Source organism: Cornus florida, unplaced genomic scaffold (assembly GCF_030987335.1).
Source record: "Cornus florida cultivar Cherokee Brave unplaced genomic scaffold, ASM3098733v1 CherokeeBrave_3.0.0_Hap2_Chr10, whole genome shotgun sequence".
In the NCBI taxonomy this organism is placed as follows: Eukaryota; Viridiplantae; Streptophyta; class Magnoliopsida; order Cornales; family Cornaceae; genus Cornus; species Cornus florida.
The window spans coordinates 47,512,388-47,584,476 of NW_026775580.1; the positions used below are offsets into that span (position 1 = coordinate 47,512,388).

The following is a 72,089-nucleotide window of genomic DNA, read 5'->3' on the forward strand; positions in this document are numbered from 1 at the left end:
TTCTATTGTATATTCTTTTCTTACTCTAGATATTATTTGTCAATTAGGTACTTGACTACAAGAAAGGTAAACTTTGGAACTTGAAGCAATCATTAGAGCTTAAAGCTAACATTAAAATTTGAGGTTGCTTGAGGACCATTGTGAGCAATTCTTGGTACTCTTGTATTTTAATTGTGCACTTCTTTGTATGCTTGTGATAGCTGTTGCTGAGGCTAATTTCATTGCTTTATTTTAAGTCCAAGCATCGGCCCGTGTGAAGGCCAATATTTTCTTGCATTTGGATTTTAATTGTGAATAGGGGAATTGTTTGATCCAGGTTTAGGGGGGAATTTCTTCCCTTCACCTTATGCTCCTCCATCATATTTTAATCCTTATGAGATTGAGTCTAATTCATTTCATGCATCATCTTATTATGGACTTAATCACTCTTTTAAACCTCCTTGTGACTATTACCCTACCCCAACATTTTATGAAGAACCACCTCCATCACCTTATTCACCCAAGTTTCAAGAAAAAGTGTTAGCTCTACTTGGTGGGCTTAATTCACAAATTCAAGATATTAATTCTCATTCTCAAATCTTAGCTAAGCTCGAAGCTCAAGTTGAGCAAATTGTAAATACTCTTTCTCATCAAAAGGAGGAGGAAGATGGAAATGAAAAAATGGCAAAAACTTCAATTTATATAGATGAGGATGATGAGAATGAAGAGGAAGAAGTGGCAAGTGAGTTAGTGGCTAATCCAATAGAGCACAACATGATTAATGAGGACTTTCCTTATTTTGATCATGATTTAATTCTGGCCATTGCTACTTTAGAAAGTGAGGAGATGTTGACCACTATAGATGTAGGAGAGGAGGAGGAGGAACTTGTTGAAGAGAACCTTCCTTCTATTATTTCCAAAGACCCTCTTGAGACATGCCTTTTTGAAATGTATAAAGATTGTGGTTTTGACCTTGAAAGCTCCAAAAATGAAGTGAACTCTCTAATGGACTCCTTAGCTAACTTGGAAGGTGAGGAGATAGTGATTATTGAGGAAGGAAAAAGGGATGAAGAGAGCGCATTTCTTATTAATCCAATTGAGTCTTTGAAAGACTTTGCCTTGCCAAGTGCAAGACCGCTCATCATTGATTTTATTTTTAAGACCGTGGATGAAAGGAACAAAATCCTCTCCTTCATTTCTTTTCAAGTCATTAGTTTGGAGGATGATTTCCTTGTTGTAAGTGAGGCATTAAATGAGAAAATGGAAAAGATGGTCAACAAAGATGTTTCATATCCAGTTTTTGATTCGTTCGACTAGTAAGTTAACCCAACATCTTGCTAGAGACGTTAAACACTAGCATTCGTAGAGTTTTCAACTTTATTCTTCTCCCATTTCTTTCTATTTTTTACTTCTTGCAGCATCTAGATATGTTCCATTGCACTTCATTGTCAAAAATCACGTTTTTAGACCATATTCAAGCATTTTGGGGCCTTAGAAAATTTCTACCTTTGAAAATTTTTTGAAATTCAACATTTTGTGCCTAGGAAGTTTGATCAATTGAAGACTTTCTCGATCGATCAACGCTTATTCCGATCAATTGAAAATAGTCTCAATCAATTGAAAATAATTTTGATCGATCGGAATTGCGTCGGAAATTTTTTGATCCCAGAGCAATAATGTTCATGTTTTCGATCGATCATGGCCCATCTAGATCAATTGAAGTAAATTTTGATCAATCGAGCACTATTTCAAAAAAATAATAATAATAAAGAAAAAAATAAATAGATATTCTTTGCATTCCTTATTTCCTTGCATTTTCATTCCTTGCATGTTTATTTTTTTTATTTTTGTGTGTGTGTATATACTTGTTATGTCTAAAAAAAATAAATAAATAAAATAAAAGAATTTTGTATTCTTTATTTCCTTGCATCTTCATTCCTTGTATGCTTATTTGTTTTATTTTTTTGTGTGTGTACATACTTGTTATGTCTAAAAGAATTGAAAAAAAAAAAAAAAAAAAGGGAGTTTTTATTTTTCATTATTTTATTCTTGTATCCTTTTTTTTTTTCTTTTTGTTTTTCATTTCTTGCATTGTACATATTCTTTCATTATATTTTACCTTCTTTATTTTTCTTTTTCATTTTTTTTTATACATCTTTGCATTTTATTTCTTGCATTTTGTCTATACTTGCTTTCATAAAATGAAAAATACAAAAATTGTTTCACCATTGTGCCATTATGTGTAGTCATGCTACTTTTATATTTTTGGGCTTGATCTCATATCTCTCTTTCATCTTGTGCTATATTGCCTTAGAATGCTTGAGTTACTTATCTTATCCCATTTGATATTTGATGTGAGTTTGCTTATGTGGTTATTCAAGTAGGTTGTCAATTCCAAGTTTGGGGGTGCACTTTTCCCCAATAGATCACTACCGGGCTTCATGTCTTTTCCACCATGGTATATTCTTTCTATGTTTTTCATTATTTTTATTGCACATTGAGGACAATGTGTAGTCTAAGTTTGGGGGTTAGGTGACTTTGTTGCATTTTACTTAAGTTTGAGACTTAATTGTATGATTAAGATTTGGGATCCATTTGAGCTATGATTTTGATCTTTTGAGGACCATGATACTTAGAATTTAAAAATTGCTTGACTTAAGAGTCCAATACTCCTTGTATGCCTTGTGGATGCCATTTAGGAGTACATTTTTCAAAAAATTGATATCTTGCTTGCATTTCTGGTCCACATCATCTTGATTTTATGATTGTTTTGAGATTCACTCTAGGATTCTACACTAGCACAGGCACACACTAGCATTCATTTGTGGAGTACATGCTTTGTTGACTATAGATTTGATTATATCCCCCACGACCTACATATAGTAGTTTCTTCAAAAATTCTTCATCATCGCCTTTTGAAAATTTGACATATCACAAAGAATGCCGAGGAGTGAAGGTTACCATTACTGATACAAATATTGCTGAAGAAGTTAAGTTTTGGAAAACATCGGTGGTAGGTTATGTTATGGGAAAAAAAAACCTTATTATCCATCTTTCAAAGCATTTGTGGCGAAATACTGGTCTAAGGATTTTACTCTGGTTTATCTGTAGGAGGGTTTCTTTATAGTGAGATTTAAGAATGTGTGTGATATACAGACTCTGTTATCTCGAGTTCATACGTTTGAGGGTCGTCAAATCATACTGAAAAAGTGGGACAAAAAATGTGAATTTGGTGAAATAAATGCTAGAGACAGTACCAGTGTGGCTACGGATTTATGATCTCTCGGTGCATTGTGGTAATGAAATTCTAAAATTTGTTCTTCTTTTGCTACTCCAATTTACATGGATGACCCGGAGAATCATCGTGATAAAGGACAATTTGTACGGGTTATGGTGGAAGTGGATGTTAAGGAAGACTTGCTTGATACTACGGTTGTTGATATTCATGGATGTGATTGTACAATTAGTTTGGAATATGAGTGGAAACCCATATTGCGTAGTTTACGCAAGAGAGTGGATCACATGGAAGCGCAGTGTCCTCAAAAGGTAATACAGGCTAAGCCACAAAAGAAGATGGAAAGGTGGGTAGTCAACCAAAAGGGAAAAATGATTGACTTGGATAGTGCCAACCAAGTGGTTGAAAAAATTTCTGAGAGAGTCGTACAGGACAAACCAATGAAGGACATGATTGTTTCAAGTTGTGGTTACTAAAGAGAATATGCACGATACAGCGTTGATAGCAAAAACTCTTGTGGAATTAGATGTGGAAGACCAAAAACAGAAGGGTGTTTTACAAATGGCTGCAATAAATGATACAAGTGCAGCTGAAGCAAAAGGTGAAAATGTTCAAGAGGCTAATTTTATAGTGGTTGAAATGAATGATCCAGCCACGGTTATACAATACAGTGTAGATATAGAAGCAGAAGGTGAAAATGTTCAAGAGGCTAATGTTATAGTGGTTGAAACTCAAGAGAATGATATAGCCAAGGTTATAAAATATAGTGCAGATGTAGAAGAGGGTCTTCAAGGTGCTTCAGTGGGGCTACAAGATGTGGATGGTTTAGAGAGGACCAAGGGGGATAGCGGTATAAAAATTTTGGATAGTAATGGAAAGTTATCTTGACAAAGGAAAAAGTTACAGGTCCCTCTTTCTGACAGAGTGACTAGGGGTATGCAAAATACCAGTGGATCACTGCATTTTTCCTCTCAATGTTAGGTACTTGGAATGTTAGAGGTCTAAATAGACCTCCAATGTGAAAGGAAGTTAAGCAATGGATCTTTGATAATAAATTTGCTTTAACTATCTTGGTAGAAACTAGAGTGAATAAGGGTAAGGCTAAGAAAATTTAGAAAAAGTTTGTGCTTCTTGGTCTTGGGTGGCTAATTACAGATCACATTACTTAGGAAAAATCTGGTTTGGATGGAATCCTGTCATGTTTGATGTGGTTTTACTTCAGGAGGATTCTCAAACAATGTTGTTGCAAGTTAAACATATAATTTCTAGTAATTGTGTGTTTATTTCTACAGTTTATGCTGCTAATAGGGTGGTACAAAGAAGAGAATTGTGGAATTCTCTCAAGTGTCATGAAACTAAAGTTGCTGGGCCTTGGATTGCTTTGGGTGACTGGAATATGGTTAGGGCTAACCATGAGAAGAAGGGTGGTTTGAGGGTTTCTCAAAAGTTGATTGATGAGTTTAATGGGGTTATCTTTGATATTAGAATGGAGGAATTGCCTATTAAAAATGGAAAGTGGTCATGGTGCAACAAACAGAAGACCCATGCTAGAATTAATGCTAAACTCGATAGAGTTTTAATTAATTCTGATTGGTTACATAGATTTACTGATGCTAAAGTGTCCCTTACTCCAGCCTCTCTTTCTAACCATTATGGAATGGCAGTTCATTTAAATTTTGGTTGTTCAGCAGGCCCTAAACCTTTTAAATTTTTCAAAATTTGGTGTTTACAAGAAGAAGTGGAGGGGGTGGTGTCTACAGCTTGGAAATCAGTGGTTACAGGGAATCCTTTACATGTCTTGCAGAAAAAGCTGAGAGTAATGAAAGATGCTGTCAAGGAATGGAATAACAAGAAGAGGGTTTTAACATAATAGGTTTCTGCAGCTAGAGATGATTTATTCAAAGTTTAAATGGAGATTCTACAGGATCCTATAAATACTGACTTGATTGAATAAGAGAAGGCTGCTAGTGTTAGGCTTCAGAATTCTTTAGATCTTGAAGAAATTTCATGGGCTCAAAAGTCTAGAATCAAGTGGCTTAAAGAGGGAGACAAATGTACTGCTTTCTTTCATAATGTGGTGAAACAAAGGAGAAGCTGTAATGCTATTACTATTTTGGAGAATACCTCGGGTGAAATTTCTTCTAATCCTAAGGTAATTAAAAGTTGGTTAGAGCAATATTACAATGAGTTATATAATGCTACTGGAATAGGTAACAGAGAGATTGTTAATCCCAGACAGAGATTATCTCAGGATGATTGCAGCATTCTGGACCATAATTTTTCTACAGATGAAATTAAGAATGTGGTAATGCAATTTAATCCAGATAAGGCACTGGGACCTGATGGATTCCCTGCTAGATTTTTCCAGAAATTTTAGGGAATTGTTGGACAACAAGTTGTGGATGGTGTGCAGTATTTCTTCAACAATGGTAATCTACCTAAGGGAGTAAATGCCACTTTTCTTACTCTTATTACAAAGAGTAATCATGGAGATAAAATAAGTAATTACAGACCTATTGCTCTATGTAATAGCATATATAAGATCATCTCTAAGTTGCTTGCTAATAGATTGAGTAGTGTGCTTCCAACTTTGATAGGGCCCGAACAATCAGCATTCATCAAAAATAGGAGATTGCATGACAATTTCTTGTTAGTTTCTGATTTTGTTAAAGAGTTTGGCAGAAAAAATGGAAATTCTTCCATGGCTCTCAAAATTGATCTCAAGAAAGCTTATGATTCTGTGGAGTGGGAGTTCATTCAAAAAATATTACATAGTCATGCGTTCAGCGAGAAATGGATTAGCTGGGTTATGAGATGTGTGACTACAATAAATTTCTCGGTCTTATGTAATGGTGTCCCAGCAGGTTTTTTCTCAGCTTTTAAAGGTCTTAGACAATGCTGTCCATTGTCTCCTCTCTTGTTCTCTTTTGTTACAGAATATTTCTCAAATCTTATTGATAAAGCTATTGAAGATGGAAGAATCAAGAAATCTAAAAGGGTGATTAAATAAGGTCTGAATATTTCACATTCATTTTATACTGATGATCTAGTTATGGTTGTTAAAGCTGATATGTCTTCTATTCAAGCTATAGAAAATATTATGGGATTATTTAAGGCGACTTTTGGGTTACAGGTTAATAAGGAGAAAAGTTCCATTTTTTTTTCTAAGGCTGTGAGAGGTAGAAGAAGACTTTCTAGAATTCTACATTTTCCTATTGAGAATTTTCCTTTCATATATTTGGGCTTACCTTTATCAAATAATGTTATAAGAACTGGAGCCTATAAGCCTTTAATTGATAAAGTGGATGAAAGACTTGGTCACTGGAACACAATTAATTTATCTTTAGCTGGAAGGCTGGAGTTGATTAAATCTGTGTTGTTCTCTTAGTTGTATCACTAGATTTTTGGGTTTAAGGTTCTTGGGAAGTTAAAAATGCATTAGAAAGAAGGTGTAAACACTTTCTATGGAGTGGCAAGCAAAATCTTAAGAAAATGGCTCAAATAAAGTGGAGTCAAGTAACTTTACCTACAATAGAAGGTGGTTTTAACATGAGAAAGATAAGGGATATTGATATTGCAGCAAAGATTACTATGTGTTGGGATTTTATTCAGCAGAAGAATAAGTTGTGGATAAAATGGTTGACAGCTGTGTACTTACACAAGATAAATTTTTGGATGGTGGTTCCAAAGATGAAAGATTCTTTTGTTCGGAAGCATGTTTTGGGGGATGGAGAACTGATTCTTAAGAATGTGAATTTTCAGGTTGGGGATGGTAGACAGTTTAAATTTTCGACAGAGCCTTGGTGCCAAACAAAGTCTTTAATTCAAATGTTTGGAGCTTCTAGATTCTGAGACATTGATAGGCAAACAAATTTAGTTGCTATTTTACATAATGGGGATTGGAATATACCTGCTGTATTTTCTGATAACATGAAGATTATCATTCAGCAAGTGACTATACATGCTGGATAGGATCAGATTAAATGGAAGCACGGGAATTTTTCTTTAAAAGCAGCATGGAATAGTTATAAAGTTACTGGACACAAGATGAAATGACCTAGACTATGTTGGAAAAATTGCAGGCCTCTGGTCAGTATTTGTGTAGTTATCATACTTCATAATAAAATTTGAGCTTTGTGAATTTACAGAAAAGAGGAATGCCTCTTACATCAATTTTTCATAATTGTTTTGAGGGAGACGACTCCAATGATCATTTATTTTGTAACTTTTGATTTGTTGAAGCGGTCTAGGGAGGGATTTTTAAGATTTTGTAGATACAGGTTCCAAGGTTTAATGGAGTTAATCACATTGTGGATTGGTTTTGTCAATCAGAAACACTAATTTACATTATGGAATTCAAGAACAAAGCTCACATGCATTAGCAAGTCTTTTGATTGTTTTTGATCTTTATTGTTTTATGTTTTGAATTAGATGCCCTTTGGAAGTGAAGATGTCCATTCCTTGATATGTAATGGAGATTTACCTCCATTTGTAATTGTACTATTTTGATTTTATCTTAAAAAATAAATAAATAAAAAAAAAAGAATCCCCCATTCAAGAAAAAAAAAAGATTATATCCCAGTTGAGCTAGTAGTGCATTGAAAGCTTTCATTCTTGATAAAGGTGGATAACAAACCCTTTTCACTAAGTAGCCGGGATTCTAGCCTCATCAAGCATTGAATTTCTCATGCCGAAAGGTGGAGGGCCCAAACATTAGGTTAATAACTTGAAAAAAAAAAAAAAAAAAAAAAAAAAAAAAAAAAAAAAAAAAAAAAAAAGAAAGAAGTTGCAAAAGCAAATAAAAAAGTGAGGACTTCTCCCAAAAGGTGAAAAGTGGAAAATGATTAGATGGAGGTTATTTTGATTTGTAACCTAGTTGATTTGAGCTTGTAAGTCCTTAGGGGTGTTTAAACACCTAATGCCCTAAAGCCGTCTGGTTTGGGAGTCATTGACCTAATACTCAACCTCATGAATCGCTAGAAAGCTTAATAGATCACTGCATTGCATCATGCTTCCATCTTTGATCCTCTAGGTTAGTCAAAAAAAAAAAAAAAATATTTGAGTGAAAAGAATAAGCGCACCTAGATGAATAAAGCTTTAATAAAAGGTCCACTCTTTGTTTTAATGATGGGTACTAGATTTGTGTGCTAGTTTGAGGGTAAGGATGCGATTATTTCTTTAGTTGGCTTAGATAGCAACATTTTTTATGCCGGTTCACTTAAAAAGAATTCTAGAGTTGTTTTAATTTGTATGATCTTTTTCTTGATGTGTGGAGGACCATACTTGTTTGCTTGATGTTGAGATTTTGGGAGATTGCTTGGGAAGGGTTGAAAAATTACATACTTGAGGTAGTTTTCTCCCAATACTTGTTTTGTATATTGGTTCCTCTCTTGTGAGAAAGAGCTCAATGTTTGTGGATATCATTTCTAGAAACCCTCACAAGACTTCACTCATCCATTAGGGGTAACCTAAGGGTTTAAAAGGCTTGTTGCATACGCTAAATGCAATCGTGTTCCCTACGAAAGTGGCGCTATCCTTTTATTGCTTTCTAGCTCATAGTTACTTAGTTGTTTATTTCTTTTTTTCCTTATAGTTCATTGCTAGGGACTAGTAATATCTAAGTTTGTGTAATGACCCGGATTTTTCGGATAAATTTTTTTCCGTTGTCTTTTCCCTTCTGAGTTTGGTTTCTTGTTGATTAGTGTCGTCACGAGTGCTCTGGAATGATTTCCAGGACTCTTTTCTGTGGATTGATAACTTCCTTTGAGGACCGAGTCAGTTCCGCACTTTTCGTTTTTCGATACTATTCACTTTTTGTCTTTTTCCCTATTTCGTCTTTTCCTCGTTTGTCACTCTGTTTGCGTAACCACACTTCTTGTGTTCGGAGTTGGTTTCTGACTTCGCGTATCTTCATTCTCAATGATTTCTATGAGATACGTATCTTTACTTTCGTGAGAAAGTACTCTGGTTGCTCCCGATGTCCATAGGGGCATAAATGCAAAGTTCTTTGGAAACTTTTTCTTTTCTTCGTGTGTTTTTCATAAATATCTTTTGAAGATATTTTATTTTAGGGGTATCTAAGAAAATATCTTTTGGAAGATATTTTCATTCTGAGGCAGTTTCGCAGTTTTCACTTTTTGGAGGGGTCATTGTGCAATTAATGAAAGTTATTACTCAATGCCTTGTTTTGAGCCTGGATCCTCATACGAGACTCATTTTCACATTTCGTCGAGTCATGGACTCTTAGAATTTCCTCCTGGATGATGTTTTCCAGTTTCAGGGTTTCTGACCTAGTTTGTGCCAAACTTGTTTTGGACATAACTCTCTGCTCGGGACTCAGTTTTTGATGTTGTTTCTTCCATTGTTCATATTATCTCATTTTGAATCTTTTTCGTTCGTAGAGTTTTGCCATTTGAGCGCATCTGCATGATTTCCACTTTTCCGGACCTGGCGGGGCCCGTTCAGGGCACTTTTTGAGTTTTTCTATAAATAGGAGGTCTTAGAAAGAAAAATCACATTTTTCTCTCTCTCTCCTCTCTCATGGCTGGTCCAAGCTCCATCCATGGCTGCCATCTTCTCTCTCCTCTTTTGGACTTCTTCCCTTCATTAAAAAGTGGTGATGCACTTGTGTTTATTGTTCCCCTCGGCGAGGCCTTTGATTCCAACCGATTGGAATCTCGTTTTAGCCATTTCTTGAGTTTGGGTTTGAAGTCAAGTTGTGTTTTTGATGGGGCTTCCTTGAGCTTCATGTTCGTGGTATTGTCCCCGACAAAACCTAGGAGTTTCGTCGGATTTGGAGCTGATTTATTTTGGTGGGGATTTGAGATTTCATCTCAAATGGAGGTAGGGAATGTTTTAGGCTTTTGTGTGTGTCGTATTAAGTGTTTAGTATGATTATACAACTTATATATGTGCCTTAAATCAAATCTAGAAAGTTGGTAATTTTTAATTCTTTGTATAAGATTTAAAATTCATGATGATATATGACTTTGATTTGAATTGTGGCATGGTAGAAAATCTTGTTATAACATGTTGGTTAACATATATTAAATTTGGATTAATTAAATAAGAATTGCTCTTTTAATTAATATTTATCTTTTGTGAAATATTTAAGTTCATGGCCATACCTTGCATGGAATTGAGTTGTATTATGCTTCTAAATTAAGTTTTGGCATGTTTGTTAACATACTTTAATTTGAGAGCATTTAGTTGAGTTTGGAAATCTAGAGACTTTAATTAAGGGAATTAATTCAAATCTATTTTGGTGGTTTCATAGGCCTAATTAAGCTTGTGTGTGAATATATGTAATGACCATGATATGTCTATTAACATATATTAAATTGGGACCAATTGGAAATGATTTGAAATCTAGAGAGTTTAATTATTTTGATGTAATTAAATTCTATCTTGTGTATCCATGGATCTAATCATGTTTTAGAAGTTGTTTCTATTTTAAGAGCATGGATTTAGACTTGTGATTTATTCACTAGATTGTGTTATATGCATTGAAGAGCATTGTTGTTAAGTTTATATTCATGAGAGTATGTTTCTAATATGAATATATTATTGGCTTGTGATTTCATAGCATTATGGATATGAAATGCTTATTATGCAATTAAGAGTTATATTGCTAACTTGTTACTATGTAATAGTAATATGTATAAGTTATGAACTTATTTGGCTTATTTTGGAATCTTGGAATATTGTTGAGTTAAGATGGCTAGGGTTTGGCTCTAGTACGGGGACGTGAGTCCTTTAAGTCATTGAGATAGTGCGCACTTAGGGTGGTCTTCCCTGCTGGTTAGTGCCCGGAATAACCATTGAGGTCTCGGCAGAATTCCGAGCGTGATGTCCAAGTATTCCACTGTTTGTTTTTGCATTCAATTCCAAGTTGACAGTCATGTTTACCTTGTTAACTTGTGATTTTGGCTATTGGCGATTTTGATGTTGTTAAATACATCCATACTAAATTGATATATTTAGTTGATTTCACACTTTTAGATTTCTAGTTGATAACCTAGAGAATCTATGTCTTAATGTGTGGTATTAGATATTCTAATTATGCTAAATTGTTATATTTAGTTGATGTTGCATTTTAGACTTCAAGTTGATAACCTTGAGAATCTATATGTTGTTGCTTTGTGTAAGCATGCTCCTATGTTGTTACTTTGTGTAAGCATGCTCCTATATTGTTGCTTTGTGTAAGTATGAACCTATGTTGCTAAAATTGCATGAATGAGGTGATTGATGCTAGAAATGATCTTAGGTAGCTAGGATGCTCCTTGAGTCTCACTTTTGACATAGACGTTAGGTGGAATGAACCACAATGATTAAATCATGCAACTTGTAAAACGTAGGTCGATGCATGCTCATTTCCTACGAGTAGCTTTATGTTACTCACCCCTATGATATGGGGCATATTTCAGGTGCAAGAATCAAAGTTGAGGTCTTCATTATGCTTAGATGGTTTGTGGACTTGGAGACTTCCACTTTTGTGAAGGTTGGCTTGGAATGCCAATTGTAGTCTTATATGTCAACATGTGTACATTTGATTCCTTATATGTAATGTGTACATGAGTACACTCTTTATGATGTATTTGACATGTATAAGATGAGGCCGGAGGCCAATGACATGTAAATTGTATCCTATGTAAATTTTGACTTCATGGAATATTATGAAAGTATCGTAAAATATTGAGTTTTTAATTCACCATGTTTGCATTGGGTGTGGGAATTCCATTTTGATTCTTCCATTAGCATTCATTCACCATGTATGAAGTGTGGCCAAAGGCCAAGCGGCATTTTGAAACCATTTCATAGTTTTGAATTTCAAGTTTTTGTTCCAAACTTCATTTTTGGCATTTTGGCCGTTGGGGGGTCATATTTTGCATCGGCCATATTTTTGGGCCATGGACCATTGTAGCACATCTTCCTAGGTAAGTTACGTTTGTGTGCATAGTCGTTTCTGGGCAAAGCTTCTTCTTTGGTGAAATGAGCCTCCTACGGACTCATTTTACACTTTTGTTGCATTTTCTGACCTAAGGGTATTTTGGGAATTTTCTTTGGGAAATAAATTCCGTTCTTCACATGGTTGAATACAAAATATTATTTTAGGGGGGCTTTCTTTTTCATATTTTTCCAGAAAATGCCATCTTGGCATCGGAAATCGCATCCAAGTTCAGCTCTCAGTTTTTAAATTTAGCAGCTTTTTGGACCCTCTGGACCAGTTTCCTTGGGAGGGCATTCTGGGCATTTCACATTGTGTATTTTTTTATTTTTCTCAAGAGTCACATAGAAAACTCGATTTTGAGGGGGGTTTCTTCTTTGAGTTTTTCCAGAAAATGTCATCTTGGCCCTCAAATTTTCATTTTTCCCGGAAAAACCCCTACTGCTAGGTTTTTTGGGCTGCCCATTCTGCCTCCTTCACATGTAAACGGTTACGAGGGGTTTCGTAACTGGTTATATGTGCATGGGCAGTGTGTTTCTCGTGATTTTTGGCTTCCTAGCCGGTTAGGAAGGTCTCCTAACCGGTTAGATGTTCTTGGTTGCCATCTTTTTGACCGTTTTGCCCCTTCTTCTTCCGTTAGCCATATCTTCTTCATCTGAACTCCGAATCAAGCGATTTTTGAGTCTAAGTTCATTAATTTTTTATTGTCTTTCCAATGATGTGCTCGGTGGCACCTACTTTTAGGCTAAAAATGATGATTTTGCCCCTAGGTGCATTCTTGTCCGTTTTTGAAATGTTGTTTCCGCATTTGATTCCTTTAGGTCCCGTGACCTCGTTGAGGGTCACAATGGTGTCTTAGAGTCATGTTGTATCTCTAGAGACCATTGTTTGTCTTTTGCTTCCGCATTTCGGATTCGTTATCGGATCATCTTTCAGTTCATCACTGACGCACCGGGTTGAAAAACTTGGGCCGTCACAGTTTGGGGGTGTGATGAGTGCTTAAATGTGACTCATTTTAGTACCTTAGCAAGGGTATTTTAGTCCATTCTATCTTTATTTTCCCATTTTAATACTTATTTATGTTTTTTGTCTATTTCAGGTCAATAAGGTTCAAACAGGTTAAAAATGGTCTTTTATAGCCTTTTTGGAATCAAATAAAAGTTCATAGAAGATTTCAGAAAAATCCTGAAAAAGATCAAAAAAGCTAAATTTTTGGATGGATCGAAGATTTCTTCGATCGATCGAAGATATCTAGATCGATCGAAGTTTCAATTGATCGAAGATTCAATTGATCGAAGATTTTTTCGAAAATATGCTGGCAACGAGCTGTTTTATTCCTGCGTGCCCGAACTCTACCTACCACATAGTTGCGGGATTAGATATTTTGAGGGCTTATTTTCTAACTTGTTCACTACTTCAAGGACCTTTTATAAAGGGGGAATTGAACCATTTTGTGATAAATCTTTTTGTCTTTAATTTTATTTTGATTGTAATTTTATTTTCTCTCTCTAGAAAAGTTAGAGATTAGGGTTAGAAGAAAAGAGAAGAGTGGAGGCACCAAGAATACATCTCTAGATCTACACACTCTCTCTCTCTAGAATTTAAAAAAGAAAAAGAGGAAGAAGATTGAGTCATGTTTGGGGATTTCCCTTAAGGGTTCCAAGATCACACCCACCTCCTTCATGATTGGCTAGGCTTCTCCTTGGGGTTTGGATGAACCCCAAGCTTGTAAATTAAATCCTTTCTCTTGACTTTTTTGGAAATTTATCTTGTGATTAGTGTTATAATCTTGTGAATAAAATGAATCTTGGAATATTTATATGATTTCTATGGTTTAATTCTTCCTATTAATTCTCTAGTTTATTTACATGTCTGTGTGATTAAATTGGGAATTATGTCTTACGTGATTCATATGGTTTAATTCTTCCTATTAATTCTCTTTGTGCTTACATGTTGTCTTATGTGTGATTATTTGGGAATTGATCTCTACATTACTTTCTCTATGTTGGTTACATGTCTATGTGTGCTTAATTAAGGATCTAGTGATGGCTATCCATGGTATTCATTATGTGGGTTTGTCAATTAATTTAATGGATTATTCTTATACTTGATGGGTTGTTCTACAATTTAATTCATGCTTGTAGATAGGTAGACAATCTTTACTTGATTTCTTATTCCATGTCTTATTATTACAAATTCTATGATTCTCTAGATTGATGTGTGCTACAATTATGACTAGTTTGATGAGTTATGCTTAGAATTGATGGGTTGTAGCTAGTTTAATTGTTAGTTAGGTAGATGATTCATTATTGAATTTGATGGGCCATACTTAATATTGTAATTGGTAGTCGCATTTTTTTCACAAGAATGTTTTCCCTATATTAATTGAAAATGCGTGGTTTGGTGAATGAGCTTGGTGGTGATTCCAATGCACCCCAAGACCTCACTTCTCATCTCTTAAATCCCTATCTCAACTTAGTTTATTTTAATTGCATTTTAATTAATTGAATTTTAGTGCAATCAAATAATCAATCTCTCTATTGCAATCTTATGATCCACTAGAGTAGAAATTAAATTCCAACATGTATAATCCCTTGGGACGATCCCTACTCACTCTTGCTACGTTAGTAGTAGTGGTGATAGTGGTTTTTATAAATTTAAACTTGACCTAAAAGGTTTTTCTTAAACCGTATATTCACTACATTATTTTGGCGTATACATGCAGCCTCGTCAGTTTGAAAGAGATAAATGAATTTAAAAAGCTTTGAGATAGAGAACCTATGTCTAAAATTTTCAGCTTCATCCAACAATGCTGAGAACAAGCTTGTAAAGAACCAGAAATCTTGATTGTTGAAGAGACCCTTAATTCAAAATAGTTTGCAACACCCTTAGTTTCACACTGAATTTTTGATTCATTTTAGAGTTGTATTATAGAGTGATTGTCTTCCTCATCCATTTCTTCTTCAAGGGACCTTGGATTCACCTTATTTCTGGATTTCAGCTTTGATAGACTTAAAGAGACTTTGAGATCATGAGCTTTTGAGAATTCTGCAAGACGTTATTTTCTTGAAATTCTTATAGTTGTGATAGCAATCATTTCTGAGGCTTGGAATCCACGTGCTTTGATATAATAACCAGTTCTTGATCCTGAAGGAAGTGTGTTAATCCTGAGACTTGAATGCTTGGACTTTCTCACTGAACATGGCTGCTTTGATTTGCTAAAGAGATTAATAGAAGAGCGACTGTGAACTTTTATGAAATTAACATCTGGTGGTCTTCGCTTTAGAGCCTTAAAGACTAAGTAAACACGGTTTAGAACAGTTTGAAGATCTTTGTGAACAAGGACAGCTTCTTAAGTTAATTTAGGAACATTCTTCCAATTTTCTTGAGGTTTCAATAGGTCTTCTTCAGAAGCATAAGACGTAGGACACCACAGATGCAATTTTCTACATTTTCTAAGTCTTCCAATTGAGACTTTTGATCTGAAATCTGTTGAATAGTAAGTTGCCAACGAGAAAGAGTTCATGATAGATAGACTGGCTTTGAATTGATCAAGAGATATACTTCTTGAAAGCTGCCAATATAAATTCTGTTCGTCACCAACATCTTCAAGTGTAACACTCTCTGCTGTGGATACATCTTCACTCTTCATTTCAGCTCGTTGCTTCAATGATTTTTCACGATTAGATTTCCATTTAGGGATTAGAGCTCTCTTTAGACAACTCAGACTAGAGTTTCATTGCAAGTTCACATAAACAATCTGAGCAAAGTTATCAAGCTTCTCATATTTAGTCATACTGTGAGCAAATATACTAAGAGCACTAGATAGTCCTTTACGACCTTTCTTTTTCTTGACCCTCTGTAATATGGAGCCCCTTTTCTTATTGTTAAACTTCTGTAACCAACTCCTTTCAAAGATCTATCTTCTAAATCTATAATAGATCTCATTCCCAGCTTGACTTTCCTTCTTGAGCCTGAGACTAAAGAGATCTTTTGCAATGTAACCAACCTTGAAATAAAACCATGTTCAGCCTTGCTTTTATCTGTCAAAAAGGTTGTAGCCCTCGCTTTAACAATGCTATTTTTCCACAATACTTTCTTTGATCTGAGCTTCACTATGTTACAAACAACAAATAGAAAAAAAAAAAGATTAAGACTGAGAGCTTAGACTTGAAGTCTTCAACATAAGTACCTTCTTCAGCTTTTTCTTCTTGTATTGTGTATTCTATCCCAAGCAAGTCTCACACTTCCTTGGATGATTTACAACCCTTAACCTTCATAAGATCTTGATGAGTAAGACCACTGAGTATAGATTGTTTTGCCCTTGAATCATTAAATATATCATCTTCATTGAACACTGATAATCCATTGATGGTAGCATACCACACCTCATATGACTGAGCTATCAGATAAACCTCCATTCTGATTTTTCAATCTTCAAAGTATGTGTTATCAAGACATAGAGCATTATCAATGCATAGACCTTCCATTATGTTCAAGGAATCTTTACTGCAGGCTTGTTAATTCCTTGGTTGAGCAGACCAAGGCTCTAATACCAATTGTTAGACTAAGAAGGGTGGGTTGAATTGGTCATAGGTAGATTCTTCTTTTTCACTTGAGTATAAACATACTTACCATAGAAGATATAAACCAATACAATTAAGCAAATCACATAGACAAGGAAACCCTATCAATAGGGAAAAACCTTGGTTCTTGGCCTCAGCCAATAAATGCCTCCACTAGTAGTATGAATCTTGTTACATACTCATCTGTCTCACTCTCTGTACACACCCAGGCACCAGAATTGACACTAGCTTTCATAACCAATTCACACTCACTAGTTCACTATCTTCACTTATTGCATGTAAGTAGTTACTCACTCAGCTGCCCCACTTTCCCACCACCTTGGACTCACTAAGACATTGAATTTCACTCCACCTACACACACATAAGATCAAACAATGTGCACACTGGCATTCCCCTAGTCTACAGCCCCTATGCTTTGACATACAAAGTTCTCAATAACTTAATCAACAATGGGGTGAGGATGTAAAGCCTCACTACCATTTACAATGAAGTGTAAACACACTAAATACAATTTACTTCGGCTGCACCACAAGATAAGAATGTAGAACTCAGCCTAGAATAAAGAACATAGTGTAATCCTAGCTTCTCTCTTCTGCGATCAATAGGATAAATCTCCCTCAGCACAATGCAGCTTCAACTGATACTCATACTAGGATCCCACAGTTTTGATTCAGCTAAGCAAACTTGCTTAATTATGTATTGGACAATGATTAGCAAGTTCTTTTAATAATTCAGCTAAATTAGACTTTAAACCCTTTTCAATAGGTAAATCAGTCAACTCACAAAATATCTTCTTTAAGAACCCCTTTTCAATGTCTTCATATAATCATAGCACACTTGCACAAACAATGTCTTCAGTAGGCTCGGCAAGATTAGGACATTTCAATATAAACCAATAACAAATAGACTCAGTAACAATGTAGTCCCTTTGTCTAGTACAAACCTATGCAATCTCTACTCCCACGCTTCAGAACCTGCTCAAACTTCACTCCCCTATTCTTTAATAGGCCAAATAAACTTGCTCAGTTGATTATAACAAATTATAAAGCAAGGTATGACAAATATAGTGCAGAACAGGCTTGTTTTCACTTAAAGCCCGAGCCTTAAAGAATAGAAAGGCTTCATTCAATGCAGCTTCAAATAAACCTCAAGCTGAATAACCTCAGTCTTCTTTCAGCAATATAAACTTGCTCAGTGATAGTCTTCAGCTAAATGTTTAGTAGAAAGAATCAATAATACAGCACAAACAGTAGCAAAACAACAACTCATAGTAGATGTGTTTAGGTGCACCTGAAGCTTTCCGTTCTGAAGGGTAAAAGAGTCAGTCCGAGGCTGGACCTTCTTGAGTGTAGTTCCCATAAATTTTTTTCATCATAATACACTTGCTCAAATCATCATTTCTCATTTTGAAGCAAGTTAATATCAATTTTCAGTTCAAAGAAAGCTTCAGAAGCCTGTTTCTGCAGCAGCACTGATTTTAGGGTATATCTGGTATTTCACAACAACAAAATTCTAGATTTTAGTTTTCTCAAATGTATATTGACTGTATAGATATGATCAATAGAGTAATACAACAAGCACATCCAAAATATTGCAATTCAAGTACTCAAACCAGCCACGAAAGAACCACTTTTTGCTGAAGCTAAGGTGGTTCACAGTACTAACATATAACAGGTCATTCCTTAAACCGAACCTTAACTTGGACAGCCTCAAATCAATAGTCTAGGCATGCTTAGATGATAAACAATCATAGTATAGCATGGTTAAACATATTAAGCTCAGTTCCACATATTTAGACCATTAAATCAAATAAAACTATAGGTTCGAGATATGAAATTCAATACCAGCTTCAATATGTAGTCTCAGGCACCTTCAGCTGTTGTAAATCACTAAGTTAAGTATGCTCAAACTTTATTCAAGCTTCAGAAATGTCCACTGAAGTTTTGAGCTGCTTTAGCCACCTCTTGCACCAGAATATTAGCTCTTGATAGCCTTAATCATCTTCACTTTAACTGTGCTCCCTTTAGGCAAATTTTAGAGATTCATTTAAGCTCAAACATCATACAATATCTTTGAAATTGTTGTTCATTCTTAGTTCTCGAGTAGGACTCTCTCTCTCTCTGTTGTAGCCTTACTTTTTTTTTCCACTCTAGGAGGCACACCCTAAAAGGCCTTATAACAACATATATATATAAGTACACACATAGCAGCCCTATTACAGCAGCTCCAATACACCTGTCACCTTCTACCAATCATTGACAAGAATGATTTAGATATTTTTTAGAGCAATGCACCAATACTGGCCTGCCACCTCAGTTGTTTTGCCAATATTCTCACCATATAATGACACCTTGTGCATCAGTAAAATTAGTTCATATAGGTGAGACCACAATGAATTTTGTTTTTGCTTAGCCTCTAAGTTCTGCAACATCATTGGAGGACAATATTTTTATGGACCACAGCCACGTGTCATAGGTATATTCTAAGTACATTCACAGCACATTTTGTATACAAGCCTTCCACAAATGCCCCTTTAGCTATCACATGCAATGCACAAGAAAATGCAAAGCTTTATCACATAAACGAAGACCATTTAACACACTGCACCTTTAATAGACATATAAGATAACTTTGCTGTAGCTTGTATAGAGCCGAACCATATAGTGCTAAACTATATAATGCTGAACCATATAGTGCTGAACCATATAGTGCAGCTTGTATAGTGCTGAACCTTTCAGTGCTGAACCCTTATGTGTTGAACCTTTAAGTGCTGAACCCTTAAGTGCTGAACCATTAAGTGCTGCTGAACCATGAGCTTTATTACCCAGTTAGTGCTGAACCATGTGCTGAACCATTTCATTAACAAGACACAAATTATAACACATTTAAAGTGCAAAACACTTAATCAACCATGAATCAACAAAAAGTCATTTCAAAAGTTGAATGTAAAGACTGTGTGGATCAAAAAGGAAAACTTGGTTAATTATGTGCCTGTTGATGCTATGGGACTTGTTCCTATTAGGTCTATCGGTGCAAACCCCCCTAACTAATTCCTAAAGAAGTTTTATGGTCATGGACTATTCTTTGATGAATATCATGTTTCCATTGGACCATATCTTGTAGTTTAGAATTTAGGTTGTTTGTTTTCATAAGAAAGTGATGATCATATTTTTCTTAGCAATGCATGAGTGATAATTATTTTTCTTGAAGTAATTATTTTTGAATGCAAATTGGGGACACATGATTATTTGATGAAAAGATTCTTGATATGTAATATAAATGTTGAAAGATAATTTGCTTTGTTTATTTCTTTTTAGAGATGAGTCTCTTGATTTCATATTTTTCATGTGCACTAGTCCAAGTCTAAGAAATTTAATTAGAAATCACTGTGAAGTTGACTACGTCATATTGCTCATAAAAGCTATAAAGGTTATTGTTTTTTAAATAAATAAAAAAAAAGAGCATGTGTTTGAAAAAAAATTGATAAAATTTCAGCATGAAAAAAAAAAAAAAAAAAAAAAAATCAAAGAATGCTGAAAATCTTTGTTAAGGAAAAGGCTACCTATTAAGACTAGTTCGCAAGCTCCTACTAGACTTTGAAGAGGAGCTAATTGAGTAAAAAGAAAAGAGGAGACAAGTCAAAATAGGGAATTTCTGTCTACTCTTTAGACTGAAAGCCGCCTTGCTTAGAAAGGTTTGCTCAAAACAATCTTATCTTGATGCTTTTCATTAAGTTCAGGTTTGTGTAGCTTAATGCTAAAATTTCCAAGAGTCCTGAACTTAATGCAAAAATCAAAGAAATCAAAATTTTTAATGCAAAAAGCTACACAAACCTAGATGAGAAAATGTTTAATTATATAGACTTTCAAAAAAGTTTGCTCAAAACAATATCCTTAATTATATAGACTTTCAAAAACTAGATATGATTAGAAAAATCTAGATATGATTAAAAAAAAAAACAAAAAAACAAAAAAACAAAAAAAAAAAAAAAGAAGAAGAAGAAGAAGAAGAAGTTAATTTCGTGCATATGTCTTTTGGAAAGAAATCTATATCAAATATGAAGTTTAAATAGAACAAGAAACAAATTTACCAAAATCTGCTAAAGACCTTTAACCGGTTTAGAGTCCTTGAACCGGTTCAAGTTGGCCAATGAATTGTAGAATTCGAATTATAAATCTTGAACCAGTTCAACTAAATGGAACCAGTTCAAGTTGGCCAGACTTGAACAGAAGAATTAAAAACTTAGAAAAATCACAAAAATATATAATTTTGAAAAACATACAATGTATGCAAGTGTCCTAACCTTCTAGCTGAACTTCCTAAAGTGTTGTTCTTACCTTTTCATAAAGTTCATGTAATGTTTCTGATTTTCCGTGTTTTTCATTTTCTAGGATTTTTTTTGATTTTTTGGGGTTATTTTCGTCTTGTCTCGTTTTGCGTACCAGATACTATGGGGTGTTCTGGGTGTGTTTGAGAGTTGGTTGGGGCATTTCCTTAAGTTTAGGACTCTTGAAAATTCATTGGTTGTCATTTCGGCATTTTTCCATTTTTCGAGCCAGGAGGTCCCAAGTGGGACCCACTACTAGGGTTGTTGTGTATGGGGATTGTGTTTTAGGTCCATTACATTCCATACATATTTAGTTGATGCATTTTATGTGGATATATGTTTATCTTGTGGTTATAATTTGATTAGTGCATATATATGTGTTACATTGATAAAGATGAGATATTCATTGGGTGGGACCCAGCATGATGTTACGATATTGCATATGACCTTATGGTCATAACTAAACCATTTTTTCCTCTCCTCTCAGTCACGTTATCTCTCTTTTTCTTTTTGCCAATTACAAGCTTAGATCCCACTTTATCCTTGGAGATTTAGACTTTGCCATTGAAGTCAAAGTCGACGAGCATGACGAGAGCTCATTTTAATCGGAGCAAATTTCAGTTTAGAGCACCTTTGATATTTCAAAATTTGGGGTTGTTTTGAGGTTTCTTTGGATTTTTCTTGGTTTGTTCTCCCATTGAGGTATGGGTCTCTCTAATGCATCAACTTTTGCCTTTTATTTGAGTAATTTCTATTTTCCTTGTTATATTTTTAGAATTTTAAGCTTTGATATGAAATTGTGGTTTTATGAATAATTATTGTGAATGTTTTCTTTGAAATAATGATGTGAAGAATGTTCTTGTATTATAGAATTTTTAATGTACATCATGTCTTGATTGATTGCTATATTATGCTTTGTTTAAACTCTTTAAATTGTGAATGCCTTGTGAACATCATTGTTGCTATGATGAGTTATTGTTAAGGGGTTGTAACATGGTGCATTGTCTTGCATGATATGGCATGAAAAGGGGAATTTGAAAGGGGTTTTGAGGAAGGAAGTTTTTCTTAAAGGGAAAGGTTTATTAAAAATGGGAATTTTTTTTTAAAAATGAACCGGATTTCGTGAGTTTAGGGCTAGCTTGACCTAGAGGGAACGCGGCCTAGTGTAGGGCGTGAAAAAGTTAATACTAGGCCCGAAAAGATTGCCGGATTTGGAACTGAGGATAACTATCAATCTCGCCTTGGTAAAGTCAGTTAGTAGTTTTCAAAAATGGGAAGTGGGTCGGTAGGGACCAAGTATGGAACAGGATGCATTACATTTCATATCGTACACAGCATTGTGTAGCATTTTATTGTGTGTTTGAGGATAATGCTTGTTGTGATGTAAATGTTACATGGACTCCCAATGTATGCTCCTGATATCATTTTTCCTATTATGTGTTGCGTGGCTCAAGGGAGTCTAAAACTGATGCCTTAGATGACTTCTACTGAGCCTAGTACTCACCCTTTATTTTTAGCATTATTTCAGGACATGGGAAGAAAGTGGCGGATGATGATCCACCACAGTTTTAGACGGGGTTGGAATCTATATTTTGTTATCCTTTGTGCAGAACCATGAACTATGTTCTTTTATAAAGCCTTGGTATATTTTGTATGATATTGTAACTAAGGAACTTGTAATTATAACTATATTCATAGGCTGTAATTTGTTGTATTTAAAGTTTATTTCTTGTAAATGATCATGGGACAATGTAAAAGACTTGCAATTCTATGTTTTGGATGAATGTGATGAATGAATGTTATAATTATCTTGTGACAATGTGTTAGGACAGGTTAGAACAATTTTAAGGCCAAGTGTGGTCATTGAGTTCCTTAAGCATTTTAATAGTAGGATTTTACCTCGCAGGGTCATTCCGGATGACCGGTTGCTTTGTAGTCATTTTCTAGTAGCCAATGCCATTTCAGGGTCACAACCGGTTGACCGGTTGAGCCACTTTAGACGGTTGAAGTAACCACTTCGGATGATTGGTTAGCTACTTCGGACGGCCAAAGTAGCTGCTGTGCTGATTGCTTATTTTTCTTTCCTCGACTTCTATTCTCAAGCCACATAATGGTGTTATTTAAGGCTATGAACTCCTATACAATTTATTAAAGATGTATCGATAATGGATATGACGGTAATGCCCTTAGATGACCTCGGGTTCGGGCAAGGACCTGGCTAGTAATTCGAACCTTTGGGTTCGGGTCGTTACACTTCAAGCTATCAAACAAAAATAACTCTTCAATTCCATAACCGATCTTGATCTTGAATTTTAAACTTGAAAATACAACTTGATCGAACTTGTTTCGACACCAAAATTAACCAATTACAAAATATACATCTTACAATTGGTTCGTTTGTCTTCAATGATTATAGCTTCTCTCTGCCCTATGATCTATCTGAAATTGTGGTCTTTGTAAAAGAAAATTTTGATGGGTTTGTGAGAAACTTCAAGCATTGGTCAGCTAATTATATATCCCACCTCTCCAGACTAATTCACAAACTGGGTGGAGTAGATATTTTGTGTCCATTGCAATTCAATAACTTGACTGCTTTACGGAATGATGTATTTGTAGATGGGTATTTTAAGATTGATCCCACTGAGGTAGAGGCAGAAGAGAGGTATGAAGAAGATGACTTGGAACTTGCATTAAAGGGATAGGTTGAAATGGAACTATTAGAAGAGATAGGTTGAAATGGAACTATTGGAAGAGAAGGGTCAGCCAGAGGTTAAAGAAGATGATGAGGGGCAATTTGGTAATCAAGACAAATTCCATCATTTTGGAAAAATTGACTTTGACTCCATGATTTTGGCATTTGACCAACATAACCTCATTTTTGTTTTTGGAATAATCCCTTAATTTTTCTTGTCGACTGTGTTTTGGTTGCTAGATTTCTTTCACAGATTTATCAGTGGAAAGTTGTAAAATTATCAAAAAATTTCCTTAACAAAATTAATTGTTGGGCACGTCTTCGTAGCCAAGATGATAATGCACATAAAAGAGGTAGTAAACATAAAATTGTTGAGGGATATATTGAAATAATTAGGTGAATTGCCTTTCATTGATATGATGATCAAATATATGTACAATATGAATCAATGTAAAATAGTAAACAAATCTCTACATCCAAGGAGTTGTTATAAAGAATTAAAATTCAAAAATAAATCAGTTACAAATATTAATGATTTGCTCAATCAAGGAGATTTATTGTCATGGCTGAAATTATGGGGCAGTTACATTGTTATGTTTATCACACCCCCACAAGCTAATGGGTCGAGATCGGACCATGAGCTTGAATTTCAATGTTTGAAACCGAGCTGATGAAAGGCCTTTTGTGAAAATATCTGTAACTTGATCAACCGAGGTAATATATGAGACAAGAAGCTCATTTCGAACCACTTTTTCATACACATAATGGTAATCAACTTCTAAATGTTTTGTTCTAGCATGAAATATTGGATTAGAGGTGAGAGAAATTAAATTGACATTGTCACACCAAATAAGTGGAGCTTTAGGTAGAAAGATGTGAAGATCTCATAAGAGTTGCCTTAACTAAGAAATTTTTGCAGCTGTGTGGGCAAGTTGTTGATATTCAGCTTTAGTGCTAGATCGAGATACAGTTGGTTGCTTCTTAAAACTCCATGAAATAAGGTTACGCCTAAGATATAGACAATATCCTCTAGTAGATCTTCTATCAGTAAGACAACCCACATAATCAGCATCTAAATAGGCTTTTAATTGTAAATCACTTGGTGTGAAGAGTAATCCATCATTGATTGTGCCTTTGATATATCGAGAATTCATTTAACAGCGGTCTAATGAACAACAATCGGACGATGCATAAATTGGCAAACTTGATTCACTGCATATGCTAAATCAGGACGAGTGATTGTGAGATATTGCAATACACCAATAACACTCCGAAATTCTGTTGGATCATCCAGAAACTCACCATTATATGGCTCTAACTTCTTGCCACTAACAGATGGCCTGATTGCTATATGGCTTTGCATTCTCCATTTGAACACGTTTCAACAAATCAATTGCATATTTTCTTTGTGTAAGATAAGAGACCCTCCTTGGTGTAGTCAGCTTCAAATCCAAGAAAATAATGCAAATGCCCTAAATTTTGCATTGTAAAAATTTTCCCAAGAGATGAAATCAAATTATCAATCTAAGAAGTACTATTGCCGGTGATGAGAATGTCATCAACATAGATTAATAAAATGAGAAGAATTCCTTGATAAACGCCGAATATTGCATATTCAAGCGCTCTTATTTACATTAGTTAAGTCCATTATTTGATCTTTTTGAATAGATTATTTTCAGTTTCGTGTTTTTATGTATTTTCAGGTTTGTTTCCCAAAAAGAAATAAAATGGAAGTTTTAAAGGCTTTTTGAAGATCAAGGCATTCTAGGCCTTTGCATCCTATGATTTCCAAGAGGAATTTGCCAAATTGTGCTCATAGGGACTCTCTACAAAACAAAAGGGCGGAGGATGGACTCAATGACTTAAAACCAAGATCAAGGTGATAGAGGATCAAAAGCTTGAAGAATTGAAAGTAGTGAAAGAAGTTCAAAGCAGGAGAAAGGAGAATAAATTCTAAGGCATGGACGAGCGCTCATCCAAAGCCTTATGAGCACTCGTCCGGTATTCATGAGCATCTGGCGCGCGTCCCATGTCACACGAGCACTCGTCCCTCGTACGAGCGCTCCAATTCAAGGCAGAGAGAAAAAATGCACTTACGAGCGCTCGTCCCTTCAATTACGAGCCCTCGTCTATGCAGCTCCGAACCAATGAGAATAATTCTAAGGCGTGGACGAGCGCTCGTCCAGGCATTACAGAATCAGCTAGCTTTTTGAACTTTTTAATTGGATTCCCTCCTTAATTGGGTTGTTGGTAAAATACTTTTAAGGGACATGGACCTTGGTTTTGAGGAGGTTTGGTAGACATCTTGTCTATATGAGAAGGGTTGATGATTGTAAAACACATTATTGGGTGGTTAGAGGATTATTTTCTAGAGAGAAATATTGTGCTCTTGAGTTCTTTGGTTGCATTTTTGGCTGAGGGTGCGAAAATGGAAAGAAGGAGGGCTTCAACCTTTTCCTCCCTTGTTTCTATGTCTAACTAACTCCCTTTCTAGGGACGTGATGAAGCCTTTCTTTGTAAGCATGCTCTAGTTTTGGTTTTAATTTAGGGAATGAAGTTTGTATATGGTAGTTTCGTAATCTAGAGACTTACACATGTTGTAATGGTTTTTCCTTTCTATAAATGATTATGTTGAATTGGTTATCTTATCTTAGATTGTATTTTCTCATGATCATATGGCTTGCATCTTCATAGTGAGAATGGAGATAAGATTATGAAATGGCTTTTAATGGCATGTTGTATGAGAAGTTTGATAGTCCATAGCTTAGGGCCTCCCTTTAATGGATTATTTTTGGTTTTTGACTTCATGTGCTATTATCATATTCTTTTTTGAGGAGTTTGATAGTCCCTAGCTTAGTGAGCATGTCAAAACCTACACCTTAGTTTAGGTAGTTCAAGCATGTAAAACTTTGATGGATTATACTTACTTCTTAATTTTATGAGCTTATTGAATATAATTTAGCAATCATGTATTGCTACATATCATGGACATATACCTAAGTTGTTTTCCAAGTTAATCATAAGCAAGCATGTTTATATGGTTGGTAGTGGATTCACTTCCTTAGCCCACTGTACATAAGTTTAATTCATTTTCAATTCCTTCCATTTACTGTTTTACGCAAATTTCATTTCCAAGTTCTAAATGACAAACAAAACAAACCTTACACCTCTTTCATCAAACAAAGTGATTTGACAACCTTGGTTGCCATAAACTAGCAATCCCTATGGTTCGACTTACTCTTACGATAGCCCTATTTTACAATGATTTGTGCTGTTACAAGTATTGATTATTATTGGTAAATATTTCAACCGACCATGCCTTTTTGTTGATAAACAAATAGTGAACAATTTGCTTTGGAAGTGACAAAACCAAATTCTTCAAGATAGTCAGAAAGTCGTTGAAACCATACACGAAGAGCCTGTTTCAAGCCATATATTGATTTGCGAAGGCGACATACATGATTAGGAAAAGTAAGGTCTTCAAATCCTTTTGGTTGACGCATGTAAACTTCTTCATTTAGATAGCTATGTAAAACTACATTTTGTACATCAAGTTGCTGAATGTGCTAATTATGATGCATAGCTAATGCCAAAACTATGCGAATGGTAGCATGTTTCACAACTGGACTAAAAATTTCAGTATAATCAATTCCCTTTTGCTGATGAAAACCATTTGCAACAAGTCGAGCCTTATATTGTTCAATCGATCCATCTAATTTACGCTTTACTTTAAACACCCATTTATTTGGAATAATATGCATGGATGGTGTAGGAAACACTAAACTCCAAGTACCAACTTGTTGTAAAGCATTAAATTCAGTGCACATTGCCATTCGCCATTGAGGGTCTTTGATAGCTTGACTGAAACATAATAGCCCAAGGTGATTATCAGAAAAAGTAACTAGCAATGCACACTTTGGATTAGGCTTTCGAATTCCAGCTTAACCTCTTGTTACCATTTGATGTGAGGGAGAAGGCTCGGATGGTAAAAGTGGATCATGAATTGGAGAAGAATGACTGATAGATAATTGTGGAGATTTAATAGGACAGGTTGACATAGGTGAAGAAATTGATTCAAGATGTGAAAGTAAAGGTGTTGTAGTTGATGTTATAATGGAAGGTTGAATAGTATGAGGTGAAATTGGTGTAACAGAAGGTGGTGGAAATAAAAGAACCGATGAAGATGCTTCCTTTGGCCATTGTGAAATAGGCAAAACCTATTCAAGTTTAAAAGGAAATTGACACTCATTAAAAATAACATGTTGAGACAAATAAATCCATCCAGTGTCCTTGTCATAACATTTATAGCCTTGATGATTATGAGAGTATCCCAAGAAAACACTTTGGATTGGAATTGAAGGTTATTTTTATTATAAAGATGAAGATATGGAAAACATGCACAACTAAATACACGAAGAAATGAATAGTTTGAGATGGTATATCGGCTTAAACTAACATTGTTAGACATATCTCTGTTATATGACGAATTTTTCGTTCTGAAACACCATTTTGTTCTGGAGTAGAAGGACAAGAAAAACGATGAAGAACTCTATGAAGAGAAAGAAAATCCTGAAATGTACCCTTACAATACTCACCTCCACCATCAGTTTGTAGCGATTTAATTTTACATGAGAAAAGATTTTCAACAAATGCTTTGTATTTAACAAAATAACCAAACGCCTCATGTTTAAAATGCATAGGATAAATCCATGTGTATTTGGAAAAGTCATTGATGGCAATAATTTGTTATCACTTAAAATCACCACTTGCAATAGCACATATATCAATGTATAAAAGGGCTATTATAAGGGTTTGTCGGACCAGAAGGATTGCTAGTTTTTGGTAACCAAAGTTGTAAAATCACTTTTTAGTTTGATAAAAGAGATGATAATTTGATTGAGATGTCACTTTAAACTACGAATTGAAATTGCATAAAATTAGTAAATAAAATGGATTTAAATGAATTAAACTTATAGAGATAAAGACTATGGAATTGACTTCACCAAAACCTCATCAACATGCTAACTTACATTCAACTTGGGGATAAACAACTATGTATATAAAACGATGTGTAGAAGTATAAAACAACCATAACATCTTCCAGAAATTCATACATTTCAGAACTAAGCATAACCCATCTTTGGTTGGAATGGTTCATCTACCTAAACTAAGCTGTGGTATGAACCATCTTCCCTAGGCATGGCCTATCAAGGTCCTTCAATTGTATGTTGAAGCATATGAAATTCAATTATTTATCATGAATTATTTTCAGTAGGTATGGACCATCTACCTAACATAAATTAACTTAAAGGTGTAGCATGATCCATCTTCCTTAAGTATAATTTATACAAATTCTCAATTAACATGCCAATATATTTTTTTTCCTAATTGAAGAGAAAATTTTATAAAATGAACAAAAAGTACAAATCAAACAGTGAGGGCATACTCTCACTAAACACAATCCTTAAAAAAGGATGATACCTTAAGAATAGAAAAACCCTATCCAAAAAGAAAAACTAAAACAAGGCTAAGACATCTTGAAGACAGACCACTACGACATCCAAAACCTCCCAAACAATGCTTTTAAAAAGTACTCGAGTATGTCTAATAACATCATTATGTGTCCTGCCGTTTCTTTCACTCCATATAAAATACAAAGTTGCAGAAAAAATCATCCTACTTAATTTATTCCTTCATGAATTGACTGGAAATTGCTATGCCAAATCCAAAGCAAAACCACGAACAGTATGCTCCCTTCGAACACTCCACTTAAACATATCAGCAACATCACACCAAATCTACCAAGCATACTCACATTCCACAAACAAATGATCCACAGATTCTTTATGATTATAGCATAAACAACATCTAGAAGCAAGTGAGATACCCCTTCTTTGAACATTTGAAGCAGTTAGAACTGAGTTTTGTAAAATAAGAACACCTAAAACAGCCCACCTCGGCCGACCACTAGTCCATATTAAAGACAACCAGAACACCTCCGGTTTAGATAACCTACAGGCCTCCCATGCTACTTTGTATGTAAACACATTGTGCTGCCAGAGAATAGTATCTTCCCCTCTATAAATTTTGAATTGTTGGATGTAATTCTGAATTTGTAAAGGAATATCAACAAACTGCCACTGACCTTGTAGCAGAAATTTACTTAAAGCCGTACTCTTATCAGTAGCCAAAGCTCTGAGAGATCTAAAACTGAATTCTTTAGAAAGAAATTTACCATCACACCATGGATCGAGAAACAACTTGATCGTCTCACCATCACCAATACGGAATCTGCAATTTGTCTTCAAAATCTCCCTTAAAGCCACAATGCTCTTCCAAATAATAGAATGAGTTGCTCTAGGAACAACAGACCAATAAGTAGCTTTCTTCAAATTCCTCTGTTTATACCAAGCCACCTATAATCTATCCTTTGATAGTATAAATTCCCATGCCAAAATGCATTTAGCAGCTATATCAATGTCAATCAGCTTTTGTATGCCTAGACCACCTTTAGATTTTGGAGTAGATAGCTTCTTCCAACATAAACCATGGAGTTTATAAGATTGAGTATTGTGACCCCAAACAAAATTTTGCATTCTTCTCTCTAAAATATTAACAACAGCTGCTGGAATAGAATAGTAGAAGTCCAGTACAATACCATAGGAGTAATAACAGATCTAATCAATTCCACTCTCCCAGCCATCGATAGATTCATACCAGCCCATCTTGTGGTAGCTGCTTCAACCTTTTCAATCAAAGGTTTACAATCCAATCTCTTCAAACCTCTATCAGAAATAGGAACACCTAAATAAGTGAAAGGAATATTTCCTTGTTTACATCCAAGAATTCTAAGGATCATAGATTTTCTTCTCACTGATCTTGTAAAAAAAAACCTCAGACTTATCACCATTAATAGCCAAACCAGAAGCTGATTCAAATTAACATGCTAATATAACCATTTCATTAATTCATTTCCATTGTCACAATAGGAATATCAAGTGCATAATTGTGTCAATATGATTTCTAAGACAAGATAAACATATCAACATAATCATATATTCAAATGAAGATCACATACATTAATTCAATGTAAAAACCACTAAAAGAAAAACAGCTTTTTACCACGTACTTTTTACCACAGTTTTAAAAAAATCATAGTAGAAGATCTTTTCTTCTACGGTTAATCTTTTCTATTACGGTTTTAGAATAACCGTAGCAGAAAGTATATTTTTTATCACAATTATTTTAAAATTGTGGTAGAAAAAATCTTCTACCACAATTGAGAGATAACCGTGATAAAAAATTGTCTTTCTACCACGATTATGCATGAATCGTGGTAAGAAGAATGCCCCGTCTATCACGGTTTCGCATAAACCATGGTAGAAAGTAAAAATTTTCCCCGCTCACCGCGTGGGTATTATTCCCTCCAGTAATTGACGAAAACAAAATGAAAAAATTAAAAATTAAAAACCAACATATAACACAAATTTACGACTCAACAGACCTAACTCAAATATCTGTCTTCGAAAAAAAGCCCTTACACAAAAATCTTCTTTGATCTGTACATCTCGCAGTAAAGGGGCTTTCCATCGTCGTCTAGATCTCTGTCTCCGGTCACCATCGTCGTCTAGATCTCTGTCTCTCCGGTCGCCATCATCGTCTCTGTCTCCGGTCGCCATCGTCATCTCTCTCCGGTGACCGTCGTCATCTCTGTATCCGGTCACCATAGAAGGGACCCCTAAACCCTAAATGATAACACACTGCTCAGAAAGAAGTCACTAAATCCGGAGATTGGGTTTTTTAATTTCGCTCTCAGTAAAAAATATTAGGTATGTAATATCTTCCCTTGCACACACAGTCTTGATTTCATTAGCTATGTCACATACATTCTAGATGACAAACCAATTGTAAAGAAGATTTTTAAATTTGACAGACTTTGACTCGTTCATGATAGCCACTACTTGTGTAAAATTGGGGAATTGCCCCTCCTGTACCTCAATCATCCTAATCCCCCTCCTTATGACTTAAGGAATGATCTCCTTTATTTGGGGATTTGATGTTTTGCATGGTGCGGACAGGTTGTGAGGCCGAGCAATAAATTTTATTTTATGGTTAATCATTTTTATTTTCATTTTCCCCATAATCTTAGGATTTTCTTAGAAACATTTATTATATTTTTTTTTCTCTCGAAATCTAAGGTTTATTTTAGCTAGATGAAGCAGAAAGTTCAATTTTTCCTCCATTAGCAATATAGTGGCGCTGGTATCTTACATTTGTTCAATTCTTCATATTTTGTGCAAATATTGTTCGAATGCTCTGAAAAATATATTGACATTTTGTGCAAATACTGTTCGAATGCCTGTGTAGTCTTCTTCTTGTTGTTGCACTAGTTGCTGACGTTAACTGCTTTTAGTGGTTGTATATCTAACTATTGACCTCTAATTGCATGAAATTTTCTTACAAAAATTTAATATATACACGTAAGTAATTAAAAAAATCTTTCCCTTAAGCTATTTCTTGCCTCTCCCGTCTTTAGGAATGCGGGCCGGTCTACTTGTTCATGAGAAAACTAAACCCCCTAAGCTGTCCATCCAGCCCAGTTAAGGCCATCCATTTCTTCAATTCTACAATTGGTGATGGTTTCTCATAACTGTATTCCTCCATATGATTCCTATAGGAACTATTCAATATTCACATCTTCTGTTTTTCCCTTCATTTTGTAAATTTTCACCATGATTTGGTGTTCAAACTTTCAATCAAATTCTCATGGGCTGTTATTGAAATTATAGTTCTGAATACTTTTTAGCTCATAAAGAGGAATGTATGTTGTAGTTTTTAGAATTATTTATGTTCACGACTTTTTGACTATTTCAAGTCTATTTTTTGATAATTTGATTGTAAAAAATACTTAACTGTTGATTTATATCTGGCTTTTGTAGATCATAGGAAAAGCAAATAAAATTGGGGTGGGACCAAAAAAAGTAAGTGACAGGTACATCAATGAGTATCATGGTAACATGAAACAAATTCAGTGCCTTCCTCCTACAGAAGAGCCAGGGGTAACTGATCATATAGAGCAGATAAAAAACATGATCCATTAGGTGATTCTCTTCTTATCATCATTCTTTGTCTTTCTGAAATACCTGGAAAATCAGGAGTTCTAAAAATAAAATCGGATGAATCGGGTATTTCAAAATGGAAAAATGATGAATTTCTATGTCAAATAGAGCAAGTAATTGTTCACCTCTTAGGAGGATTATCTATTTCTTGTATTGTGGAAATAAACCAAGGTAGGCTACTGTATCTCATTGCTTAAACCACATTTGTGACTGTAACTGTGGAAGAGAGCTAAGGTAGACAAACTTTTACATATAGTTTCTTATCTTGAGGTTATGGTGGTATATTTTTCTTATTGAAGTTGTTTATGCAGGTTTGTCTTCACATTTGCCCTAGGTGCTGGACCAGTCCCTAGTCTCCTCCTATCAGAAACATTCCCTAACCGAATTAGAGCAAAGGCAATGGCAATCTACATGGCAATGCACTGGGTAAGTGGATAATTGTGTTATGCAATTTATTCTGTCACTGGTATTGGTATTTCATTTTTTTCCTTTCAGTGTGTGAACGGCAATTTAATTCCAACTTTTTGAAGATTTCTTAAAAATAAAGTCTTCTACCTTTGAATTTCTGTTCAATGTTGAATCCCGATGATCACTTCTCAAACTGTGAACCACAACTTTGAACTTAGGAGTTGAATTTGTTCATGCTTATAAACTATGAACCAAAGATATCCCTTGTTAAATAATTAAAATTTTCTAAAGAAACATATACCCATTCAAGCTATTTCTAACTTTCATAGTTGCATGAATCTAAAACTATGTCCACGAATCAATTTTATTTACTGGATAGTTGCAACCAAATGTAAAATTATATATGTTGTGGCTATTGCTTGGGACTGGTAAAAACTCAGGCTAACAAGTGTAGACATGGATTCGAGTTTGATAGCAGCAGCTTTAAGAAAAATAACGTCAAAGGTTAAATCTGTCTCCATTCAACCCCAGATTTCTAAGTAACTGGACCAGCACTACATAATGGCCTTTTTGCATTGGGCATATCAAGACCTAGAGCAAGAAAGGCATTCCTACTTATTTAATATTTTTAAGCTACTAAGTTGATTGTAAATAAGTAGAACTCCCTACTTCACTTAAACTAAATAAACGCAAGGAAAACAGAAAAGTGATGCATAAAAGTTCAAGAAGTCTCAAGAGTGGGCATTTGTCTAACTCCAATTTCAACTGTAAACTTATAAAAATCTGATTTTCATATCCATAGCATAACTAAAATTTCTCAAAACTCCCAAAAAATAATTTACATTGTTGTTTATTGAAGGGGCAAAAAAAGAAAATGATAAGACAGCATTACTTGTTCTTCTAATTCTTTCAAATAGGCTGATTTATTTCCAATCCCATTAATCAGCTTAACATGCAATGCCTGCAAGGATAAACAAAGAAAACTAGTCATTCTCTATAGAGTGACACTTAAAAATCATGCCAAATCAGTCAAGGTATGAATGGGTGATGAAAAGGATTGAGTAGGATGGTGATAAGAAAAATGGGACAAGAACAGGTCCCATCCTCTATGGAAGTTACGAAAACCCAGCTTACAAATATAGAGGATAGACTAATAAAATTGTGAAGCAATTGATAAGAACTTATGATATGACAAATAATGAACTCTTATCCCAACCTTAAGCTGTTCCAAATCCTTCACATCTGTATTCTGAAGTCCCTTCCACCAAATTGCCTTTTTGTCTTTCGCAATAATATCCAGTGCCATAAGGACATTCAATGCATCATATACTCGTCGTCTTATATTCTTCTCATCAGACTGAAACATTCAGTGGTTCACTTCTCAGCATACACAAGAAGTTAACATAATAATAGCAGTGTAAAAAGGTTAAACTCTAGGGTTGATCAAACCTCATTGAATGAATTATTATAAGATAAAACATAATCATACACAGAGGCAATAACAGTAATCTAAATGAACTGGAAGAGAAGGCCGATCAGAATAACAGGAGAAGTGAGAAGAAGAAGAACAACAAATAGAGATTTTTAGGGAGAAACCTTAATACTAGTGTGATAAATCCTAAAGACATCGAAGCACATATAAGGGCAAACCCTAGACAAACCTAATAAAAAATTTAGCAACCTCAGGGGGGTCACGTGCCTTTAAGTGACCAATTTTGCGGTGTATAGGGGGTCACGTGCCTTAAGTGACCATTTTTTTTTTTTTAATCTGAACATATCATATGATGGAATTTCACTCTGTCTTCGAGTACTTTCAATCACCTATTAAATAAGCCATGCTTAAGCTTTAATCCTGTGACTATTTCCTTGACACACTGAACTTGCTTTGCTTGAGTTAAGACCATGTTAATACTTGCTTTACTTGAGTTAATACGAAGAGTAGATCATTCAAAGTACCTTTATTATAATACTTGCTTTGCTTTGTTTAATTTCAACTTTACAAACTTGTTTTGCTTGGTTTAATTTTGGCAACTTTACAACTTGCTTTATATATATTTTTTTTCCTAAATAACTTGTTTTATATTAATTCTCTTACTTCAACTATTACATCTTTGTAGGTCAAAGTTAGGATTGCGGGTCACGGTTGACGTTACTTTTTTTGTTGCCGCTATATTTTTTGTTTGGCTCATGTAGAAGTTTCAAGAACATATGAAGAATTTTTATTTTATTTTAGTTAAGTAAATATATAAGGTGTGGATCATGTACTTCTTTGAAATTTGTATATGATTAATTTTTGTCTAAAACAATGACTTGGATTTGGTTATATATATATATATGATATTATTGGTCAGTTGTAAATTATTTTGGTTTTGATTTATTTTTTATTTATTTAGGGTTTGCTTCCGGGGTTCTTGCAAGGCTAGTAGTAAAAAAAGGCTTCATAAGGGCTAAACTATTATGTTTTTTTAAAAATTATATAACACTTTCTACCATGGTTTTGCACCGTGATAGAAAGTCTTTCTTTCTACCGCGGTTCCCCACCGTGGTAGAAAATAAAATTTCTACCACGGTTCAAAACTGTGATAGAAAGTCGACTTTCTACCACGGTGCAAAACCGTGGTAGAAAGTCTCAACTTTTTACCACGGTTGTTCAAAACCGTGGTAGAAAGCCTTTTCCACCGTAGTAAAAAGTCATTTTTTTTTTTAGTGAACAAAACAATTCAATGTAAACAACTTCTAATTTATGAAATCACATATATATAAGATGAATTCCCAAATTGAAAAGACAATTATAACATGTTTACTTGGTTTAGGTTACATCAACTCCCTAGGAAGGAAGTTAGTTTCTCATGGACATGGCAGCAGCTTCAAGGATTAAAGAATAAGAAGATTTCCTCTACAACCCCATTGTTGCAAAACTTAACATAAAACCTAAGAAAATCCCTTCTCTCCGCAAAATATTTTTCAATAATAATAATAATAATGATTCTAATACAAGCCTTTTGCCCCCTCTTAATCCCAAAATGGGCTGCCAAACAACCCCAACCCGTTGAAATTCAAATTCCCTAGTAGAAGGGAACAAACTTTGACCAAATCAAAGTGGGGACCCGTAGGCTGGCGTCCGGACGCATGATTTGGCGTCCAAATGCGAGGTGAAGTGCATGGCGTCTGAACTCAGGATTTGGCATCCGAACGCGAGGTGATTAAATGTCTTAGCCCAAATGCAACTGTTTTGCATTTCTTCAGCTTTGGACCATTGAGTCCTTCTTCATCCAAATGCATTGCTAAGAGTTTCCATAGGTACATTGGAACCTCTTTTCTTGACTAGCCGTAGATGTTAAAACCCGGAATGCATTTGATCTTCAAAAACTCTTAAAGTCTTCTTTTTATTTTTTTTTGGAGAGTATACCTGAAAATAGACAAGAACACAAAAATGAAGATAATCTATATACAAAGACCAAATAATGGACTTAACTAATGTAATTAAGGGCGTTTGAATATACAATATTCTGTGTTTATCAGTCATCAACAAAGAGAATATAATAATTGGATCCTTGAAGAGAATAAGATGGAGAAGTCCATACATCAGAATGAACTAATTCCAAAGGCATAGAAGAAACTAAAGTAGAAAATGAAAAAGGCAAGCGGGCACTTTTACCTAAGGGACACGAATCACACAATGCTTTATTCTTCGTTGAATCTTACACAAGTAAGGAATTAGTAGATAACAAATGATACAGTATTGGAGATGCTGGATGACCCAAACATTGATGCCAAATTGGAGTTGATACTATTTCCCCTACAACTACAAAAGCTCTTTTATTTGGAGTACCACAAGGAAGTTGAAGAGGGATAAAACCATTTTCACTCTTGCCGCATAAAAGCATCTTCCCCGTTTTGGTGTCCTTTACACAAAAACACCATCAGCATTAGAAACAAAGGAACAATCATTATCCGAAGAAAATTGATGAACGAATAGCAAATTTTGTGAAATGGATGGACAATGTAAGATATTATTGAGATAAAACTGAGAGGAACTATGGTTAAATGTAGTAAAACCAATGTGATTTATTTTCAAACCTCATTACCAACTGCAACATGCTCTGATCCTTGGAACTCATCATGTATGGAGAGATTGGCAAGATCAGATGTGATTTGAGTAGAAGCTCTACTATTAGTAATCCAAGTTTGATTATTTGATGGAGAAAAAGTTGAAGCTGCCATTGGTACAAGTTGCTTTGTTGGAACATGCCCTTCATATGAGTGGTCTATTCTATGGTAGCAATTAATTGCTGAATGTCCCATTCGGCCACAGATTTGGCAAGTAGGCCGTGTTTGATTAGGAGTAGAAGATGAGACATTTGTAGATGACCAAGAAGAGCCTATATGATATGGTGAATTTGAGTTCTTCACTTGTGGTGAACTACCACCATTACGATTTGAGGAGAAAAACTACCGGTAAGAGTTTGAGTAGAAGAACCACCATTCTTGCCTTTGCAAATTGTGTAAAATGTTGTGGCTATTTGCTCAATAGGAAGAACATTTTGTTCCTCAAGTCGCATTTCCGCACTCAAAAGAAGTCCAACAAGATCATCCAAAGAAATGCGTGTTTCTCTGGCTTGAGCAGAGTTAACCGTAAATTCATAAGCCGATCCAACACCATTCATAATGAGAGTAAGAAAATCATCCTCGTCAGCTAGTTTCCCGTGAGTGCGAGATTATCATAAATACTGGTCATCTTATCGACGTACTCCATAATAGACGAGTTCCCTCTCTTTGTGGTTTGTAATAGATTTTTCAATTGTAAGATCCGTGTCTTCGAGTGCGAAGCATATCATTTTTCAAGCGATTTCTATACATCGTTGGAGGTACCAAACCTTGCCACAGCAGAAAGAACTGTGGGTGTCAAGGTGGCATTGATACAACTAAGAATCAGATTGTCTTGTTGCTGCCACAAAGTATATTTGGGATTGAGAGTTTCATTCCCATTTGCATCAACAAGAAACTTTTCTGGAAAAGGCTTTGTTCCATCAACATAGCCAAGTAAATTGAGACTTCTAAGAACTGGTAAAAATTGAGCCAACCATAGAGTATAGTTGGTTCTATCTAGCTTGATTGAAACCAGATGAGAGATATTAGAGATGGATAATGTAGAAGCCATGAGAAGAAAAAAAAAAAAAAATAATCCCAAAGTCAGTGGACGTTGGGCTCTGATACCATGAAATAATTAGGTGAATTGCCTTTCATTGATATGATGATCATATATATATATACAATATGAATCAATGTGAAATAGTAAACAAATCTCCACATCTAAGGAGCTGTTACAAAGAATCAAAATTCAAAAATAAATCAGTTACAAATCTTAATGATTTGCTTAATCAAGAAGAGTTACTCTCAGGCTGAAATTATGGGGCAATTACACTGTTATGTTTATCATATATAGCTCAACTTGTTCAGACACCATATAAATTGCAAATGATATTTGAACGTACGCAAATATCCGAACTTTGACCAGGTAAATTATGTTTTATAAAGTAGAAACAAAAGTGTGGGATTTGTAACTATTGAAATTCTTCAACTTTGTTATATAAAAAATAAAAAATAAAAAATCTTCAAATTGTATAAGAATGGTGTTTAGTTTTTATTGTAGTTCCTACCCATTGGCTGGACTGTTGCTATATTTTGCAAAATATGGAGTAAATTTGTTCTTGCAAGGGAAAGTTAAAAAGAAGAAAAGGTTGAAGTTGATGAATTTTGGAAACCAAAAGGAAAAGGTGAGAGGATTTAATTCTACAGCAAGTCACTATGACGTCCAAGCCCCCACCATCAACACAAGATTGCAGGGTTTTGCGCTTCAAAACGGCACCGTTTTAATGCGGTGTTGAACTTTCACTACAACAGTTATGGCTTTCACTAGCGTTCAAAAACGTTGGTGAAAGTCTAAAAAAACGATGGTAATTCAATTACCGGCGTTTTACCAGCGTCTTTGAAAAAGCGCTAGTGATTCCAAAGTCGGTAGGCCTTTACCAGTGCTTTTTCAAAAGCACTAGAGCGCTGGTAAAAACCTTATACTAGCACTTCTTAAAAAAGCGCTGCTAAAGTGTTATTTTATGTTTTTTTTTTTTTTTTTTTCTTTTCCCTTTATTGTTTTTGGAAAAATATCTTTACGGCTGCTAAATGTCATCCAATATAACACAAGTTGGCAATATGAAAGTACCATCCAAATTGTTTTTACATAATACAGCCAATATGAAAAATACCATCGAAATTGTCTACTAATAGATAAAGCTGGTAAATGTCAACCAAAAAGGCAAAATGTCTACTAATACAACCATAAGTTAACTTGCCAATGTGAAAATACTATCCAAATTGTCTAGATAAAACTACTAAATGTCACACAAAAAGAATTAAGAATTTTTGACAAATGTAGTACAAGATTTTCAAAAAGAACCCATCCAAGGCGAAGGAAATTTAGAAAGCACAGCCACGACCCCATCTTCCACTTCAACTTCAACAACTCTTCTTGCCCATTTGAATTGAATTACCCTATATTTTTTATAAATTCATTAAGCGCACATTATAATAAATGAAAATTTAACATATAAGAGAAATTAAAAGTTCATAACCTTAACTAAATTGGCATCATGACTAGAAAATGAATTTGGAGATACTTTAGGAGCATTTAAAGAATCAAAACCCTTCAAAATAACAAAACAAAATACATAAAATCTTGGCATAAGTAAACGTATATTTAATAAAGAGTAAAACTAATAATAAATATACATGTCCACTACAATTTTGTTGTTGCATCTATATTCGCATAGCCACTTGTTGTTATAAATTTTCCAACTTGTCATATAGTTGGCTTGTAAATTTTCCAACTTGTCGTCATAGTCAGCTTACATTTTTGAAATGGTCTCCTGCAACTCTACACGTGTAGCACGTGCCTCCTCATCAGATTTTTTGACATTATTAATCAGTTCAGCTTTACTATGAGAGGGCCCTAAACATCGCTTCGTGTAGGCCCCAAACCAAGCATCTGCACACAACCAGTTCTCTTCTCCCCTCACAACAGAGAACAAATCATTGGAACTGCCAATAGTCGAGTCAAAGTAACTTTTTTGAAGATCTTTTATGCTTTCCTACAAAAAAAAAAAAAAAGGAAATATATTAAAATAGTGAAAATCCAGTGCATTTAACAATAAAACTGTACATGCATATAAAGTTCAACCATGGGGGAAAATCACCTCAAGTGAAATAGTGTGTCATTTACTCCATTTTGAAATGAGTGGTTCAGAAATAGCCACGTCACCCATATTTGGGATGCATAGTAGGAAAATATTGGGATGCATAGTCGGAAAATGTTGGGATACACCTTACGAAAATGTTGGGATGTACTTTTACTTAAAAAAATGGAGGAAATAGACTACTGTGTAACTGGATGTCATCCTTGTCCGTTCAACCATAGCTAGCGAAATAGGTTTCTAGCAACACTCGAGCAGAAAAGGAATAGGGTAAGCAAATTCAAGTCAATACAATTTAGTACAATTAACTATATATAAAGGGAAGTAATTAATGGAGGCACATCATATAATTTAGTGCGTCTTCTATTTGGCAATTGAAATGAATTTATGAGAAAAACGGAGGAAACTAAAACATAACAATAATATGGTACCGATAAGCTTGTTGTTTAACAAAGTGAAATAGTCGTGTCTGGCAACAATTAAAGTCTTGTTGTTTAACTGAGTAATGAAATGTGAAAGTAGTTCCTTCAATTGAAATTGTGTAAAGCTGTTAATTATTTTCTTTCTTTATATATATATATATATATCAAATCGGTTTAGGTGCCTTTGCATTTATTGTTTGTGGTGTTTTGTGAAGCATTAGCTATATTTTTGTTCTCTCCTTGCAAGTAGAAATTCCAGATTAATTATTTGGTTGTTTTTGCCTGTAGGCAGACCAGTGTCATGATAGATAATTTTTAGTGATTCTTTCTTGGTCCCTTCAGCATGCTTCTTGCTGGGTATGCTTTAATTCTAGCTACCAAAATGTAAAGAACACATAGAAGTATTAAAGACTGAAAGGATTTTATATACAACTAATAATATGCCAACTTGATAGTGCCTTTTACTTTCTCGTGTCTTTGGGACTTGCAGATTGAGAATTTAATGGCCGAGGATTTGTTTTCTGAATTTCTTAACAAAGAAGTTGCTTGCGAGTGTTTGAAAGGTTTATGCCGATATGTGGAATTAAATGGAATGGAGCTTGCCTAAGTAGGAAGAACAAACAGTTTGCAATTATTTTTATTAGATTAAGGTAATAAAATAGAATATGTGGGGGAATATTTGAATCAGTAACATCACTAGAGAAAATTGGTTCATTCATTTTGAATTGTTGAACTAGAAAATGGAGTATTTCTAACAATCTTATGGCTGTTATCTTCAAAATTAGTTTTAACCATCTCATTTTCTTGATGAACATTGCACTGTAATTTGGCAACTTTCTATGAGGACACCGGTCATCTCATGTGCCCTAAATCTAGTTGTCTGTAATGTTAGACCCTTTGTTCACATAGTTTTTTTTTTTAATATACATATACATATATATAGAAGAAAATAAAAAAAACTTGGTGCGATTAACATTTATGACCATGTCGTCTTTGTTATTTGGAGCACTTCTTTGGCAAAAAGGAAAGCAAATGTAAGCCGTCATTAATTTTTCGTATCCAACTGATTTTCATATTAATGTCAGGGTGCGTTTTAGGGGGATAAAAGGGTAGTCAAATTTTATATAATTAATAATCAGTTAGTTAAACAAAATAAATAATAAGAAGATGTATCTTCCAAAAATCCAAGATGACACAGACCAGTTCTTCAAGCAGGTACAACACAGCATTCCCATGCATTTGACACCGACACTACATACACTGGCAACACAACATAAAAGATGAATTACACACATTCAAGTTGTAAATCAATCACTCAACTAAAAGTTGTGCATCAATCACTCAATATAAATTGTATTAAAGTAGGGTCCTAAGCTTGGCAGATTTCTAATCCAATTCAAAATTTTTTTTTTTCTTTCTTTTTTCATGCCCAGATTCAAATTTTCTTGTAGACATAATTGACAAAAAAAAAGAAAAAAAAAGAAAAGAAAAAGAAATAGAAGTTATAGAAATAAAAAATATATATTTGTTTTGCTGAAATAAAATGTAGAATACGGCAATTACCTCAAAATGCAATGCAAATTTTGTTACTTTATATTGTAATATATATATATATATATATATATATATATATATAAGATGATAAAAAATTGCACCAAATAGGATTTAGTTTGTAAAACAAGAATTACAGAGCTTGATTAGTTGATTTAGGAAAAAAAAATATAATAAATTAATTAATTAATTAAAACAAAAGCAGTTGCAGAGAGGGGGGGACTGAAGCTTGCGAAAGGCAAACCCAAACTGGAACAACGGGCGATGAAAACTGAAAGATATGGGTTTTGATTTTGTGAAGAATCTGAAATGATATATAATTACATATAAATACGCAGACATATATACTTATATCCACATTGCTTGCTAAGGTTGTGAACTGAGGTCTATAGACTCTATAGATATATGATTATACTTATAGTCAGTCAGATTGGTATACAGATTACAGACACTTGTGATATTATGGGTAGTACCAAAGGATGTGTTCCAAATCAGGGCATGAGAAGTCCCCCCCCCCCCCCCAAAAAAAAAAAAACAGAAAAAAAAAGAAGAAGAGAAAAGTAAAGAAAAATTTTAAAGTCCAAAACAAAAAAGTTCAAACAATCAAACATAGGAAGTTAGGAGCACACCTTGTTTAGACTTCAAAAAGCTGTAAGGAGGAGGCAAGGAGCTATCCAAGGCTTTCGCGATGTCCAGTGGTCGGGGGCAAGGAGCTAGGGCTTTCGTGAAGAGAGTCGTCTGCCGACTCTGCACAAACAAAGCTAGGGCTTTGTAACTTTGTTATATAGTGTTTCCTACTAGTGGACGTTGACAAATATGGTAAATTCATAATTTAAATTAAAAAAAATATACACAGGTAATCAAAATTAGAAGGCGAACAGTTACTAACCTAAAAAAATTCTCGTCTGATCTATTAGTGTAGACGAGGTTTTGGAAACCCCTAACAACGACTCTTTCTCTCTCTATGTGTGCAGTAGCAATGACTTTGTCTCTCTCAACCAAGCCACCAGTTTTAGAGCCTTGGTTTCTGATTAAAATTCTGGTTTTGGAACGCTAACCGGTGATGGAAGGAGAGAGAGTTGTGATGACCGGTGATGGAAGGAGAGAGAGCTGTGATGGAAAACAAAATGAATTACAAGATTGTTATAATGACCGGTGATGGAAGGAGAGAGAGCTGTGATGACCGGTGACGAAAGAGCCAGACCAGTGATGGAAGGAGAGAGAGTGGCTGAAGGAGTTAGGGCTCTTGCAAAATGAATTGGGAAAGTGGGATACAGTGTTAATTGCCCCCGAAACGACGTAGTTTAGGGCCTAAAATCAACGAGAGAAAAAATGGAGGGAAGGGAGAAAAAAACAAAAAAAGAGGGAAGGGAAAAAGGAATGAAAGGGCTATTACCAGCGTTCTTAAAATAGCGCCGGTACTATTACCAGCGTTCTTAAAAGAGCGCCGGTACTATTACCAGCGTTCCTAAAAAGTGCGTTGGTGCTATTTCACCTATACCAGCACTCCTAAACCCCAATTTATTGTAGTGCATGTTTGCGCTGTGCACCAAAACACCATTGTTTCCATACACAAGATCCCTCTAGGGGATGTGTTTTCCATTTGACGAATGATCTCATGAGCATCATTCTCAAACTTGTCTTCAAATGTATGATACAATTCATACTCTATTAGCAAAGAGAAATATCTAGAATGGCCTTAGCAAAGAGAAATATCTAGAATGGCCAATCACTAACACCCCCCCCCCCCCCCCCCCCCTCCTCTTCTTTTTTTTGCTTTTTTATTTTTTATTTTTAAACCTGACTCCAAACGCAAATTTGTCTTCAAATGCATGATACAATTCATACTCCATTAGCAAAGTGAAATATCTAGTTGGCAAGAAAATGATTGTATTTTCTACATTTTGTTTTTAAATGATGAGCATTGACTAGACTCATTTTCAACTATTGGACAGCAGGCTGCTCAATATAATATAAAAGTGGTTTTTTAATATCTAATATATAGTCAATCTAATTAATCTTTCTTGTCATATAATTGATCTTAGAGTTATACAACTTATATGTAACGACCCTAGTTGATGCCAAGAATTTTACAAAAAATTCGGCATAACCTCCCCTAAAAATAGGCCTACCATACCCTGTTTAAATTCATTTTTTTACCTATCATGGCTCAAATTCCGAATTCACGGCAACAGTATATGATCATACACAATCAAATAACACCGATAATTATTTTAACTAAAATTATCCTTCCCATTCATCAACAAGGTTTCATGACAAAGTTTTGCAAAATATACATATATACCTTTATACTTTTAGTGCTTTGCAAAAATAATAGGAAATATACAAAAGACACAAAAGTGAGCTTCTAGTATCGCTCAAGCTTGAGGTGGGTTGTCGTCCACCGATTCTTTTCCAAGACCTGAAAAAAAATGTATAAATAGTAGGGTGAGCTATATGCTCAGTAGGTGACACTTAAGACACAAATCTTGTGTCCTTGTGAATTCAAGCAAAGCATAGGCCAATGGGAGATAGGGATCATACAACGTAGGGGATCAAATACAACATACAAGTCAATTCCAAGTATAAACAATGCAATGCAATGAAATGACATGCAATGCATGTCAATGATACTCCCCATTTTCATTCTCAAAATCATCACTTTCAAACGTTAATACAGCCCGCCCTTTGGTAACCCCGCCGCGACACGAAAGGAGGATTGGCTAGTGTCCCTGACCCTTGGTAACCCCGCGGCGTCATTACGGGGCCCAGCTAGCTCAACCACGCTAGGGCGACTCCCTAGTCCCCTCTAGGCTATATTAACCTTCGGCCCGTTGGTAACCCCGCAGCGACCGGGTTTCGCATAAAACCATTTTATCAAAAACACTTCCCTGAAATTCCCCATATTTATTTCGAGAATAATTTCTCCCATTTCATGCAAACCCAATGGTATGTGCATGTATATATGTTCCATACATTCAATGTCATGGCATTTAAAATTTTCTATCATAAAATTAAACATTCAACATGTTCAACATCTCCCAAGTAATTATTAACACATTAAGATACAACAAAATACATTTAAGGATGTGCATGTATATATATATATGAGCTCAACATCATGAATTGGGAAATTTGGCGCAATTTAAATAAGCATACTCTCATACATCAATTTCAGCATGCTAGCACATAGTAAACATAGGAAATCAACAACTAAATATAATTTGCACATGAACCAACCATATTCAAGATCGTGAAAACCCTCTAGACATCATTAATACCATCATAGATATAATTAACTCTAAATTAAGCATATTTAATACAACATGGAGGTAAAATTCACAATAGAACAACACTAGAGTGGATTAAGATGCCCCTACCTCAAAATAGGCAAAACCCTAGAAATGGGTTTAAAATTTTGAGTTCCAAAGAAGGCTCAAAACTGGAAATTGCTTGCATCAACGCGTAGAGCTCGTCACACTCGTCGTTTTGCCTCAAACGGCACCTAAATCCGGCAAGCAATGAAGATGGAATCAAGGATTGAAGTTGAAAAAGAAAAAAGAAAAGAAAAAAGCAGAAGCAGCGAGAGAGAGAGATATGAGATGCCGAGAGAGAAAACAATTTGGAATTAAATGGGTCTGCAATGACCCTTATAACTCAAGTGGGCCCCACAGTTGAAAAGTCAAAAACTTTACATTCTCCCCAACTTTAAAAAAGATTTCGTCCCCGAAATCAAGACATACCTGGAGAAGAAAACAACGCTAGGTACTTGGACCGAACCTCCTGTTCGAGCTCCCAAGTAGCCTCCTCGACTCCGTGGTGTCTCTAAAGGACTTTCACCATTGGTATCGTCTTGTTCCTCAACACTTTCTGTTGTGCGTTAAGAATCTGAACTGGTCCTTCCTCGTAGGAAACATCCTCATCAATGTCCACATCAACCCAACTCAAAATGTGAGATGGATCTGGCTCGTACTTCCGTAACATCGATACATAGAAAACATTGTGGACCCTATCCAACTGTGGTGGTAAAGCAAGCCTATAGGCAACCTCTCCTACTCGGTCCAAAATCTCAAACGGTCCAATAAATCGTGGCGACAACTTGCCACTTTTCCCGAATCTCATCAATCCCTTCCGTGGAGAAACCCGTAGAAAAACATGGTCTCTCACCTCAAAGGATAACGGTCGTCTCCGCTTATCTGCATAGCTCTTCTGTCGGCTCTGAGCTGTAAGTAACCTCTGTCTTATCAACTTAATCTTCTCAGTAGTCTCGAGTACAATGTCGGGTCCTAAGGCGGCTGTCTCACCTACCTCAGTCCAACAAACAGGAGACCTACAAGGTCTACCATACAACGCCTCAAATGGAGCCATCTGGATGCTCGCCTGATAACTGTTGTTGTAGGCAAACTCAATAAGTGGAAGGTGATCCTCCCAACTACCTCCCAAATCAAGTACATATGCCCGAAGCATATCCTCCAAAATCTGGATAGTACGCTCTGACTAACCGTCCGTCTGTGGATGGAATGCCGTACTAAGATGCAACGCTGAACCAAACACTACTTGAAGTCCTTCCCAGAACTTCGAAGTGAACTTAGCATCCCTATCTGACACAATGGTTACAGGAACTCCATGCAACCTTACAATCTCCTTCACATAAAGAACACCAAGCTTCTCTGCATCATCTGTTGCCTTAATAGGCAAAAAGTGAGCCGTCTTGGTCAATCTGTCAATGATGACCCATACGGCCTCATTGCCCCTCCGTGACCTTAGAAAACCTGTCACAAAATCCATAGCAATATGCTCCCATTTCCATTGCGCTACAGGTAATGGTTGCAACAAACCAGCTGGCCTCTGATGCTCGGCCTTCACCTGCTGACAGGTAAGGCATCTAGCCACAAACTGTGCAACATCATTCTTCATCCCGCTCCACCAATACTGACGTCTCAAATTGTGATACATTTTAGTACCACCTGGATGAACTGCAAAACGGGAAGTGTGAAACTCCCGTAGGACATCCTCACGACAAACTGTGGGAACCACCAACAAACCCCTGAACCGTAGACCCCCATCTGCATGCAAGGCCCAATCATTCACTGTCTCACCACTAGAGATCAAAGCGTGGATGGCATCTAAGTCCGGGTCCTGTCTCTGTGACTCAATCACTCGTACAACAAGAGTAGGTTGAGCCACAAGACTAAATAAGAATGCCGACTCACTGCAACCATCATCATCACAACACTGTAATCCTATCTCTGCCAGATCTTCAAGCATCTTCCATTTCCGAATAGCTAAACTGGCCAAAGTTCCACGAGATTTTCGGCTTAAGGCATCAGCTACAACATTTGCCTTGCCCGGATGATACTGCAAATCAAAGTTGTAATCTTCCAAGTACTCAACCCATCGTCTCTGTCTGTTGTTCAAGTCCTTTTGGGAGAAAAGGTACTTGAGACTTTTGTGATCTGAAAATACCTCGAATCTCTCACCATACAAGTAGTGTCTCCAACACTTCAAGGCAAACACAACTGCCGCTAACTCCAGATCATGAGTAGGGTAGTTAAGCTCGTTAGTCTTCAACTATCGAAACCCATAAGCCACTACTCTACCATCCTGCATCAACACACATCCCAACCCGTCACGTGAAGCATCACAATAGATCACATAACCCAAGCCACGCTCAGGTATCACCAACACTGGAGCTGTAGTCAATCTCGTCTTCAACTCCTGAAAAGATGAATCACAGGCCTCATTCCAGACAAACTTGACCCCTTTCCGGGTCAAACGGGTCATAGGAGCTGCCAAACAGGAGAAATCCTTCACAAATCTCCGATAGTAACCCGTTAAACCAAGAAAACTGCGGATCTCAAACACATTCTTGGGTTGCTCCAAAGTCAAAACTGCTTCAACCTTTGATGGATCAACTGATACTCCACCTTCTGAAACAACATGCCCTAAAAACTTCACCTCCTGTAGCCAAAACTCACATTTATCGTATTTGGCATACAATCGGTGTTCCCGCAAAATCTGTAAAACAATACTCAAATGGACCTCGTGATCTTCCCGAGTCCGTGAGTACACAAGAATGTCATCCACGAAAACTACCACAAACTGGTCCAAGTAATCGTGAAAGACGCGGTTCATCAAGTCCATGAATGCCGCTGGCGCATTAGTCAAGCCAAAAGGCATAACAAGGAACTCATAGTGTCCATACCGTGTACGAAATGCTGTCTTCGGGATATCCTCATCCCTAACCCGCAACTGATAATAGCCAGACCTCAAGTCAATCTTCGAGAAACAACTGGCTCCCCTCAACTGATCAAATAAATCATCTATCCTTGGCAAAGGATACTTGTTCTTGATGGTGGCATGATTCAACTTCCGATAATCAATGCACAACCTCAACGAACCATCTTTCTTCTTAGCAAACAAGACCGGTGCGCCCCACGGTAACACACTTGGTCGGATGTCAGTTCAACTGGTGTCATACGATACGGTGCCATAGAAATCGGCGCGGTACCTGGAATTAACTCAATAGAGAACTCCACTTCTCGGTGTGGAGGCAACTCTGTCAAATCTTCTGGAAAAACATCCAAGAAGTCACAAACAATCGCCGGATAAACTTCTCCCACGACATCATCTTCTTCGGCTAGAAGACTAGCTAAGAAATAATCACCATGACTTCGTCCACGAACTCCATAAAATGATGAAATGTGGGAATCACTCCGATCTCCCACGAAAAAGAAACAGTCTCCCTCGGAAGTGCAAACTGTAACCCTTCCTCTGTAACAGTCGATCGTGGCATGAAATGAAGCCAACCAATCCATCCTGAGAATGACATCAAAGCTAGTCATCTCCAGGAGGATAAGGTCAAACACGAAAGTCCGCCCGACTATCACAATGGGACACTCCCGCACAATTCGGCTCAACGACACTGAAACCCCAACTGGCGTATCAACACTCAACGCCCGTTCCAAGAAACTAACTTCCAACCCCGATGCAAGTGCAAATGATGATGAAATGAAAGAATGAGATGCACCAGAGTCAAATAAAACACGGGCCCAATAACCAAACACTGGAAATATACCTCGAAGGACTGACGGTCCAGAAGATGCATCAGTCTGTGCCAGTGCAAAAACACGTCCCTGTAGTACCTGTGCCTGAGGACTGCCAACCTGAACACCTGACTGCTGCACTGACATAGTAGGAGTATCCCTCCTAACTGATCGTGAACCCTGTGAAGACATAGTAGGCTGTGGTGGTGGTGGTCTGAAACCTGACTGAACTGTAGCCGATTGTGACGGCCTCTGCTGTGACCTTCTGCCACTAATGGTGCCTGCTCTCTGACTTGAACAATCATGAATCAAGTGACCCTGCTGGCCACACCCATAACAAGCCTTCGGAGCTGACGAAACTGAAGACGATCTCATTGGACAACTGGACTTGTAATGTCCGGGCTACTGACACTGATAACAAACAACTGCACTCCTGTCAGATCCAGCTGGCATAAGAGTGGTAGGAGCAGATCTTGTAGACTGTTGCCCCTGAAACTGAGATGGACTGCCCCTGTACCTTTTCCAAGAAGATCCCTCTGAGGATGGCCCTGCACCCCTCTTTTGCTTCAATTGCTCTCTTCTTGCATCCTTCTCTCTATTATCAGCCTCCAGCATCAAAGCCCTTTCCATTGCTTCAGAGTAAACCTTAATAAACTGTGCCGTGATCAACGGCCTCATTCGATCATTAAGACCCGAGACAAACTTCCGAGTCTTGTTAGCTTCATCTCTCACCACTTCTGGAGCAAAACGGGAGAGTGAGGTGAACTTGTTCTCATACTCCGCCACTGACATGTTCCCTTGAATAAGATTATGAAACTAGTCTTGTAACTCCCATCTTTTGGAAAGCGGAAAGTACTTTTCATAGAACAGTTCCTTGAACCTGTCCCAACTCATCTCGTCAATCTTATACTGGTTAGTGATCGACTTCCACCAAACCTTGGCATCCATAGTAAACTTGTAAGTTGCTAGGATGATCTTCAAGTGATCCTCTGTCACATCCATTGAGGTCAACTGAGTTTCGACTTGATCTATGTAGTTGTCGGCTACCATTGGATCCGCACCGCCTTCAAACATAACCGGCATCAGCTGAGAAAACCCCTTAATGATCTTGAGACGCTTCTGAGCTGGAGTCTCCTCAACTCGAACTGTAGGTTGTGGTACCAACTGCGGCTGAGCAACAATCGTTGCCCTCACGCCATTTTGCAATAAACGATTAAACTCCAGTGCCACAGAACCTTCACCCACTTCTACGGGTACGGGTGTTTCAACATTCTCTCTTCTTGGGGGAACAGCTCTTGGGGGAATCAAGTCCCTAAGAAGCATGTTCTCATCAACTGGCTCCGCCGGATTGGAGCTAGAGTTCTCACCAACATCGCCCCTTGTTGGCCTAGGGCCAACTTCTCTAGGTTCCTCACGCCGTGACATCGTGCTATAAAACGAGAAAACGATTCAGAAACATGACAATAAGGTCCACTGTAGACGACTCAACAAGAATTAATACCGTACAACACTTAGCATGCAAGACTATGCAAGAAATATTTTAACATAAACAAGTAAGCAAGTAAGCACATAGGCAGTTAAGCATGCTCATTTAAATAAGATACCACGTAGCAAGTAGTCAAGTAAGCAACACAAACAACATTCCATGCGACTCTATGTAGGCCTCTACCCGTTGTCCTAAGGGTTTTCGAACCTTTGCTCTGATACCAAATTTGTAACGACCCTAGCTGATGCCAAGAATTTTACAAAAAATTCGGCATAACCTCCCCTAAAAATAGGCCTACCATACCCTGTTTAAATTCATTTTTTAACTTATCATGGCTCAAATTCCGAATTCACGGCAACAGTATATGATCATACACAATCAAATAACACCGATAATTACTTTAACTAAAATTATCCTTCCCATTCATCAACAAGGTTACATGACAAAGTTTTGCAAAATATACATATATACCTTTATACTTTTAGTGCTTTGCAAAAATAATGGGAAATATACAAAAGACACAAAAGTGAGCTTCTAGTATCGCTCAAGCTTAAGGTGGGTTGTCGTCCACCGATTCTTTTCCAAGACCTGAAAAAAAATGTATAAATAGTAGGGTGAGCTATATGCTCAGTAGGTGACACTTAAGGCACAAATCTTGTGTCCTTGTGAATTCAAGCAAAGCATAGGCCAATGGGAGATAGGGATCATACAACGTAGGGGATCAAATACAACATACAAGTCAATTCCAAGTATAAACAATGCAATGCAATGAAATGACATGCAATGCATGTCAATGACACTCCCCATTTTCATTATCAAAATCATCACTTTCAAACGTTAATACAGCCCGCCCTTTGGTAACCCCGCCGCAACACGAAAGGAGGATTGGCTAGTGTCCCTGACCCTTGGTAACCCCGCGGCGTCATTAATCAAGTAAAAAAAAAAATTCACTTGAATCGGAGTCCGGAAGAAGGAGAAAAGCCCAAAAGAAGAATTGACATCGTGGCGGCCTGACAAGGGGCCATGGCAGCCCCATGCGCATGCCCATGTGTGTGCCCATGCAAGCCGCGCGCGCTGGGTGCACACATGGCTGGTAGAAGCCCAAAAACCTGTTGTGTGGTTTTTTTTTCCAGAAAAATCCAGAACAGAGGCTGAATTTGGAGGCCTAAATGATTTTTTTTGCAAAAACACAAAGAAGAAACCCCCCTCAAAATTGAGTTTTCTATATAACTAATGAGAGAATTAAAAAAAACTCACTACGAAATGGCCAAAATGCCCTCCCAAGAAATCTGGTCAAAAGAGCTAAAAAGCTGCTAAAATGAAAACTGTAAGCTGAAACTTGACGAAGGATTTCCGGTACCAAGAAGATGTTTTCTGGAAAAACATAAAGAAGAAACCCCCCCCTAAAATCACGTTTTCTGATTGACCATGTTGAAAGTCGAAAATAAAACTGATGTGAAAGATATAGAATACCCCTAGATCAGATTATGCAACAAAACCTCAAAATGAGTCCATAGGAGGCTCATTTCACTAAAGGAGAAGATTTGCCCAGAAACGACAATGCACACAAACGTAACTTACCTATTAGGATGTGCTACAATGGTCCATGACTTAAACATACCACCGATGCAAAATCCGACCCCCCAACGGCCGAAAAGGCAAAAATGGACTTGAAATGGAAAACATGAAAACCAAAATTGACGAATGATTTCAAATTATTGTTTGGCCCTTGGCCACACTTCATACATGATTTATGGGACCCTATAAAAGAATCAGAATGGAATTCCCAAGCCCGATGCAAAAGTTATGACATAACAACACATGAATTTTCAATATTTCCATATGAACTTTGAAAGCACAAGTGTATAGAATATGAGATACATGATATTGGCCTCCGGCCTCATCTTATACATGTTGAATACAATAAAAAGGAGTGTACTTATGTACGCTTTATATATGTGGGATTGAAGAATACAAGTTTTATCAAAATAAACAAAAGTAAACATGATATGCTAACATGTGCATATTCAATATCATCAAAAATACTTCAAGACTTCTAGCCTATTTAAGAGTGTTGTGTATCCTATAACAAAGCTTCTTCACTTGCAAAACACCCAGTAACTTCAGGGTGAATAAACAAGACTAACGAGTTTATTCATAGGGGATGAGCGTGCATCAACTCGATTTCTTTAGAGATTTTTAGGACTAATATGATATAGCTCAAAAGGGATCATGCCACCTAACGTCTATGTCAAAGATTAGACTCAGGAATAACCCTAAGCTATCTTAGATTATTTATAGCATAAAGCACATCATCTATGCAATTTAAACAATATGGAAGCACGTTATACAAGGCAACAAGATAAAGGTTCTTAAAGGTATCAACTTGCAATCTAGAATACAAAAACACCTAAAATGATCATGCCACCTAATGTGTATGTTCCAAATAAGTCTAAGGAATCATCCTAGGCTATGATGAACAATCAAAACACAAATTACAATTTCAATGCAATCTAACCAACATTAGAACTTCTAATACAACGCGTAAAGCATGGTGTCTCAAAGTAAACATCCTGAAACTTAAAACGAGAAAACAAGTAAGAAACAACAAGTCATAACATCATCTAGTTATCAACTTGAAATGAAATGCGAAATCAAATAAAGTGGATACTTAGACATCAGTCGGATAAGGCTGACACCTTAGTTACTTTAGGGTTACTAGCCCATGGTAAACCTCCCTATGTGCGCACTAGACCATATAGAGGGACTATCCCCCGTACTAGAACAACGTCCTAGCCGTAGCCAAACAACGACATACCCAAGTTTCCAAAATCAATTAGGTTATTGGAACAACAAAGTAGAACTCTAATTAAATCTTGCTAATTTAATTACCAAGGTTTTAAAGCAACTTCAAATGGTCCACAATTAATATATACTATTAAACAAGTCATGGCCAATACAAATATCAAGTTAAAATCTTAATTAAGCTAATGGGACCACAAAATAAATTTTAAATTAATTCTTTTAATAAAAATCTCTAGATTTTCAAACTTAACCAAATGCTCTCAATTTAACATATCTTAGAGAATATGTCAAGGACTAATGTAATATCACATTACAAGCTTATTTTATTCAATTTACGACTATGAGAATTAAATTTTCACTAAAGTTAAATATAAAATAAAAGTTGCAATTCTCATGCAATTAATCCCAATTTAATATATATGAATAACCATACCAAAGTTTAATTTTCTAGCATGCCACAATTCAATTCCAAGTTGTATATCACCATGAGGATTAAATCTTAAATAAGGAAATTAATTAAATGAAAGGTTTCAAAACCTCACTGAATATTCTAAATCAAATATATGTTAAGCTATATGGCATGTAGATCAAGAATATCAAGTCAGAATTCAAATGGAGTGAATAGTGCACTCGGGGCAAATTAATTAATCAAGTTAATTAATAATTACTAATTTTCAAAACGCCTCCAATTACTTACAAATTCAATTATGTTGAAGAGCATGCTAAGGCCAAATATAATATGCTATCACACATTGATTTCAAGCTAGTTAAGGCCACATGAATTAATATTTTATTCAAGATAAATATTAAATAAAATCTTCATTTGTTATCCAAATGCCCCAATTTTAATATATGTTAATCAACATATCAGGTGTAATATAATGTCAAGCCACAAGTTTAAAACATGTTATAACTCACCGGGAAAATTAAATTTCATACTAGAAAATAAATAAGAAAAAATTCTAGATTTAATATCCAAGCATGCAATTGAGTTGAATAAGCATTACAAGCATGTAATAGAGCTAGAAATTAAATTATAACATCCCCTACCTCAATTTGAGATGAAAACCTCAATGGCCCACAAAAAAAAGAGTGTTCCGAATCCGCCGAAACCGAAGGGTTTTGTCAGGGACAACACGATCTACATGAATCCAAAGAAAGCCCCATGAAAATCACAACTTGACCTCAAACCCAAACTCAAAAAATGGTTAAAAATGAATTCTAATAAGGGGGAATGGTAGAACACGTCGAGGGGAACAAAAAATGAGAAGGCCGAAGACTTTTCACTTAGGAAAAGTAGATCAGAGGAGGAAAGTGAACGTGACAGCTCCATGGGCATCCATGGCTGTTTCAGGTCATGCAAGGGGAGTGGGGAAGATGAAGAATGAAATATCTCATCTCCCTTTTATAGAAATCTCAAAATGTGCCCCGAACGGGCCCCGCCAGGTCCGGAAAAGTGGATTTTGAGCAAACATACTCAAACGGCAAAACTACATGAACAAAAAAGATTCAATATGAGAAAATATGAATAACGAAAGAAACAGCGTCAAAAATCGAGTCCCGAGCAGAAAGTTATGCCTGAACAAGTTCGGCGACAATCGGGTCCAGAAACTCTGAAATTGGAGAAAAACGACCAGAAGGAAATTCTATGAATTTACGAGTAAATGAAAAGTGAAAATGAATCTCGTATGAGGATCTAGGTTCCAGACGAGGTATTTTGTAGTAACTTTCGTTAATTGCACAATGGCCCCTACAAAAAGGGTTAATTGCGAAACTGCCCCAGAATGAAAATATCTTCCAAAAGATATTTTCTTAGATACCTCTAAAATAAAGTATCTTCAAAATATATTTACGAAAAACACCCAAGAAAGGAAAATAATTCTAAAGAATTGTGCAACCATGCCTCTATGGACACCGGGAGCAACTAGAGTACTTTCTTGCAAAAGTAAAGATTAGTATTTCGAGTAAACCACTCACGATGAAGACACGTGAAGTCAAAAACCAAATCCAAGCATGAGAAGTGAGGTTATGCCAACAATGTGGCAAACAGAGAAAAGACAGAATAGGAAAAAGACGAAACAGGGAAAATGACGAAAGGTGCATAGTGTCCGAAATGTGAAAATGACTCGGTCCTCAAAGGAAGTTGTCAATTCACATGAAAGAGTCTCATAAACCAATTCTGAGCACTCGAGATGATACTAAGCGACATGAAAATAATTAAACGAAAAAAATTCATTCGTAAAATTTCAGGAAAAAGGAAAGGAAAGGAAAGCAAATGACCGGGTCGTTACACAACATATCAATTCTCAACGTCGAACCCAGTTCTGAGCTCACTAGAGTTGATGGAGAAAATAAGGGTCTGAGTATGAACTTCCTGTTAACACCTAAAATATAATGCAAAGTAATCATGCCACGTGGTCAAAAATCCCGATGTCTGAAATCTGGGTCAACCCATGATCATCGGGGCGAAAGATTAATTTCTAATCACGATGATCAGAATTAAGGTCAGGAATTAAGAAGAATGGCCATGATCAAGACTCTCAGAGTCACTATGGTCATGATGCAAAGTCTCATAACCAGTCATGATCAAGATTCTCTCAGTCACAATGGCCATGACCAGGATTCTTAGTCTCTATGGCCATGATCAAGACTCTCAGTCACTATGGGCATGATTAAGACCCTCAGAGTTACTATGGTCATGATCCAAAGTCTCATAACCAATCATGATCAAGATTCTCTCAGTCACTAAGGCCATGATTAAGACTCTCAAAGTCACTATGGTTATGATCCAAAGTCTCATAACCAATCATGATCAAGATTCTCTCAGTCACTATGGCCATGATTAAGACTCTCAGTCATTAGACCATGACCAAGACTCTTAGTCTCTACGGCCATGATTAAGAGTCTCGACCATTATCTCTCAAAGTCAATGGTGATGATTATGAGTCTCAACCAAGACTCTCAGTCATTAGGCAATGACTAAGACTCTTAGTCTATATGGTCATGATCAGGAATCTTGGGCATTTATCTCTAAGTCATTATGACTAAGAAATTTTTTCGACCAACTAGGGTCGAGAGTCTCCACAAATGATCCAGAGTATGCCTAATTGATGGTCAAGCTCAGTTTAAGATGGACTTGATATCTCTTCGGGTTATAATGTAACGACCCAAACCGAGGGTCCGGATCGCTAACCAGGTTCGTAACCAAACCCGAGGACACACTAAGGGAAAATTGGTTATTTTACATTATGAGAGGGTAATCCATCATTAAAATAATCAAATGAGGTTTGAAATAATCATTCTTAATCATTTCATGACACTTGAAGAGGTTCTGTGGTCATTGGATGTGATTTCCCAAAAGTACCCTTACCGGTTCAAGGTAATTTCTAACACTACTCCACTAAAACAATCATAACTCTCAACATGAATGGAATTTGGGGATAATGTTGGTCTCATTGGAAAGCTAACTTAAAATTCTTGAAAATGGACTCAAGAATGACCCTATTTGGGTTCCAAATGAAGAAGTTATGACCGTCCGAACTCTGGTGATCAAAGCTGTCAAACTGACAAGGCAAAATGGCACACTGGAGGATGAACCGGTTCAAGAAGTACAGAATGCTCATTCTTAAACCCAAGGACCCCCCTTGAACCGGTTCAATGGGGCTGAACAGGTTCAAGATGCCCAGAACCTCAAATTCGCCCCTGACAACCTAAAATTGAAATCTTATGTTCGTTGGCACTACTTTGGTCCTTTGGTGACCTTACTCAAGGCCCAAACCTGTCTTGATTATTCCATTTAATGATAAAACTAACACAATTAGGTGGTAATAAAATCAAACAAGGCTATACATAAGTCCGATACACCATTAAATTATACAAGTCCGTCATGCATCAAAATATGGCCTAAGGCATTATATAGATATTGAAATCACAATAAGATCACAAAATACAAATGAATGGTCTCAAGACCATTTCCACCCATGTAGAAGATACAAAAGGATCCCTAATACTACTTACAACAAAAAGGGGTGAAATACACTTTGAGCACAAAAGGGTCCAAGTCCGTCAAACCGACTAAACAGGTGGTGGATTGTCGTCTGCCACTTCTTTGCCATGCCCTGAAAAATGTTAATAATAAGAGGTGAGCAAATTTGCTCAGTAGGTGGTGCCTAAGACACACCTTTTGTGGCCTCATGAATCCAACAATGAATAGCCTAATAGGGAACGGGATCATGCTATGCTAGGAGAAAATACAACATCCATTTCAATTCCAAATGAACAATATGGTGTTATGAAATGCAATGTCGTGCTATGTCGCTCTCTATTTTCAAAATCACCCATAATTTTTCAAATTGTTAATATAACCCATCTGTTGGTGACTCCGTGTGATACCCCTCGATTCCAAAGCCACGGGTGATCAAGTCCGAGCACAGATCCGAGGGATACCAAACAATTAATATGTAAATAAGCATGGAATACAAAAATAAAATAAGAATAAAATAATTAGCTGATAGAATTCTAAATAATAAAAATCCTCCAAAATAAGAAATTAATATAATTTAATCTTTCCAATCCGTACAACTCAAGAATCCATCCAGTGGGCCCCTAATAATTCCAAATGAACATAAATTACAAAACCAAAATCCAAAACTAAAATATGAAAGGAAATCCTACATAGTTGGAAGAGTGAGTGACTGTATCTGCTTCATCATGATACAGCTCTAAGCCTGGTACTGACGTACACCTGAAAAATGAGAGTGGGTCAGGCCCACATGCAAGTTCCATCCTACAACAATCCATACATAAACCCGATACGCAGATACATCCTAGATAGCTTGGCAATAGCTAAAATAATTCATATAGATATAAATACACACTATAGGACGCTCACTAGCCTATAGTGTAGTTCAGCCTGAATAAAAGGTAACATGTAAATCACACATTACGGTGTGCATGTGCCCTAGACCTATCAAGGAACATCAACGATATCTAGTTATTTATCCTTTGCGATATACGCACCCTAACCATGATTTTGAGACTCAAGCTTATATCACGGTACCATAAGTATATATATAAACCATTCCTAATACAGAAAAATAAAACAAACATCCGATATGTCACTCAACTATTTTAGTTGACAGGACATGCATCCATGTAGGATTTAATTGCTTTAGTTAATCCATTCCGTATGTATGAGTAGGTAGGACTTAGTGTTTTGATTTAATCCATCCCCAATATGCCACCGTCCCATACCGGTGCATATAATGCATATGATCCATAAATGATGCACACTCATTTGAACATCAAGTACATCCAGAAACAAACATAATAGAAATCAAATATAGATAAGATCCTATCATGCATCCAGTATATGATTATAATCATAGAACCTCCGTTAAATTGCTAGAGTAACGATACACAATTTAAACTATCCATATCCATCCAATTGACAAAACAGAAATTATAATCGTTCATCAATTTAAAATCCATAGCATGTTATAATGATAATCAGAAATATTAACTGAGCACATTATACCAAAATTCCAAAAATTCTTTCATACTAGTCCATTAAATTTACTAAACAAAACTAGCAATTTAAACCTTACACAATCCTTAACAGCATGCAAATTATTATATAAATTTCATGATGTCCATTTAATCCTTAATTATGACTCCAAAACATGATATAATAACACTCAGAAGTATAAACTGAGCACATACACTCCAATCCTAAAAATACATTACCATCAGTCCATTCAATTTGCTAAAACAACCACTAGCAATAAAACTTTCATATTCCGTGATAACATGTAAATTATTATTAAATTTCATGGAGTCCATTAACACAGTATAAACCAACATTCCTGGCCTTCATCAAATTATATATATCATTTATATAAATTCCAAAACATAACTCTCACACCAGTCTATTTAGTTTGCTCAACGAACTAGAAACTAAGCCTTCCTCCTTAGTTGACAACATGCGTATTTATCACTAAAAATTCATGATGTCCCATAATATTAGCACACTAGCATATAATAACTATTTTAAGGTTTAAACAGGTTAATTTTAAACATTTAAAACCCCCTTCACTTTCCAAAAATCACATTTAAGCCCCTGAAACCAAAAACCTTCAGAAAAACACCCGTAGGAGTGCACCAACCAAGGGAGCCGGCTCCCCCATCATGGGAGCCGGCTCTCACATCATCGGAGCTGGGTCTCCCTCATGGAAAGCCGGCTCTCTCATCATAGGAGCCTGCTCCCTCCACTAGGGAGCCGGCTCTCTCCTTGAGAGCCCCTCTCTACTTCGTCCGTTTGTCTTCTTCACTTCCGGCAAAGTTCCAGACCTCTGTTCCAATATTTTTAAAGTTCCTAGGGTTCAATCTAAGTCCAAACAGTCCTAGAAACCCCTTAAATTCCATTACGAGTTGATTTACCAAAGTTCAAAACCTAATCGAAACAGTTTGTGCAAGAAAAGCAATTTCAGTTACAAAAACGTAAAACTAATTTTCAGCCTAATCTATCATGCACAAACATCCATTTTAAAATTTAAATTAGATTCCTAAAGACTATATAAAATGCATAGAACACAAGTTTATAGGAAGGAGATAGAATGAAACTTGCCTTTAGGTTTCGGTTTGAAACCTTTCAACGTCGTTTCTAAATTCTTCGACGACTGCCGACTACCGGTAAACCTCCTACTGCTCAGTTTGAATCCCACAAGCCATCCCCTCCTTCCTCCTAGGTACGACCTTCAGTCCATGGCTAAAATCCTAACTGATGGTTCTTACAGTTTCCTCTCAAGCTCCCCTTTGTTTTTCCCCTCAAGAACCATTACGTGCCTCTGTGTTTCCTCTCAAGAACTATTACATGAATAGGGTTTTCAACCCTAGCAGACGTATACTATTTTATATATAGGCCTTTATTAAACATACTTCTAATTCCAACTAAATTATAAGTCGGCTAATCTATCTTCATAAAAGAAAAACCCTAAACCTAAACTATATATACGACCATAAAAATATATACCAATTAAGTCATACAAGCCAGTTAAACAACACACATCATTTAAAACACCAATTAATCAAATAATTAAATTAAAAAAATAATTAAACAATTAATTTAAAATAAATAAACAATTAAAATTAAACAATTAATTTAAAACAAATAACAATTATAATTAAACAATTAATTTAAATAAATACACAATTAGTTTATTAAGCAAATAAGCACCTAATTCAATAAAAATGCAATAGAAACTAAAATCATTAATTAAAATACCAAGACTATCCTTTCTAAAATTAGGGGTATTATATTCTTCCTCTTTAACAAAAGGAATTCCGTCCTCAGAATTCACTCTTACCTTCTTCCTCGATTTTAGGAAACTACGAGCAAATGTCATCCTCCTATTGCCAAGTAGACTCAACCTCATTATGATGACCCTACAGCACACGCACTAAAGGGATAACCCTATTTTGAAGAATTTAATCCTGACGGTCGACAAAACGACCCGGGGCCTCCAATTATGTTGCATCCGGTATCTATACCAGGGTACAAATCCATAGTCCTCCAAAGATGCATAAAATTCCTAGGCATGTAGTGCTTAACAAGTTTATAACGCTAAACTATAGGCTACTGCCTAAACTGATAAACCAAAATCCGTGAAAATTCAATTTAATATGTAAAACTGACCTTCCTCCAAAAAGCACATTGCTTATTATACGGAAGGCATCCCAACCAACCATTTCTTGATAGAAAACTCGGAGACACGAGTTCAACCATTTACAAAATCCGACTGCCGCCCCCAAACCGCGCGCAATCCTCTACAAAAGAGAGTACTTTCCTGATAGTTGTTGCTCCACCACCTTCAGAAAATTCTTTTGATATAGCACCTTGTATTCACTATAATGAATAACCACATGCTATAACTCTGTTATCAGTGCAGTGTAGAACTGATAAGAACTCCCAAGTAAATATGACTAGAAGTAATGTCCACAAGCAAACTTGCTCTATCCACCACACTTAATCCATATAGAATTAAAATTCCAACCAATGTAGGTAATTTCGACCAACCATCGACTCCTTGTGAGTCCTACACCCATTTGGACATAAGAAGTGGCTAAACCTCCAATAATATCCAAGTATAATTTTCCTATCCGTACTGCTCACCAAAACTAACATGGTATGTCATGATGCAACTCATAACTATTTGACTGCACCATAAAATTTATGAATTTTATATCTCCATCAAATTGACCATCCTAGCATCATTAAGACAAACCACTAATCCTCCTTCAGTACCTTAAGCTCATCTGAGTAAGGTACTACATCCTCCGGAGTCAGCTCCAATATTCTAAGTTGACCTCTTCAATTTCCTTGGTAACAACAAGTGTTATTTTTTTTATATGCTAAAACTCAACTGATTACGTAAAAACCACTAAAGGTTTAATTACCATATCGGTTGATAAAATCATCCTCCTCCCTACTACTTCCACTAGACAAAACTTAATACAAAGTGTGAATCACCACATCTATCCATCTAAGCCATCTCGTGATCCGTGCTATTCGTATGAACTGATATCTTACCAGTTCCAAATAGACAAAACGAAGCTGATTTAATTTTATCAATTAAGCAATATCCCAACCAAAAATCCTGACCCTTGTGTAAAATTAACAATCTCTCAACTAAATCCGCGAAAACTACTCTATCATTCCCACTCTAGTATGAGAAATGGTTGCAAGGATCTAGCGATCTCTGATGATCCATCTGGATTATCTAATAGATATCAGACTTTGAGACAAAATCACTGTGTCCCTCTTCCTGCCTGTCCTCCAAACATCTGCTTCATTCCGTGAAGCATCATGTGTCTACCAGAATAAATAAAGAACTAAGAGTTGTGAACCTCAGTTCTTACATCCTCAGTCTAATTTGTCTATAGAAAGTACTGTTAGTCTGGTACCACCAGCTTTCATCTGCACCCATTGTTTAATTTGGAGCATCGTCTAAGCTAACTCTGCAACAAAATCTATATATTATGATCTGTGACAAACTTACCAATATAGAAAGTCAATCAATAATTCTATTTATCAAAAAAAAAAAAAAAAAAATCAACTAACTACAACTTTTAACATACATCATGCACCTCTTTTTTATTTAGGTGTTCAGTCTCACCTTTATGTCTTTGATATCCTACTTCTCTAACATAAGTAAGTCTCTATTAGACTTCATGTCTAACTTTAAAAGAATACGGATTCTTTCTATCCTCCAAATAGTCAGAAATTTCCTAGCAACAACTATTTGTTACGAACTGTGACTAAATTTTTTTTTCCATATTATTTGTGCAAATGAAGAGACTTTTCTTCTTCCTCGATATACAATCCCCGGCAACTCCTCCTAATGACACACCTTCATGCATAAAATTCTTGATTAAGAATTGACTGATGACTAGTTAGTCCGTCTACTATCCTCAGTCTGTGTCATTCCAATAAGTACTTAAATCAGTATAAAATCCTCCTGCCGACTTGGGAACAACTGTTGAAATTTCCAAGAAGATGTTTAGCAAAGTTGGTACCTCCGATAAATCATCGTGGTATTAAAATATATCAAACTAATCTAGATTATTTGACTCATACTGCTGGTTTAATTGTCTTATCATAAAAACATACCATAAGTACGCATGTTTAGGTTCAATAAATTGGCTAGAATTATGTATATCTACCAAATCTTATGACCACATGCTCATAATCCTAGCGTAAATAATGCTATTCCTCCAAAACCATAGTTGGCTGATCACACACTTGTGTCCCTCCACTAAACCACATTCCCAATCCCGAATAATTGACGAAAATGAAACACATAAGATACATACAATTAAAAAAAAAAAAAAAAAAAAAATCAGACTCAAAACATCATTCTTTCTAGAAAAGAAAATCTCTTTTGAAATCAACCTTACTAGATTGGTTCACAATTTCCTTTTATAGTTTTGTAGGTAATCATCCAACCTCGAAACCATAGCTCAAAACAAAATCCATTTGCCTTAGCAAATTCCAAAGGCTTAACCCTCATCCTCCTTATACGCTGAATGGAAACCGTCTAATGTAGCTTTATAAAGCAACTTAGAATGTCACAACCTAATCCCCATACTCTCCGGAACATGATATAAAATCATTGCTTCGTTCCGATAAGAACTTCATCCATTTTTTTTTTTTTTTATCCGCCTATTTTAAAGGTAAAACGGAGGTCTAACTATATTTAGGTTGATCCACACCAACTCTAGTAGTATCATTCACTATACTATTAGCGAATAAGATCACCCTCGTGCGATCTTCTACCTTCAAGATTCAGTATCCTCTTCCTTGGATACGTTGAAATCTCCTCTATTAGAATCTCTTTTAGGCTTATCCCCTTCGATTTTCTCCTTTTTGAGAAAACTGAAATCGTATAGGCCCAAGATGCGATGACGTATCACACACATCTAAATCCTTTATTGGCTTATACCTTGAAAAGTAGCATCATCCGAAACTAAACCTTTGATCTCAAGTTCTGCTTTTGGCAACGAACTCGATAACGTACTCCTTTACTCTTTTGGGTCTATATCATTTTTGCCTTGGACCCTATCCTCCTCCTAGTGTCAATCATTCCATAACTATGGAATGTAATTGACATCCGCTCCTCCTAACGAACCGTAAATAGAGTAAAACGAATCTTAATATGGCTCTATGTTTTAAGAAACGCAACGCGAAAGTCATATAATGAAAGACACTCCTAAGGACACTGGAACCTGGAATGCTCTAATACCAACTATGATACCCCTCGACTCTAGAGCCACGGGTGATCAAGTCCGAGCACAGATCCGAGGGATACCAAACAATTAATATGTAAATAAGCACGGAATACAAAAATGAAATAAGAATAAAATTAATAGTTGAAAGAATTCTAAATATAAAAATCCTCCAAAATAATAGATTAATATAATTTAATCTTTCAAATCCGTACAACTCAGGAATCCATCCAGTGGACCCCTAATAATTCCAAATGAACATAAATTATAAAACCAAAATCCAAAACTAAAATATGAAAGAAAATCCTACATAGTTGGAAGAGTGAGTGACTATATCTGCTTCATAATGATCTAGCTCTAAGCCTGGTACTGACGTACACCTGAAAAATGAGAGTGAGTCAGGCCCACATACAAGTTCCATCCTACAACAATCCATACATAAACCCGATACGCAGATACATCCTAGATAGCTTGGCAATAACTAAAATAGTCCATATAGATATAAATACACACTATAGGACGCTCACTAGCCTATAGTGCAGTTCAGCCTGAATAGAAGATAACATGTAAATCACACATTACGGTGTGCATGTGCCCTAGACCTATCAGGGAACATCAACAATATCTAGTTACTCATCCTTTGCGATATACGCACCCTAACGATGATCCTGAAACTCAAGCTTATATCACGGTACCATAAAAGTATATATAAGTCATTCCTAATACAGAAAAAATAAATAAACATCCGAAATGTCGTTCAATTGTTTTAGTTGACAGGACATGCATCCATATAGGATTTAACTGTTTTAGTTAATCCATTCCGTAAGTATGAGTAGGTAGGATTTAACATTTTGATCTAATCCATCCAACATATGCCACCGTCCCATACCGGTGCATATAATGCATATGATCTATAAATGATGCACACTCATTTGAACATCAAGTACATCCAGAAATAAACATAATAGAAATTAGATATAGACAAGATCCTATCATGCATCCAGTATATGATTAAAATCATAGAACCTCCGTTTAAATTGCTAGAGTAAAGATACACAATTTAAACTATCCATATCTATCCAATTGACAAAACATAAATTATAATCGTACATCAATTTAAAATCCATAGCATGTTATAACGATAATCAGAAGTATTAACTGAGCACATTATACCAAAATTCCAAAAATCCTTTCATACTAGTCCATTAAATTTACTAAACAAGACTAGCAATTTAAACCTTCCACAATCCTTAACAACATGCAAATTATTTTATTAATTTCATGATGTCCATTTAATCCTTAATTATGAATCCAAAACATGGTATAATAACACTTAGAAGTATAAACTGAGCCCATATACTCCAATCCTAAAAATACATTCCCATCAGTTCGTTCAATTTGCTAAAACAACCACTAGTAATAAAACTTCCATATTCCGTGACAACATGTAAATTATTATTAAATTTCATGGAGTCCATTAACACAGTATAAACCAACATTCCTGGCCTTCATCAAATTATATATATATCATTTATATAAATTCCAAAACATAACTCTCATACCAGTCCATTTAGTTTGCTCAACGAACTAGAAACTAAGCCTTCCTCCTTACTTGACAGCATGCATATTTATCTTAAAAAATTCATGATGTCCCTTAATATTAGCACACTAGCATATACTAACTATTTTAAGGTTTAAACAGGTTAATTTTAAACATTTAAAACCCCCCTTCATTTCCAGAAATCACATTCAAGCCCCTGGAACCAAAAACCTTCAGAAAAACACTCGTAGAAGTGCACCAACCAAGGGAGCCGGCTCCCCCATCACGGGGGGAGGCTTTCATATCATTAGAGCCGGCTCTCACTTATGGAGACCCAGCTCTCTCATCATGGGAGCCGGCTCCCTCCACTAGGGAGCCAGCTCTCTCCCTGAGAGCCCCTCTCTATTTCGTCCGTTTGTCTTCTTCGCTTCCAGCAAAGTTCCAAATCTCTGTTCCAATTTTTTTAAAGTTCCCAGGGTTTAATCGAAGTCCAAACAGTCCTAGAAACCCCTCAAATTCCATTACGAATTGATTTACCAAAGTTCAAAACCTAATCGAAACAGTTTATGCAAGAAAAGTAATTTCAGTTACAAGCCAATTAAACAACACACATCATTTAAAACACCAATTAATCAAATAATTAATTTTTTTTAAAAAATAATAAAACAATTAATTTAAAACAAATAAACAATTAAAATTAAACAATTAATTTAAAACAAATAACAATTACAATTAAACAATTGATTTAAATAAATATGCAATTAGTCAATTAAGCAAATAAGCACCTAATTCAATAAAAATGCCATAAGAACTAAAATCATTAATTAAAATACCAAGACTATCCTTCCTAAAATTATGGGTATTACACTCTGCGGTGACATGAGAGATGGATTGGCTACTGTCCCTGACCTTTGGTACCTTCGCGGTGACATTTAGGCCCAGATAGCTCAACCACGCTAGAGTGATTTCCCTAGTTCTCTCTAGGTTACATTATACTCCACGGACCGTTGCTGCCTCTGCAGCGTCCGGATTTTCTCAAAACTATGTCCCAAGAATTCTCCTTTTTCATTTTAAAACAATTTCCCCCTTTTTCTTCCCAATGTTTATGCAAAATGCATCATATTATGTCAATAATCACCATTCCACAATTAATTCAACTTAAACTGAATATCATTCTTTACAAGAAATTCCAAGGAAATTACAACATGCTTTCATATAGCAATTGTAGCAAGTTGACAATATAATAAGCATAGAAAATTAACATTTAAGCATGCTTCTTATATAAATCAACTTGAACACATATTTATGAACTTTGTACACATCAAATAAATCATTTTAGAGGTAATCAACACAAAATAAGCATACTAGGCAACAATTAACTGAGGAAATTCACTAAGAAATAAGAAATTTTGTGGATTAGGAACCCCTACCTCAAATGAGAGAAAAGCCCCAAATTAACCAATTCCTAGCCCCAAATTTGAAATTCCAAGGTGCACCGAATGGGGCTTTGCTCCAATCAAGATCTCATCATGCTCTTCAATTTGCCACAAATGGCATAAAAAATCTCTCAAAGGTGAGAAAGAAATCAAATTTTGAAGCTTAAAGTAAAAAAGAAAAGAAAAAACAAGAGAATGAAGAGAGAAAGGGAGAGAGGTTGGTCGGGAGAGAGAAAACAAGAGACCAAATAATGGTCTTTCGGCCACAAGATGATGAAAAATGGGGGTGCGCCCCACAAACATAAAAATATCCACCTTTTTCAATATATATATATATGTGTGTGTGTGTGTGTGTGTGTGTGCGTATATAATCCAATAAATCCCAACCACCCATTCATACACACCACCATAAAATAAAATAAATGAGGTGCAACTGGACCCAAACAAAACTCCTGTACGCAACAATTCCGGTAGCGGGTCCCACATGGGACTTTTCGGTCCGAAAAACTGAAAAATACCAAAATGACAACCCTTGCATTTCAAAGAGTCCTGAACTCAAAGAAATGCCCCACCGACTCTCAAACACACCCGGCACACCCCACGATGTCTTCAATAATTAATGATCGAATCGCAAACCCTACATTAGACACTTGGTACTACCTAATACATTTCGTCATCCAAAACAAACCATCCAAATCAACACTATCACACCGACACAGTACGCAATACTGTGCTTTCACTATCCCTGACAAATTGAAATAATCATTGACCTTTGACCTGACATCGTGCTAAAGAGGGATTGATTCAGGAGAAATGGTTGGCCAGGCCATTCTCATCCTCAATCCGACCTCGACACAGACATTATTCCTGTCCTTAGGTCCAAACCTCAAACACAGTCTCACATAGTCCACAAATCAACCATGAGATCTACTTACTATCCATCCATCGCTATACGTAACCTCAACAATTATACAATCACATACTAGCACTAAAAATCTCAATCATACAACTCGTAACGAGCTAAAAAATAACACGGCACCAAACGTCACAATCCTCAACCAGCACGAGAGATCTCTAATTTCCTCATAACACCCATAGCAGGTAAACAACTCATAATATTACTTGATCCAAGTCTTACCTCATCAAAAAACACTATGACTATCTCATGCCTAAAACCTCAAAACCAAAGTCAATCATCTTATAATCACGCTCTAGCTGCAAAATCTTCAAACAATACCAACACTTGTCCTCAAGACACTGCTAGAATCAATCACCTATGAAAACATCCGATTACATGAATCACATCACATCACCTAATCATCGTCAATCTATCATTCATGACACATTCCCTCGCCATCACTACCGGTGTCAAACACCGGAGATACAATTCCTATTCGGCAACTCGTGCCTCATAATCTACTAGTTAAAACCACTCTCAAAACAAACACTATAGAAATCAAAGACTCCACCTCCCTCCGTGGAAGTGAGTCGACCTAGCCAACCAAACCTTACTGGTGAACTCTAACAGAGCAACAAACCACACACAGGTCCGTCCATCCGCGGACGTGCATAATTCCTAAAGGGAGAACAAGGTTTACGACAATGACGTCCTCGCCAGGACCAGAATAAACGGAAAGGGTAACGAACCCCGCTCTCACAAGGGACTGACAACTTACACCTGAATGAACCAGACACCCTATCACATGCTACTCATCATTCGTCCAACCATGTGATATGTGTTTTTATTTATCAATAATAAAATACCACTTGTAATAGAACGAATTCTTGTAGGATAGGGCTATGTTGAGGGTGTCGAACCTCAAGGTCTATGGTGGTTTATCAAGTCTTCAATTAATACTATTTTAATTTAGAAAGAGGATTTGATTTGTTATGTTGCAATTCAATAACATAAAAGAAAATAAATAAAGTAAAAGAAAATAAACGGAATAAAAGGATTCAGATCAAGAGAAGAAATACTTAGGGATTGACTTTACCACGAACCTCATACTATGGTCAATTGTTCAACCTTGGGATTTCAACAATTATATATTATATGGAATTAAACTCAATAACATTCATTTAATTCAGATTAAAGAAAGATGTTTCATGAATTTCAGTTAATAATAACATATCTTTGGTTGGCACGAATTATCTACCTATCTACTTCTAACTAATGTTGCAGTATAACTCGTCCTCTCTAGGCATAGACTATGAAAATATTCATTCATGAAAAATGTTTGAATACCATTACATGATCTCCATTCTTATGTCCGACAAGGCTCCGCTAGATATCGTCCAATAAGAATGGGTTGAGAATAGTTTATAAACAGTTATATCTAAGATAATGTAATAACTATTCAGAAACTATTAATTCATTGAAACAATTGAATTAAGCAATTGCCCAAAATCATGCAATCAAAATACATAATATGTTAAATTCTGAAAGTATAGTGATCGGTTAAGATTCGATCTATAATAATAATTAACCCTTTGCAATAGCACAAATCATTGTAAAATAGGGCTATTGGACAGGTAAGTCGAACTACAAGGAATGCTTGCTTATGGCAATCAAGCTTGTAAGATTATTTTACGGTTTGATTTATGGAAGATAGTTTTTGGATTGGTTTGTTTGTCACATACATAAACTGAAATTAACTAAAAATATATAATTTAAATTTCAAGTAAGGAGAGTGTGGGAAAGGCTAGGGAATTGACTTCACCACAAGCCATATAAACTTGCCTAATTGCAATTAACTTGGGGAACAAAATATACATGTAACCATGATATGTAGAAATTCAAGACAGTTACAATATCTTTAAGAAGTTCACACATTCAAGAATTAAGTATAATCCATCAAAGGTTGGTATAATTCATCTTTCTAAACTAGGGTAATATATGAAATATCCTTTCTAAGCTATGAATTATCAAAGTTCTCAATTTGTGTGGTAAGTGCACATGAAGTCAAAAACTAAGCGATAATCCATTAAAGGTCTAAGCCATGGACTATCAAAATTTCTATACAACATGTCAATAAAACCATTGTATAATCTCATCTTCATTCTCACTATAAAGATGTAAGTAGCTTAATCATGAAGAAACAATTTCTAAGACAAGATAAGAGTCTCACACAAACACATCAAAGTGTATCTCTAGATTATACAACTTATCACATATATGCAAAGTTCCCCAAATATAAATACAATCAAAACATATTTACTTGACAATGGTTACATCAACTCCCTAAGAAGAGAGTTAGCCTCTCATGGTTGCAGTTGCATCCCCCAAAGGAGTTGAAGAGCTTCCATTTTTGTGCACCCCCTCTCCCTCTTCTCCTTAGCCCTCCTTTTCTCTACACCCTAAAATTCTCTCTCTAGACTTTGCCAAAAAAATGAGATATCCATTTCTTACCATCCATGCCTTATTATATCCACCTTATCCTCCTAACTACCCCCAAATTTGTGGTCCATAAGCCTTAGACAATATCAAAGCAATCCCCTAATTAAGTGGATAACATTTGGTGGGAAAAAAGGGAGCCTATGCTTGTTTGTCTGCAAATTGGTGGGCACATGCAGGCGTAGGGCGGGCGCCCGCGGGTTCTTTCTTGCCCATTTTGGTGGGCGCCCATGGGTTTCTTACAAGCGCCCGCAGGTTCTCCTCAACTTTGTGTATCTTTGGTAAAAAGGCCATAACTCTTTGCTTCAAACTCCAAATGATGAACCGTTTAATGATTTGGAAAGCTAACTTAAATCTCTAAGTATGTCATGTTTTAATGGAAGTCCAATTATCAAGTTTGGTAGGCCAAAAATGAAGAACAAAGTCAAACTTTACTGCTGTTAGGCTGTAAATTTTAACATTGCACACCTGGGGTAAAAATGACATAACTCTTTGTAGTTTGACGGAGAATTTAGGAAGACGACGGTGCAAGGTTTCAGACTGAGACCTAAAGGCAAGTTCAAATCCTAACTCTCTTCCTTTGGGTCATGTTCTTTGCATGTCTAATACGACTCCAGGAATAAATAAAGATTAAAATTAAACTGGATTTCATGTCTTAGATGTTTTAAACTGAATGTATTCATAAATTGTGTACTGCTTGTTTTAGATGTTTTCTTGTGTAACACATAATTAAATTCATGTAAATTGATGTATAGAGATTTTAATTAGTCTGGAACACGTTGGGAAACACTAGAAGTAATTTGGATTACAGGGTTAAATGCTTTAAACGGTGAGTGTTCATGAATGAGTAATTGCTCATTCTAAGTTCTTGTTGCATAATTCGTGTTTTGATGGATGTCAGTGAATGAATAAAGAATTTAATTGCCTCTTGATCACATTGGAACCTAGTTCAGACACCTAGGAACCCTAGGAATGGAGGACAGTCATCTGGGAAGTCGCCAGACTTGAAGACGAAGAGGAATCAGAAGGAGAGCCGGCTCCCGTTGGAGGGGAGCAGGCTCCCCTAGGCAAAAAGGAGGCTCCCTT

General features: G+C 35.9%; 1 protein-coding gene and 2 long non-coding RNA genes across 5 annotated transcripts; 1 reads left to right on the plus strand and 2 right to left on the minus strand.

Annotated features, from left to right (window-relative positions):
* Window positions 1–29,565: 29,565 nt before the first annotated feature.
* Window positions 29,566–30,677, minus strand: LOC132277561 (uncharacterized). Its single transcript, XM_059779408.1, has 3 exons — window positions 30,661–30,677; window positions 30,426–30,552; window positions 29,566–30,165 (listed from the first exon to the last, which is right to left on the minus strand). Exons 1-3 carry the CDS (start codon window positions 30,675–30,677, stop codon window positions 29,566–29,568), a joined length of 744 nt encoding a protein of 247 aa, XP_059635391.1.
* A 580-nt stretch (window positions 30,678–31,257) lies between these two features.
* On the plus strand, window positions 31,258–35,655 carry LOC132278941 (uncharacterized). 2 transcript variants are annotated; one of them, XR_009471176.1, is made up of 4 exons: window positions 31,258–31,596; window positions 32,707–32,868; window positions 33,198–33,312; window positions 35,412–35,655. It is a non-coding gene; the product is annotated as an uncharacterized LOC132278941 (long non-coding RNA). The 2 variants fall into 2 exon arrangements; XR_009471175.1 differs by lacking the exon at window positions 31,258–31,596 and having other exon boundaries at window positions 32,420–32,868.
* Window positions 35,656–39,309: 3,654 nt separating this feature from the next.
* Window positions 39,310–43,872, minus strand: LOC132279385 (uncharacterized). Of its 2 annotated transcripts, XR_009471313.1 has the most exons (4): window positions 43,404–43,872; window positions 43,144–43,261; window positions 40,545–40,781; window positions 39,310–40,439 (listed from the first exon to the last, which is right to left on the minus strand). It is a non-coding gene; the product is annotated as an uncharacterized LOC132279385 (long non-coding RNA). The 2 variants fall into 2 exon arrangements; XR_009471312.1 differs by lacking the exon at window positions 40,545–40,781 and having other exon boundaries at window positions 43,404–43,860.
* Window positions 43,873–72,089: the final 28,217 nt, after the last annotated feature.

Excerpts from the sequence above, each read along its gene's own strand:
- LOC132277561 (XM_059779408.1), bottom strand. Across the intron at positions 30,166-30,425 it reads GATCTGTTATTACTCCTATG|AGGAATTTGAAGAAAGCTAC; the intron begins GTATTGTACTGG and ends TGGTATAAACAG.